The sequence below is a fragment of the Dipodomys spectabilis genome, unplaced genomic scaffold (genome assembly GCF_019054845.1).
Source record: "Dipodomys spectabilis isolate Male_0828 unplaced genomic scaffold, ASM1905484v1 ptg000260l, whole genome shotgun sequence".
NCBI lineage: Eukaryota > Metazoa > Chordata > Mammalia > Rodentia > Heteromyidae > Dipodomys > Dipodomys spectabilis.
The window spans coordinates 2,157,333-2,229,421 of record NW_024870937.1 but is presented as its reverse complement, the minus strand read 5'-3'; the positions used below and the strand labels follow the sequence as shown (position 1 = coordinate 2,229,421).

Sequence of the window (72,089 nt, the reverse complement as noted above, 5' to 3'; positions counted from 1 at the left end):
CTCAAAACTAGCACTCTACCACTTGAGCCACACCTCCACTTCTGGATTTTTGCTGGTTAAGCATAATAGATTTTTCTGACCAGGCTGGCTTTGAACTTTGATTCTCATCTCAGCCTCAGGATTGCAGTCATAAGCCACTAGCATCTGGCTCAACGGGCCAACTCTTTTGGTGTTTATTTCAAAGGGTTAAGGGAAGGAGGAAGCATGGAGGAAGGGATGGACAGACACACTGTACTGTCTGTCTGAGCCAGACAGTTAAACTTTATACTTGATTATTTTGGCTTGGAGACACCAATGTAGTCCAATTTACAAGGAGAAACAATAGAATCACGTGGTACCAAGAGTGGATCTTTAGCGACAGAGGATGTGGGCTGGCAACTTTCCATTAGACTAGAGCATGGGCAGGTCAAATACCATAAACAACTTAAATAGTAGAGACCGTGACTTAGGACAACAAATCCAACTTCAGTGTGGGGCCTTGGTTTCACTGGTTGTGAAAAGGGAAAGTAGTCTATCTTATAAAATTATCAGGTTACAGTGATCCCTTCCCTATCGCAGGAGGTAAGTTCCAGAGGCAACCACAATAGGTGAATCCATGAAGTAGCAGTAGTAGATAGTCGACCCTTGCTTCATCATGGCTCATTTATTACTTCACAGAATTTCAACTCTGGGAAGGTGTGTGTAGGGAGTTGAGGTGATGTTGGGGGGGGGGGGGGACTCTAGAATATAACTCCTGCAATAGGGGAGGGATCACTATTTACTACTTTTTTTTTTTTTTAACCCAGGATACAGTGAAGCTGCAATAAGTAAACTTAGGTATAGTCAGGGATGACTGTGAAGAGAGTTAAGATGCATGTGGAGCTTAGTCCAGCACATTCTCCACAAACGACGCCCTTTTTTCTTTTTTTGGTTGGTCGTGGGGCTTGAGCTCTGGGCTTGGGCACTATCCCTCAGCTGTTCAGCTCAAGGTGAACAATCTACCACTTGAGCCACAGTGCCATTTCTGTTTTTCTGAGTGGTTTATTGGAGATGAGAGTCTCACAGAGTTTCCTGCCTGGGCTGGCTTTGAACATCGATTCTCAGATCTCAACCTCCTGAGTAGCTAGGATTACAGGCGTGAGCCACTGATGCCTGTTATAAATGATGCTCTTTTTAGTATCATCACTATTTTTCAAATCACCCTTTTAATGTGGGTTACTTTGGGGAACATTATGGTTAAAGTAATATTTCACTGCAAAGGGTGGAGTGATTGAAATGTTTATTCCCCTAGGGAGGTGGTTTATAGACCCCTCTACCCTGTTTATGTGTAAATGATCCAAAATAACACAGGGACAATAGAGGGCTGGTCCAGCTCTTCCAGACTAACAAAGGGCATTGTAATGAAGGAGTTTTTGGTGGCGAGCCAGCAGCTGGATGTAGATTAAAACACACATGCTTTCTCTTCTCCAGAAAAGTTTGTTTATATAGTGTTCAATATATGCCAACTGTTGTTCACATATGATAATTTATTTCCTCTTCTCCACAGTAAATTGAAATAGATACTATTTAATTTCAGATGGAGAAATTGAGGCACTGACCTGTTTTGAAAAACCCATTAAAAAAATAGCACAGCTGCTAAGGTGGCTCAGTGGTAGAGTGCTTGCCTTGCATGCATGAGGCCCTGGGTTCAATTTCTCAGCACCACATAAGCAGAAAAAGCAGAAAGTGGTGCTGTGGCTCAAGTGGTAGAGCACTAGCCTTGAACTGAGTTGCTGAGGGACAATGCCCAGGCCCAGAGTTCAGGCCCCACGACTGACAAAACAAACAGACAAACAAAAAACAATAGCATCAACTGACATTGCTTGCTTTGAGCTCATACTTATCTCCCCTACTTGGTTCTTTGGATACTCTTTTCTTGTATGTGTGTGTCTGTGTGTGTATGTGCTGGTACTGGAGCTTGAACTTGGCGTCACATTCATTAGCTTTTTCATTCAAGTCTGGTGTTTTTTCACTTGAGCCATACCTCTACTTCCTGCTTTTTGCTGGTTAATTGGTGATTAAAATGATTAGATCTTAGCTTCCTGAGTAGCCATCAGCACCCACATCTCTGAATAGTCTTATTCCCTCTGGTCTGGAATCTTTCCTTCCTGTTCCCAAGGTTCACATTATGTCCGGCTGTCCAGATGGGAAAAGTAGAAGGCTACACATCAAATGGTTCAAAATTGAGTGCCTACTAGGAAATTTTCCTTCAGGAAAAAAAATTCCTACCAAGTTGGACTGCAGATGTAGCATCCTTGTGAGTATTTGAAAGACAAGATAGTTCTGTGACCTGTGGGAGGAAGGATGATGGCTACATTTTACTACCTCACTGTACTACATGCTAGCCATGATTAACAACGTAGGCCAGACAGAGGAGCATCCTTATAAGATCTGATGCTTGTTTGCATGGAAGAAGGAGAAACTCAATTTACTTTGAGGACAGAGGAGTCAGGTAGAGTTACTGTGAAATCCAAGAGTGAGATCTTTAGTTGGAGATACAGAGTTGTCCAAATTCAAAGATGTCTCTGAATATCCACAATCTGAAAGTAAATGTGGGGTGATAGGGGTGTTGGGGGAAAATATTTAATAACTTTTTGTTTTGCCTGTCCTGGGACTTGAACTCAGGGCCTAGGTGTGGTTCCTGAGCCTCTTTGGGTTCAAGGCTAGTGCTCTACCACTTGAGCAATAGCACCTGTTCTGCTTTTTTTCTGAGTAGTTTATTGGAGTCTCATGGACTTTCCTGCCCAGGCTGTCTTTGAATCACAATCCTCAGATATCAGAGTCCTGAGTAGCTAGGATTACAGGCATCAGCCACTGATGCCTGGCAACAATTAACTCTTTTTTTTTTGTTTTTGTTTTTTTTTTTTGGTTGGTCGTGGGGCTTGAACTCTGGGCCTGGGCGCTGTCCCTCAGCTCTTCAGCTTAAGGCGAGCGCTCTACCACTTGAGCTACAGTGCCACTTCCAACAATTAACTCTTGAGAAAACAAAAAGCTCTGAATTGTAGTATTTCCCAATTTCTTTTTTTTGTGTGTGTGCGTCAGTCCTGGGACTTGAACTCAGGTTCTGTGTGCTGTCTCTGAGCTTCTTTGTGCTCATGCCAAGTGCTCTACCATTTGAGCCACAGCATCATTTCTGGCTTTTTCTGAGTAGTTTCTTGGAGATAAGGGTCTCGTGGACTTTCCTGCCTGGGCTGGGTTTGAACCATGATCTTAGATCTTAACCTCCTGAGTATAGTCATGATTACAGGCATGAACAATTGGTACCCAACTAGTATTTCCCAATTTCTATGAGAACAGTATTTATAGCATGGCCAGTTTCAACCAATAAATGTCACTGAATTTGATGTTAGAAAGAAATGCATGGGCTGGAAAGATGGCTCAGTGGTAGAGTGCTTGCCTTGCATGCCTGAGACCCTGGGTTCGATTCCTCAGCACCACATAAGCAAAAAGCAAAAAGCCAGAAGTGGCGCTGTGGCTCAAGTGGTAGAGCGCTAGCCTTGAGTTGAAGAGCTGATGGACAGTGCCCAGGCCCAGAGTTCAGGCCCCACAACCGGACCCCCCCCCAAATAAAAGAAAAAAAAGAAAAAAAAAGACAGAAATGCATGCAATCCACTCTCTTAAATTAGAATGGGTTTACCCAGCAAATCAAATGGTAATTTTGAGTCTTTTCAGAATTTTCCAAGTTTCCATCTAAGGTGCATTTATTACTGTTTTAGTATTAGAAAAGATATATAGCAAAATTTAATTAAAAGAAGGAGGAAGAGGAGGAGAAGGAGGAAGAGGAAAAGAAAGAGAAAGAGGAGCCAGGTGCTTGTGGCTCACATCTGTAATCCTAGCTACTCAGGAGGCTGAGATCTGAGGATTATGGTTCAAAGCCAGCCAGAGCAAGAAAGTCCATGAGACTCTTATCTCCAATTAACCATTCAAAAACCGGAAGTGGAGCTGTGGCTCAAAGTGGTAGAGTGCTAGTCTTGAGCAAAAAAGCTCAGGGACAGTGCCCAGGTCCCTCCTTGAGTTCAGCCCCACAACCAAAAAAAAAAAAAAAAAAAAAAGGAGAAGGAGGAAAAGGAGGAGTAGTAAAAAGAGAAGATGAAGTAGAGGAGAAGAAGAAAGAAGGAAGAAGCAGAGGAGGAGGAGGAGCTAGGTGCTGATGGCTCATGTCTGTAATCCTAGCTACTCAGGAGGCTAAGATCTGAGGATTGCTGGTCAAAGCCAGGCCAGAGAGGAAAGTCTGTGAGATTCTTATATCCAATTAAGTACCAAAAAACACCAGAAATGGAAATGTGGCTCAAATGGTAGAGCTCTAGCCTTAAGCAAAAGAGCTCAGTAACAGCATCCAGGCCCTGAGGTCAACCCCCAGGATCGGCACCAAATAAATAAATAAATAAATAAATAAATAAGAAGAATAAATATGGGGTTTCTTGTGATGTGATGAAATATGGGATGTGGAGTAGTATATTATGAAAAAACTTCTGCTGGGTGCAGTCACTTATACCTGTAATCGTAGCTGTTCGGGAGGCAGAGATGGCAAGAATAGTTGTTTGAGGCTAACCTGGGCCAAAAGTTTGGTGAGATTCCCATCTCAACAAATAAGCTAGGGCTGGGGGCTGGGGGCTCATATCTGTAATCCTAGCTACTGTGGAGGCTGAAGTTTGAGGATTGTGGTTCAAAGCCAGCACAGACAGGAAAGTCGGCTAGACTCTTGTCTCTAATGAACCACCAGCAAACTAGAAATGATGCTGTGGTTGAAAGTGGTAGAGTACTAGCCTTGAGCAGAAAAGCTCAGGGATAGTGCTTAGGCCCTGAGTTCAAGTCCCAGGACTGACAAAAACAAAAAACCAAAACCAAAAATCAAACCCTCAAACCAAATAAGCTAGGCATGGTGGTGTACACCTATGCGAGAGGAATAGGTAGGAGAGTTGTGGTCTCAGGTTGGCTGGCAAAAAAAAAAAAAAAAAGACCCTATCTGAAAAATAACCTAAAGCAAAATGGCCTAGATTTGTGGGTCATGTGTTAGAGCATCTGTTTAGCAAGTACAAGGCCCTTACTTCAAATTCCAGTACTGTCAAAAAACAAAAACCAAAACCCCAGCAACTTTCTTGATTATATTATCAGTTGTGGGTCAGTATTAGCCTCCACTGTCCCTTGAGATCACCCAAGAATAAGCCTCAGGTGTATCTGGCCTTAGCTCCCTCAAGAAGAGCTGTCTACATTTTTTTTTTTTTTTTTGCCCGTCCTGGGGCTTGAACTCAGGGCACTGTCCCTGATCTTCTTTTGTTCAAGGCTAGCATTCTACCACTTGAGCCATAGTGCTACTTCTGACTTTTTCTGCTTATGTGGTACTAAGGAACCCAGGGTCTCATGTATGCAAGGCAAACACTTTACCACTGAGCCACCTTCCCAGCCCAGCTGTCTACATTTTGACTCCTTATTTTGTGGGCTGTTTTAGGGGGAGGTTGCTCAAAACCCCTGGTAGGGGTCTTGGAAACACTTGATTTTCTTAAGCTTGGGACTCCAGATTCAATTCAGAGTGATGCTCAGGGACCGGGCTAGGTGGCCATGTTTTAAAAACAAGCCTTTTATTATGGTGACCAAAGTGAAAAGTTCTGACATGGAAAGTACATTCTCCAGTGGAAATAAAGCACTGACCCAGATCTTTTTTAAACAACTCATCTGGATAAAATTATGCAACAGCTGGCTTTGAATTCGGCCCTGCCTTTTACAGTTTGGTTGTGGGCTTTTGCTCCCTTTCAAGAAACTTCCTGTTCCTGATTCAGTCAGGCCCTAAATCATTGTGATTTAGCAACGTTTTTTTTTGTTTTTTTGTTTTTTTTTTTGTCTGTCATGGGGTTTGAACTCTGGGCCTGAGCACTATCTCTTAGCTCTTCAGTTCAAGGCAAGTTCTACGAGCCATAGCACCATTCCTGGTTTTGTGAATGGTTTGTTGGAGATAAGAGTCTCATGGAGTTTCCTGCCTGGGCTGGCTTTGAACCACAATCCTCAGATCTCGGCCTCCTGAGTAGGTAGGATTACAAGCATGGGCCACTGACACATGGCTAGGAAAGTATTTATCTTTTATTATTATTATGATGGGGTGAAGTCAGCAAGGGGAGTTAGCCCAGTAGCCTAGGCTGATTATTTGATAGGCAAGATCCATAAGGAGCATTGAGTGGCCCTGATTTGGGCTGGAAGGAGGTACCAGGCAAGCCATGTCTACAGAATGGCAGTAGGAGAGGTTAGGGCTTTCCTTTTGTGAATTGGGGTAGGAGTACAGCTTCTTAGTTCTCTGGGGCCTTGGGTATTAACTGGAAGAATGGTGTGCTACAATTAATGAGATCTCATTTGTTTTTGTTTTTATTTTTTTGTTATTTTTTTGGGTCTAGTCGTGGGGCCTGAGCTCTGGGCCTGGGCGCTGTCCCTCAGCTCTTCAGCTCAAGGCTAGTGGTCTACTACTTGAGCCACAGCGCCACTTCTGGCTTTTTTTTTTTTGCTTATGTAGTGCTGAGGAATCGAACCCAGGGCCTCATGCATGCAAGGCAAGCATTCTACCACTGAGCTACCTTCCCAGCCCCCTCATTTGTTTTTACAATTCAGTACTGAATTGTATTGGATTAGTAGGAGGAGTAAATGGATTAAACTTTATAAAGTACTTATTCTGGAACATAACTGGTAGTTCTAAAAGCAGAAAATTAAAATGAGAAGACAGTGGCTCTTCCTTTGTACTGATGTAAACTTTGGTTTTTGTATTTATGTATGTATTCATTTATTGTTGAGACAAGGTCTTGCTAAGTAATCTAGACTAGCCTACAAATCTGAATTCTCTTGCTTCAGTCTCCCAAGTGGTGGGATCAGAAGTGTGTATAATTTGTGGTAGAGGAGACAGGTGGCTCAGATCAGAAGGTGCAATCTGTGGCCTGGGATACAGATCTTTCTTGAGTAAATTTACTTTCTTCCATGGGGACAGAATATATTGATATGGGCATTATAAAGCCAAATAGCCTAGTAAGACAAGAGATTATTTTCTTAATAGTAAAGCTTTCCTCAATGGCTTGTGCATTATGTTGTCTTGTAAAAAAAATAAAGCTTCCATAGACCAGGACTTATACCTAGCATGTCCCGATTGACATAGGTGGCAATATGACACTTTTTTTTTTTGAGACATCATTGTTGTACACCTTTGGTACAAATCTATACTTTCTTTCCCAGTTGGAAAATAGAGGGTGAAGGGAAGGTAATGGAGAGCTAGCTGCTCATGTTGGGGGCTGGGGTAAGTCAGTGGACCTGGGAAGTATATAAAAAATAGTAAGGGGATCTGGTAACCAGAATCTGTCATGAATGAGGAATTGAATTTTACTCTTGGTTTTGCTTTATTGGAGAGAGATGGATTGAGTAGGATCAGTGTTGTTTCTAATTTGAGAGGTTTCAAAAGTCCAGTGGTCATAAGGAGGACTGAGTTGTGCTATCTCGAATCCTACTAGAAGATGGTTGCAATCATGTAGGTAGAAGGGAAGTCTCAAAGTCAAGCCTACAGGGAGTGGGAGGATTGTGAATGTTTTGTGGTAGGCTTGAGAGGCTTAGTGAACCTCTCCCCTCTAAGGATCTGATTTCATTCAGGTATCAGATGGCTGTTCCTCCATCTCCATAGAAGGTGGTCCAGTATCAGAGGATAATTACGTTTATTCCAAGCCAATCATGGTAATCCATTTATATACTTATATTTTCTATGATTGGTCCAGGGTGGCCACTTGACCTAGAAGAAGGCTGATGGAGATCTGAAGAAATCTCTTCCTTCTGATAGAAAGTGAGAAATGGAGAAGACAAAGCCTGCTTGGTTTTATTTTCCCCTAACTTTGGACTGGAGTTGTGTGAAGATATGTTGTTTGAAACCACTGTAGCTGATGCGGAGGAAACATCTCTACACAATGGAGAGGTGGAAAAATCTTGGATCCTATGACATCACTGAGCTACTGCATCAAACATGGGACTCAATTCTTCTGTTTTCTTACATGGAGACTCCTATTGCTTAAACCTTGCTTGTTGGGATATTCTGTTACTGAAGCCCAAAACATTTTTTATTGATAGAACTCAAGATAAAGAACAACTTTGTAGCCAAGGGGATACTAAAGACTGTGATATTAGGAGCAAGGATCCAAAAAGGAGCAAAAGAGCTGAGAAAAAATGGGAGAGAGAGCTTCAAACACCTCTGATCAGGACAGAGGAAAGGTCTAAATTTCTTCATTAGGAGGTCTGGCAGTGTCCCCAGCTGCTATAAGGTAGATGAGAGTAAGAAAGAGACATGAAGGCCATTGAGTAAGATGTGGAGATAGGAACAGTCACACAGGCAACCCCTCCACTTCTTTCTGAGAGATGCTCGGGCCAAAGCAATCTTTCAGCTTTGGTAGCTTTTTGATGGTGGAGGAAATGGGCTTTGGAGTGGACCAGAACTGAGCTTTGCACATCATTTTAATAGAACTGTATGTATATATGTACGTATGTATGTATGTATGTATGTATGTATGTTGTAAAGATGATGTACAGAGAGGTTATAGTTTGGTAAGTCAGGTAATGAGTACATTTCTTTTTGAACTATATCACCTCTTCCCTTATTTTCTCCCAGTTTTTTCCCTCCTGGCCTCTCTCCTCCTCAAGTTGGATAATTCATGTTCAACACAGTGTCTAGTAAGTATCACTGCTGCGTTAGTTCACCCTTTGTCTGTTCACCATTTCTCTGCTCCTCCTTACCCTTCCCAAACCAGATAAAGTTACATACAAGACAGAAAGTACAGAAATCAAAAACAGTGGCAAAGCAGGAAAAAACAAAAAGCAAGCTAACAAAACTCTTGTTTCCATTTCTTGGAGTACATTTCAATAAACATAATTTTATATGATTGTAGGTATTGAGCCTTTGTGATCACCTCCTAAGAATAGACTCCTTTGGTCTCACTGTGTGAATATTTTTTTGCCAGTACTGGGGCTTGAACTCAGAGCCTGAGCATTGTCCCTGATCTTTTTTTTTTTGGTCGATCATGGGCCTTGAACTCTGGGCCTGAGCACTGTCCCTCAGCTCTTCAGCTCAAGGCAAGTGCTCTACCACTTGAGCTACAGCGCCACTTCTGGTTTTCTGGTGGTTTATTGGAGATAAGAGTTTCGCGGACTTTCCTGCCCATGCTGGCTTTGAACCGCGATCCTCAGATCTCAGCCTCCTGAGTAGCTAGGATTACAGGCCTGAGCCACCAGCGCCTGGCCCTGATCTTCTTTTGTTCAAGGCTAGCACTCAACCACTTGAGCCACAGCACCACTTCCAGACTTTTCTGTTTATGTGGTACTGAGGAAATGAACCTAGGGCTTCATGAATGCTAAGCAAGCACTCTACCACTAAGCCACATTCCCAGCCAGAGTCCTATTTAATTTTTTTTCCTTTATTTTAAATTTACTTTTTTTTTTTGTTGTTGTGAGAATACCGTACAGAGGAGTTACAATTACATGGGCAAGATAACAAGTACATTTCTTATCAAACATTGTTGCCCCTTCCCATCCCTTCCCATACTACTCCCCTCCCCCACCCGATTCTCCCCCCACCCCCCACCAAAGTTAAGTTAGTTTTTCGACATAATGACTTGTACATTTCATTGTTGCAATGGGTCCAACTGAATCCCTAGTTCAACGATTTGTTTTTTTTCCCTTCCCCTCCACATATTATACCAACATCAAATACAGTGAGAGCATGGGTTATACTGTGGGGGAGGGACATACAAAACAACATAGAAATCATCTTATAAATATGTTAGAAACAATTGCATGAAAGGAAAAAAAACCAAAAAAACATTTGAATACTTACCTTGGGGTTCATTCCCCTAACATCAACTTATCTAACCTTTTTTGCTTGACTCAGACATTTACTAGTTATTACAAATAAGGGAAACCATGGGACCTATGTTTCTTTGGGCCTGGCTTACTTCACTTAATATAATTTTTCCGAGTCCTGTTTAATTTATAATGTCCAAGTATAAATTTTTGGCTTTTACCAACCACTGTGTTTACTCGTAGATTTATAGGCACATTATAATTACTACAAATGAGGGAAACCATGCAACCTATGTTTCTTTGGGTCTGGCTTACTTCGCTTAATATAATTTTTTCCAAGTCTTTCCATTTCTTTACAAATGGGACAATATTGTTCTTTCTGAAGGAAGCATAGAATTCCATTGTGTATATATAACATATTTTCTTGATCCATTCATCCATTGAGGGACATCTGGGTTGATTCCATATCTTGGCTATGGTAAACAATATTGCAATGAACATGGTTGTACTGGTAGCTTTAGTGTGGCATGGTTTTTTTGTGTTTTTTTTTTTTGTTTTTATCAATTGGAGAAATGCCCAGGAGTGGAATTGCTGGGCCATAGGGAAGCTCTATGTTGAGTCTTCTTGAGGAACCTCCATACTGCTTTCCAGAGTGGTTGAACAAGTTTACATTCCCACCAACAGTGTAGCAGTGTTCCTTTGTTTCCATATCCTTATGGATCTGTTATTGTTAGTTTTCTTGATAATGGCCATTCTAACTGGGGTGAGGTGGAATCTTAATGTTGTTTTGATTTGCATTTCTTGGGTCTATTGGATATTCTTACTTCTGAGAAGTTTCTGTTTAAGTCTTTAGCCCATTTATTAATTGGGTTGTTGTTTCCTTGAGGATTTGCTTGTGTGAGGGCTCAATTTTTTGAGCTCTAAGTATATTTTAGATATGAGGCCTTTGTCTGCATAGCTAGTAAAGATTTCCCATTCTGTGGACTTTCTATTTATCTTGCCAGCTTTGTCCTTTGCCATGCAGAAACTTCTTAATTTGATGCAATCCCATTTATCCAGTTTTTCTTTGATTTGTTGTAATTTTGAATGTTTACTTAGGAAGTTTTGACCTGTGCCTAGGAGCCCTTGTGTTTCCCCTAGCCCTGGTTGTAATATTTGCATAGTATCTGTCCTTGCATTGAGGTCTCTGATCCAAATGGAATTGGTTCTGGTGTAGGGTGATATATAAGGATCTAGCTTCAGTTTTCTGCATGTGGATAGCCAATTCTGCCAGAACTATTTGTTGAAGAGCCTGCCTTTCTTCCATCCTGTGTTTTTGGCTCCATTATCAAGTATTAGGTGGCTTATAGGTCTGTTGGTTCATTTCTGAGTTTTATATTCTGTTCCTTTTGTCCTCAGGTCTGTACTTATGCCAGTACCAAGCTGTTTTTATTACTATGGCTTTGTAATAGGAACTTTAGTTTCTTGAGCTATACAATAAAGAAATTCATAACTACCTCCATTGGTTCTCTGTGAGAACTACGATACATTAAGTCCTGGTCCAAAGTTACTTTATATTGTAAAAAACATTAGTTTTCAGGCTGTGATTTGCCCTGAGTGACTCCATTTTATGAAGCAGAAGTTACATCCAAATATTAAAACAGAATGACTCCCTATCTTATTTGCACAAATTGACTGAATGACTGACACAAATAAACAGGCAGATTGATACACAATGAAAAATTACCACTAAGAATTTATTGAATTAAATCAGGAACAAATAAACACTTATCAGACAATATCAGACAAATTATATCACACAAACCAGGCCATGGACTATGAAATATACTACCCCAAGGAATAATGCAACCTCCTCATCTGGATCATATAAAGAAAGGGTGCATGAGTCCACACTGACCTTTCATCTAAACAGCTAGTGCATGCATCATAGTCAGACAAGCAAAGAACTTGTGACTCAGACCCCAGGGTTTAGCTTCATTTCTGATTGACACAATTCGTCCATCCTTAGTCCTGATCCAGTAAACTTAGGAGCACCTCTGCTTTGAACCAATTTTAAATAAAACCAGCTTTGCAACTTGAACTCCTTCTGTGTTTTGACACTACTGTGCCTTAACAGATCCTGGCTAGGTTCTTAAGTTGACTTCTTTACTTCCAGCCTTTTTTTTTCTTCTGCTTATGTGGTGCTGAGGAATCGAACCCAGGGCCTCATGCATGCGAGGCAAACACTCTACCACTGAGCCAACTTCCCAGCTTTAAGTTGACTTCTTATCTAACCATTCTCAGTGGCTCTTGCCTTAGGCAAGGCCTCTTTGTACCCTTTTAACTTCTCTTAGCCATTCTGCAATCTATATGACATTGTGGTGAGTAAAGTGTGGCCAGAGAGTTAATATTAGAAACTAAGATTGGAATAAAAGAATCTCTTAGGGCTGGGAATGTGCTTAGTGGTGGAGTGTTTGCCTAGCAGGAAGCCCTGGGTTTGATTCCTCAGTACCATATAATCAGAAAAAGCTGGAAGTTGCACTGAGACTCAAGTGGCAGAATTCTAGCCTTGAGCAAAAGAAGCTCAGGGTCAGTGCCCAGGCTCTGAGTTCAAGCCCAGGACTGACAAAAAAAAAAAAAAGAACCTCTTCAACAATTAGATAATTGGCTCATGACTATCAAGCAAAGGCAGTAGTACTCAACAAAACAATGATAACAAAATTGATGTAGCTTAATAAATTCAGACATTGTGGAAAGAAGCAAACTTGCCCATCTGTTTTGACATTCCTTGCTCACGTCATAGGATTTTAATAGAATTATTGCTAATTAGCTGAGACCTAAGAGATAATGAAAGTGCTTTATGATCTACTATTTGATGTAATGCATGGTCAGTAGACATTGGGTATGATTGGGCCAATTTGAGACTTGCAAGAACAATCAGATGTTGACCTACTTTGATTGGTCTTCTGAAAGACAAGACCTTGGGGATGGAATTTTGGAGACTATTTCTTCTTTTAGACATTATTTTGGGTGTGAGACATTAATGTCTTTCTTGATGAAATGAGAATGTCAGGGCTAAGTGAGGTCACCAACGTCCCCAAGGAACAGGATGGTAGCTTATAATGGGATCTCAGAGGCTGGCAACAGTCAGATGAAGGATTGTGGAATGTCTTTGTCCCATCCCATCATTGCCACCTTGTCCCACTTGGAACACAACTGTTGTAACCAGAACCGGAGGCTTCCTATTCATGGATGTGAGGTGGGAGATGGACCAAAATAGCCACACAGAGCTCCCAGTCGACTCTGAGAAGCCATCCCTTCTCTCCTAGAGCCTCCTCCTACACAGAAAGGAGAATAGGAGCTGCTGGCATTTGTAGCAACTGTAAGGTATATTAAGTAGGTAGGTTTCATTAGGTAGCCCATGAAGAGAACACCACGCACTATTCGAGCAGGAAAAGAAGTCTACTTACTGTGCATGGTGGAGAGGCATGGCCAAAAGGAGAGACCCATCCTCAGGCCAGGACTTATGTAGGCCAGGGAAAGGAAGAGGTGCGGCCAGGTGGGGGAAAGGTGTGGCCACACTGGATCTGGATGTGACCTCAGGGCCTAGGACCCGCCCTTGGTCAGATGGAAGGCCAGGGGGGCCCAGGATATAACCTAGCAGGAAGGGGAGGTGACTGCTTCTAGGTGTACCAGTTACCTAGGTAACAGATACTGGGTGGAAACTTAGCCAAGAGGTGGCTGCACAGGGCCTGCATGGCGCTGAGCAGACTTTATAGTAACAGGATGAGAAAGTGCGAGACTTCCTGTTATGTGTGTGTGACAGCTGGTGATAAGTGGAGGGCCCTGCACAGGAAATCCGCCCCGCTTCTGCAATGTGACCTGCCTGAAACTTGGGTGCTCCTTCAGTCTGAATGTTGATGGCAAGACAAAGGGGCTCCTGGGCCATGGGTGAGGTGGTAGAGAAGAATTTGGAAGGGCCTCTGGCACCTGCTATAGAAGAGAACTCCCAGAACAAGGGAGACTTGGAAATCTTAAATGGGGAGAAGGTGAAATTTGATGATACGGGACTTTCCTTAATTCTTCAGAATGGCCTGGAGACCCTCCGAGTGGAAAAAGCTCTGACAGATGTCATCTTGTGTGTGGACATTCAGGAATTCTCCTGCCACCGCGTGGTGCTCGCCGCAGCCAGCAACTATTTCAGGTCAGCATGGCTTGGACCAGAGTCAAATTGTGAGCAAGCAGCAAGGAAAATCTGTGTCGATATGAGAACTTAATCTAGTTCATTTGCTGGTATATTTATGGTTTATGCATATTTTATTAAGATTTATATGTCTACTTGAACTAGAAGAAAGGGAGCTAGCAAACAGATTTTAGGATTTAGGCCACATTACAAGAGAGATTAGCATTGTTTAAAAGTAGTGTTAGAATCTTACGGTCAAACTTCCATGTATATTACTTCTTCCCATGTCCTTGTTCCTAAGGATGGAAAATTACTTAAGTCATGGAAATATTTCCTCCCTTTCCTCCCTCTGACTAACGTATTGGGACAGTGATATTGTCATTGTTCAACAACAGAGGTAGAAGGAAAGGATATGGTCTCTCTCCTGCAGTTATCAAATGACTTGCTGGAAATTAGGAGCTTCTGTGTATGTGTGTGTGCAAAGGGTAGGTTATGAAGGAACTCCAGATGAAAAGGGTCCTTAGTAAGCAGGGTGTCAGTGACTCATGCCTGTAATCCTAGCTACCAGGGAGACTGAGATATGAGAATTACAGTTTGAAGCCAGACTGGGCAGGAAAGTCTGTGAAACTCTTATCTCCAATTAACTACCACAGAGCTGTGCTCAAATGATAGAGCATCAGCCTTAAGTGATAAAGCTAAGCAACAATACCATGGCCCTGAGTTTAAGCCCCAGTACTGGCATGTGTGCACATATGCATACGTCTCTTACTTAAAACAAACATATTCTTACAGTGGAAAGACCAGGAGACAGGGAGACCAGGAGAGGTGGTCTATTGTTCTTGGCCTTGCAACTTTAGGAGAGTCTCTTAGGTGCTCTGTGAGATAGAGACAATGATGATTGTCTCAGCATTGTTGTGATAATGAGACATGTGACTGAAAAGCATGCACAGTGGCCAGCATATGGTAGATCTCACTATATCTTTGTTGAAATTCTTCACTGGTTTTTGTTTGGTTCAGCTAAAAACACTTATTATATATGGTATTCATGACAAGTGAATCTCTAGGGTAGGAACCTGGCAGAATCAGGAATCCTGTGAATAAGACTGGAGTAGCAAGGCCTTCATTGATGCGGGGGAAGGGGGAGAGGAAGAGAAGAGAGAGAGGATGGGAAGGGAGGGGCAGTCTGAAAGGGCAATGTGGAAGATATCCAGGGAACTTGAACAAGAATACCCTTATAATTCTTCTTAGTGTTATTCTTTCTAATTCTCAGTTCTGGTTGAGGATAGTATCACAGAAAGTCTTGGTTTTGTTTTTGTTTTTGTAAGGTACTTAGGGGAACATGTCTTTGGAATACAAAAGCAGGGCCAGCTGATTGTTGAGGAGGGCTGAGTGGCTCCCCCTATGTTGACAGGACCAAGTGATCTCTGGTTGTGAGGAAAGTCATGTCTGCTGCATACCAAACAGACATTTTGTTTTGGTGCCAGCACTGGGTCTTGAACTCAGGGCCTCTTGCTTTTACTTGCCTTTTTCACTCAAGGCTGGTACTCTTCTGCTTAATCTACACTTCCACTTCTGGCTTTTTTTGGTGTGTGTGGGGGAGCTGGGTAATTGGAGATAAGAGTCTCATGGAAGAGTCTCATGGACTCTCCTGCCCTGGTTGGCTTTTAATCAAGTTCCTCAGATCTCAGATTCCTGAGTAGCTAGGATTATAGGTGTGAATCCCTGGTTTGTATTTTTTCAATGGCTGGTTGAAGGTGGCAGACATTCTCCTTTTACAGATGAACAAATGGAAGGTCAACATTATATGTCTGGTCATTGCTGGAGGGGATTCAGCACATTCTAGAAATCCTTGTTCTCACTGCAGTGCCAGCTGACAGTAAGTTTGGGGCTTCATGCCACAGGAAGTGCAGACATCGCCATACAAGTGGTTAAACACCTGGCTTACTACACCGGTATTTAATAAGCACTTGCTTCCACAATCAATCACAACCCATCTTAGGAATGAATGTAGGCAATATTAGCTTAGTGCCCTGGGTACTTGTTTTAGGTTTATTGTTTTTGTTTTGTATGACTGGAAAACTGTTGTCATAGTGATGTTAGTAGGTCGGCCTGCCTAGGGGACAGGATTGCTGGCTGTGTGCCCTTGACATGCCACTATTTTCTCTGGTTTCTTCTGGGTTCAGATCATCCAGCCTGGCCAATGTGGGACATGCAGAGAAAGTCTCTGCCAATCTTTGGAGGAGCTGCAGGTACACAAGGTTGAAGGTGTCTGCCTGTGGATGGAGACTTTTTCCCAAATTGCCTGATCATGAGGGAAATTCCTTCTATTTTACTCAGACTTCAGATTCATATCTAGGGACTGCCAGTACAGTTTTCCAATGATAAACAATACAGGAGATAGAATTCTAATTTCTGGGGCTATTAATAGTAATGCCATTTCTCTGTTGAGCACTTCTGAGAGCCAGACACACATATATCACACATCTGGCCCATGAGGTACACTGTCCAATAAATCCCTGTGAGGTGGTTAGTCCAATTTTAGAGATGAGAAACTAAAGTACAGGGTATCACAGACCGGTTCGTTAATTAGAGATAAGGTCTCTTGGATTTTTCTGCCTGGGCTTTTGGAACTACAATACTTCCAGATCTTAGCCTCCTAAGCAGCTAGGATTACATGTATGAGTCACCAATGTCTGACTTTGTTTCTAAGGTTTTGAAATGATGTGGGAGCCAATTTCCTCTTACATTCAGACTTAAGAAGGCTAAAGAGCTGACACGGTGGTTTGTGATTCTAATCCTAGAAGTTGAGTGGCTGATATAGAAGAATTGTGAATTTAAAGCTAGCCTGGGCGATATAATGAGGCTCTGCTACAAACAAACGAACAAGCAACCACTAAAACAACAAAGATGAAAAGCAAAAACCTGTTTTGGGAGGTTTCTAAATAATTCTCTGTGTTTTGGATGCAAAATTATATGGCTTTTTAATTTATTAAAAAGAGTGCTTGCCTTGCATGCATGAGGCCCTGGGTTCGATTCCTTACCACCATATAAGCAGAAAAAGCCGAAAGTGGCACTGTGGCTTAAGTGGTAGAGCACTAGCCTTGAGCTGAAGAACTGAGGGACAGCGCCCAGGCCCAGAGTTCAGGCCAAAAAAACCCAAAAATACTTTGCAGTAAGTGACTAACCAGTTTATTCAACCAGTTCTGTACTGACAAGCATTTGGTTAGGTTAGAGCACTTGCCTAGCATACACAAGGCCCTAGTTTCTATCCCTAGAACCAAAACCAAGCAAACACAAAAAAACAAAAAACAAAAAACCCACACAAATAGAAATAAAAATGTCTTCCTCCTTCTATTTGCTTAGTCCTTGGAGTGTCTTTTGCTTATACCTTCTCACAAAGGTCTTTTGTGTGGGCTAGAATGTCAGGCATCTACCAGTTCCATTCTCCCACAGAATTTGGTTCCGTGTTGCCCCCTTCCTCTTTGCCCTTCCTAACTTTTAAGGTGGCCATCAATTCCCGAGTCTTTCTGGTGATCTCTTGAGGGAACCAGTTCAAGATTTGTCTTCACAAGTTCTTGGATTCCATATGAATCTTCTCAATATTTGAATGTTCCCAGTTCGAAGGAGTAATTCTGTAGAGAAGTAGAATTCATCCAAGGCTCAGACTGATGTATGCTCTTTTGTGTCCATCTTAGACCTTACAGACTAATAGTAGTAGAGGCTCTATTATTATAAAACTACCTACTGTTTTCTTTTTTTTTCCCCCTTAGGGCTATATGTTTATTTATGGAAGGCACTGCACCTAAACCCTTATCTCACATTATCCTATTTAATCCTTATAAGACTTACCTTAATTGTCACCATTAGCTCCATTTCACAGACATGGGAGACAGGGTATTCAAATATGAAGAGACTTTTCCAAGGCCTCAAAACTGTGAGTGGCAAAGTATTTCTTTGGATGAAAACCCCTGAGTCTTACAAAGATGTGCTCCTCCAAAAGACCAGGGAAAATGCAGAGGAAGTCAATGGCAATGGCTATTTGTTACCCTGTTCAGATTCCGGTTAGGGAAATAATGAAACCAAGACCATATCACTTTTTATATAAGGGAGAGAATTTTTTTTTTTTGGCCATTAACTGTACCAGTGTCTCTGCCACAAACTATCCCAAAGCCGCAACCACATGCATAGAAAAGCCTTTTCTCAAATATATTTGTGGTGCCAGCGGTATGACAGGGTGAGTATGTGTGAGCCAAACAAGTACTATATTAGTAACTTCAGACAATGTATTTCCCTTCATGGGTCTATTTAAAAGTTTTGAGAGGAATGAGGAAGTTGGAGAAAAAAACCACTTAGTTGAAATTGAGGAAAATAAAGTTTAGAACACAGACAATAATATACAACTGGCCAGGCATGGTGTGTGAGGTTTTAATCCTAGTTCTACTAAAAATAGAGACAGGAGGGTCAAAGTCTGAAGCCAGCTCTGGGTAAAGCCTGGAAAATCTACCTAAATAGTAACTAAAGCCAAAAGTTTAGTATATATGCTAAGGTCGTAAGTTCAAACCTCTGTACCACAAAAAAAGACAAAAAAAGAATATACCCCCCCACACATACACACACACCCTATATAAATATATATGTATGTACATATATATGTATATATATATATATCTTTCTGTACACACACACACACACACACACACACACACACGCACACATATTTAAATGTCAAACAGCCAAATTGTCAAAGTACCCAATATTCTCATGGCAGAAAAAAGGAAACATAGATTTCATATTTATAATATATTTTCTATTTTCTTAATTCAACATACCAGTTTATAAGTACAATATATTTAATCAATATCACCCCTTTCATGATTCTCCTTCATTTTCCCTCATCACTATATTCAGTTGCTTCCAGCATGTTGGTTTTCTGGTTTTATTTACTTATTTATTACTGTTAAGGTGCTGTACAGAGGGGTTACAGTTTCATAAGTTCGGTAATGACTACGTATCCTTTTGGGCAGTGTCACCTCTTGCTTTGCTCTCTCCCGGTTGTTTCTTCCCTTCCCTGCCCACAAATTGTATGGTTAATTTTCAACATTGTGTCTACGGAGTACCATTCACTACTACATTTGTCCTTCAATGTCTGTGCCCCTCAAACCTCCCACCATGCTATTTTTTATAAATAATCTGGAAATCTTTGTATTAATTTTTTTTTGTAGTTTGGAATATGGGAAGGCTGACATTATTTGAATACTAACTGTATACCATCCACTTTGTTGGATTCTCCTTTGTTTGTTTACTTTGAGCTGTATTGGGGTTTGAACTCAGGGCCTCCTGCTCTTGCTTACCTTTTTTGCTAAAGGGTGGCATTCTACCACTTGAGCTACAACTCCGGTTCTGGCTTTTTGCTGGTTAATTGGAGCTAAGAGTCTTTCGGATTTTTCTGCCGGGGCTGGCTTTGAACCAGGATCCACAGATCTCCTGAAAAGCTAGGATTAGTAGCTTCTTTTGTTTTATTTAATCCTCAGAACAATCTCAACAGTTAGATATCACTGTATTACATTTTCTCATTTCATCCTTGCTTCAATAAGAAGAACAAATGCAGACCTCTCCACTGAGCTCAGACAAGGGGTTGTTAGGATGCTTTCTATGTTATACCATTAACTTCTTCCTCTATGCTCTACTGGGGGTTACATGTGCTGACCATGTGAGGGAAATGTAAATATTGTTGCCTCCATGTGCATGTACATTAATCTCAATTTGTGTGTGAGGGTTTAATGAACAGATCCCATATCAGCAATGATCCAATATGCTTTTAGGATATCCAATATGCTTTTTTTGACATCTTGGGTCAAAAGTTGAGTGATTAGTAAGGAAGCAAGTGAATGTGGGAGGTGAAGAGATGATATAGGACGTTACGGGGCTAGGACCAGAAGCTACTCAGTATAATAAAGGAATTTACAGTTCTGGGATTTGTGTTCAGTTGCTGCCCGCTTTTTGCTGTGTAAATGTGGGAGGAATTGCTTGTCTTCTTTGAAGTTCTGGTTCATATTTATAGCACAGGGAGGCCTAGGATTTGGGTTTTCTTGTCATAGTGTGTTAGCATCAGATGAAAATAAGAAAGTGGGTTCATTTATGAATCTATTTGCTTAAAAAAAAGGTTTGGTAATAGGTCAGATTTCTTAGTTGCAGAGTTCAGAAACTGACTCTGGTTTATTTGAGCAGAATGTATGCAAATGATAATAAGAAGCCGGAAAATCCCCCCCGAAATCCGGAAAACCCAAACTCAGAAACAGACAGAAATGACCAGGACCACAGTGAAAAGCTACTTTCCACAGTAAAAAGCTACCCCATACCCTTATGGGGACTCTGCGGGTGCTGCAGAATCTTGGAACCATATTCACACACCTGTGGCCACCCTCATGTTCTCATGTATTTTCTGCAAGTGGAAGTTGTTACTACTTCTGCTGCTTCCACCAAAATAGGTTCTCCTCTATGCCTGCTTTTCTGTATCACCAGCTCCAAGCCTGGGGTTGGACCATCTGTTTGGCCAAGGTTGAATTAATGCCTCACTTGCCTGGGTCAAGAGATGGGAGAGTGCGCATCAGGCCTTTGCATTGTGGGAAGCACTGTGTCTCATGCACAGGGAGAATTTGCTATATTTAGAGAGAGATTCAAAAACTGGGCAACCAAAAAAACGGCAAATATCTATTACATGTACCTATTATGGTCCAGGTTTGCATTAGGTACAGTATAGGTATTAAGATACCATGAGAGATGCCGTGACTCTGGCCACAAAGGTACCAGAGATATAGACCCTAAGATCCCAGCAAGCAAAAGGATAATTATTAGCATATTCAATTCCCCCCCCCCCTCCAAAACTGTGAGCAGCCCTGTGAGGAGTCTGTGACCTGGAAGGGTCATCAATATTGGAGCACTGAGATAGGGAGAAACTGTGAGTGACTGCCTTACTTGTCCCCATGCGATTGGCACTACGGCAATGACTGGCATTCAGCATATATCCTGTAAATGTCTGAAATGACACTGACCTTGACACTCTTCGTGTAGTGTAGGTTCAGTCACTGATTTCTTAGCACCTTGGTCTGGGCAGGAAGTTCTCATAGAGTTAGGAGACTATTGTGTACTTTAGAAAATGGAAGAGTGATGAGGTATGGTTATCACAGGAAAAACTGTAATGAACAATTAAAAATACAAAATGCTTTAGGATTTGTACTGAACAAGTCCACCTGGATTTGTTGGACTTGATCACCTGGACTCAGATAGGCTACACCTATACAGTGACTCTTCCAGTCTTTTTCTTCTTTTCTTTTTAGCCTTGGGAGTTGGAGGATTATGATCCAGGGCTTTGGCTGAAGGACACTAGATCATATCACCTCTCTTTGATATTTAAATCAAATATCCTCTGTCATCTCTACTCCTGGTATCTAGAGTATATGGGTCTTCTTTCAATCAAGGTAAAAAAGTTGAACTAGGCACAGATGGTTTATACATGTAATCCTAACTACTCAGGAGACTGAGATCTGAGGATCATAGTTTGAAGCAGGAAAGTCCATTAGACTCTTCAAGTAACTAGCAAAAAGACAGAAGTGGAACAGCAGCTCAATGGTTAGAGCACCAGCCTTGAGCGAAAAAATTAAGTGATAGCACCAATGCCTTGAGTTCAAACTCCAGTACTGGCATGCATGCACACACAGCACAGAAAGTCCATTTCTCTGTACTTTTGAATAATGTTCCATGCACTGTCCCAACTAAAACACCATAGAGAAATTCTTGTATCACTTATATCTTGAGTCACGAGCTCATCCCCACATCAAGCCCATGAACACATAGCTGTCCCTCCATGAAAATACTTTACAGTCGATTAGAGGTGATAGCCACACGTGGAACATCTGTATCTATGGTTAAACAGCCATCAAGCTCACCATCCCTTATGTTCCTCAGTGTTTCTGTATTAATCCACATTTTGTTTTTTGATTGTAAGAGACAGAAACTCAAATCAAATAGGCTGATAAAAACAAGAAGAAAGTATTTGGTTATATTAGGAAATAGAAAGGATGTAGCCCAGCCCACAGAGAAGAGGAATCAAGGGTAGGACTGCAATGAAGATCTGTCCTCTTCATCCCTTACCTGGCTGTTTCTCACACTGAACCTCACTTGGCTGTCTGTCACACTGGAATTCTTTGGTCACTTCTGTCATGTGGTTGGAAGGAATCTGAAGGACTTTCTCTATTTTTACCAAGAAAAGTCCTTGGGAAAGATGCTGGCTGGTCCAGGTTCATTAAACTACCCAGTCCTAAACCAATCTCTGTGTCAGGAAAGTGGAAGTGGACACAATAAGGAGCCTAACCTAGGTTATGAGTTTAGCCAAAGAGATGTGTGTGTGTGTGTATGTGTGTGTGTATGTGTTTGTGTATGTCCTCAGTTTTCAATGATATATTCCCTTCCTATTTCTTTTTTTTTTGAGCTGGTACCAGGGCTTGAACTTAAGGTTTCATGCTTTACTTGGCTTGCTTGCTCATGGCTGATACTTTACTACTTGAGCCATGATTCTAGCCTGGAGATTTGCTGTTTAATTACCAGTAGAGTCTCACAGACTTTTTTTGCCCAGGCTGGATTTAAACCATATTTAGATCTCAGCCTCCTGAGTAGCTAGGATTACAGGTATGGTGCTGGCTTCCTCCAACTTCAATCACTCAATTCTTATTTTCTTATTTAGTTGTTACTGTTTTGTATTTTATAATATCTCTGCTCCTTTTATTTTATTTGAACTAATTTTTATTGTTATTAGAAAGGTGATGTACAGAGGGGTTAGTTCCCTACAGCAGGTAATGAGTACATTTCTTTTTGAATAATGTCACCCCTTCCCTTGCTCTCTCCCAATTTTTCCCTCCCATCTCAACAGTGTTTGATGAGCACCGCTGCTGCCTTTGTGTGTCCATTTCTGTGTTCTCTCTTACCTTGCCCCCCCTCAAAGAGAGATAAATGCCATGACCTGAGATCTCCCTTAAAATCATCCTTTAGGTTGCGGGTAGGCACAGGCCCCTTCAGTCTAGGGCAGGAGTGGGGAACGTCCATCCCAGAGACCATATAAGGCCTGAGAAATCATCTGGTCAGACCTTGTGAAGGCAGCCCTAGGAGGCTAGCAATTCAATAAATCCAGGAGCTTGTCTCATAGTAACATCAATTTATGTTAAGTGAATCATAATATTAATATAAAATTTGAAGGACAAGCAAGGAACACTCATTATAGATTAGACAAGACACATACCGTTCATGATGGGACATATATGTTTGCTCCTCATTGGCTGCCCACTGCCTGTATTGCACTGTTCGGAGGGCAGCCAGGCAGGCTGGGAATGCACACATTGTGCAAGTGTTAACACGTGGTGGCAAAGCTACTGAGATGATGATGAGAGATGTGAGGAGGTGATTCATCATGGTGTTGGTGATCTTGTCTCTGATGATTGACGGTGATATTGTTGACTTCTTTATCAATAGACATGGTAATTCCAGTCTAACATTTATGTACACATCCACAATCAACAATCCTCACAGAGAGCTGGGAAGGTGGCTCAGTGGTAGAGTGCTTGCCTTGCATGGCTGAGGCCCTGGGTTCGATTCCTCAGCACCACATAAGCAAAAAGAAAAAAGCCGGAAGTGGCGCTGTGGCTCAAGTGGTAGAGCGCTAGCCTTGAGCTGAAGAGCTGAGGGACAGTGCCCAGGCCCAGAGTTCAGGCCCCATGACCGGACACAAAAAAAAAAAACAAAAACAATTCTCACAGAAAACAAGCCTTTGATGAAAATTGAGGGAAATAAATACACAGAAAAAACCTCAAAGAGTCAATGATACCAAGTTGGATATTTTCCAAATCGAAGATGCAGGATTAGAACAGTAACCGAAGCAAATAATTGTGTGGCCGGTGACACACTTTGGATAGTTATTAAAACTTAAGTGATGTGATGTCTTGTAAATGGTGACTATCAGGAACAGGAAAGCTAACTCAAGAGAAATGGACAATTTTTTGTGTTGTTGTTGTTAGTCATGAGGCTTGAACTCAGGGCTTGAACTAGCTCTGAGCTTTTTTTGCTCAATGCTAGTTCCCTACTACATTAAGCCACAGCTCCACTTCTAGTTTTCTGGTGGTTAATAGGAGATAAGAATTTCACGGACTTTCCTGCCTGGCCTGGCTTCAAAGTACAACCCTTGGATCTCAGTCTCCTAAGTAGCTAGGATAAAAGGTGTGAGCCATAAGTGCCCAGTGATTTGTTGTTGTTGTTGTTGTTGTTGAAGTCAAAGTGAAACCTATGTTCTTGATTTGTGGTAACAAGTTAACAGTAATGAAGAAAGCTAATCTGGAGCATTACTATAGCTCAAAACATGTTAAATTCAATTAATTGGGAAGCCACCTGTGTGCGGAGTTTGGAATCACAAGAAGCTGCTTTCACCTGGCCTAGTTGTGACAAAAATAGCATTACCAGATACGTTCTGCAGTGAGTGAGCTAAACACAAAAAAGCTAAGGCCTCATGTAGAGGCAGAGTTTGTGAGAGTGCCTGATGGCTGTTGTGGAGGTAGTAGCACTGAAGTAAAATTGTGTCAGAGTGTCATTATGTCCCAGAGAACAATAATCACAGCTGAGACAGATTATTATTACTTAGCACGAACTACTGAAAATACCTTGAGAGATTCTTCAGAGTATTTCCAATTTGCTCTCGGACTTGGGGAAATAGACATAACAAACACTGCTCAGCTGGTCATTTTTGTTCATGGTCTAACTGCAGTTCACATGCAGGAGGAACTGCTGACACTGGATGCCCTACATGACACTTCAAGAGGTGGGGACTTGTTTGACAAGACTGTTTTTTTTTTTTTTTTGCCAGTACTGGGGCTTGAACTCAGGACCTGGGCACTGATCCTGTTTCTTTTTGCTCAAGGATAGCACTCTACTACTCTACCACTTCTGTATTTTTCTGTTTATGTGCTACTGAGGGACAGAGCCAGGGATTCTTGTATACTAAACACTCTACCACTAAGCCACATTCCCAGCCCCAAAAGACTTTTTTAAAAAAATTATTTTAGTGTAAAGGTGATGTACAGAGGGGTTACAGTTATATATGTAAGGTAATGAGTATATTTCTTGTTAACCCCTCCCTCATTTTTCTCCCATTTTCCTTGCCCCTGATTCCCCTCCTCCAGTTGTAAAGTTCATTTACAACATAGTGTTTTGTGAGTATCTCTGTTACATTGGTTCACCCTTTGTCCTTTGCCTCACCATTTTGTTACTTTCCTTCTCTTCCCTAAATCAGATAAACATATTTTCAAGACACAGGGTTCCAAAATCAAAAACAGTGACAACGGGGGATAAACTAAAGGGGAAAAAAGTGAAAGAAAAAAGAAACAACTTCACACAATACATTAACAACAACAACAAAAACCTTGTTTCCATATCTTGGAGTTCATTTCAATTAGCATCATATTATATGGTCCTATGTACATAGCTATTGAGCTATTGTGATCCTCTGCTAGGACTATCCTAGACATATACTAATTATTACAAATTAGGGAAACTGTGGAGCCTATATTTCTTTGGGCTTGGCTTATTTCACTTAATATGGTTTTTTTTCAAGACTTTCCATTTCCTTATGAATGGGGCAATGGCATTCTGTCTGATGGAAGTATAGAATTCCTTTCTCTCTCTCTCTCTCTCTCTCTCTCTCTCTCTCTCTCACACACACACACACACACACACACACATTTTCTTGATCCATTCATCTACTGAAGGGCATCTGAATTGGTTCCATATCTTATCTATGGTAAATAATGCTGCAATAGTTGTGCTGGTAAAAGACTGGTTTTATCAATGAAAAAACTTGGGCTAATGTTTGAGAAGTTAAGTGGCCTTACTATAGACGGAGCACCAGCTCCAGTTGGCTCACAAAAAGAGTTAATTGCATTTGTCAAGAAAGAACTGAATCATCTCATTCTTGATCCAACTGATTTGATTATATGTTACTGCATCCTATACCAAGAAAGTCTCTGTGCAGAGTTGTTACCGCTTAATGTGTCATAGTAGTGTAGTGCAGAAACTTTGTCAAAAGCAGAGGGTTTAACATCCCCCAGTTTAAGGAATTTCTGAATAATCTAGACTCTGAGTATAGTGATCTTGTTTGTCACTGTGAAGTGTGGCAGCTGAATCTCAGGAACATGCTCATAAGGTTGTACAAACTGCAGGATGAAATCACATCAGGGCGAAGTTAGTTAAATGTTTGACAAGCATAGTAGGCGTGTGTGTCTGTGCGCGCATGCACACACACACTCCCATTCCAGTCCTGGGGCTTGAACTTAGGACTTGAACGCTGACCCTGACTTTTTCTGCTCAAGGCTGCACTCTACTACAGCTCCATTTAGGACTTTTTGAGTAGTTAATTGGAGATAAGAGTCTCATGAACTTTCCTGCCTGGGCTGGCTTTGAATCATGAGCCTCAAATCTCAGCCTCCTGAGTAGCTAGGATTACAGGTATGAGCCACTGGTACCCAGCTTTAAATTTTAAATTGATGACTTTATGTGGTCTGCAAACAATGTTGTGAATATCCAGACAGTTTTCACAGAGCAAACGTTCTCTATCCCTAGTCTAGGGAGAACCTTGGTTAAAAAGCAGATGAGGATCAGAAGGAAGGTGGTGGGTTGGGAGGCAATTTCAAGCCACATTCAGCGTTCTCTATGAAGGAGAAAGTCCTCAGGCAGTCCCACCACAGAGCCCACTGTTTAGTGAGAAAGAACAAAAGCTTGGCGAGTCCCTGACTACTACAGCAACACCAGCCTTGAGCTCTGAGATGGGAAATATCCAGAAGGGAATGTGACTTTACCAAGCTTTTACCTACCCAGGTAAAGCTCAGAAACAAGAATTTCAAAGCAACTGAAGCTGTGAACTTCCAATTTTCATATATTTCGAAGAAGATACACATTACCTTTATTATTCAAAACTGTTTGTCTTTCATTTTTATCTTTTCTTTATTTGTGCCAGTCCTAAGGCTTGAACTCAGGGAGGGCCTGGGCACTGTCTCTGAGCTTTTTTTGCTCTAGGTTAGCACTCTATTACTTGAGTTACACCTCTACGTCCTACATTTTGCTGGTTAATTGGAGATAAGAGTCTCACAGACTTTCCTACCTGGCTTGCTTGAACCACAATCCTCAGATCTCAGCCTCTGGTAGCTAAGATTATAGGCTTGAGCCACCACACCTACCAAAACACTTTTTATTGTGTATAGTTAGCCAGTCCTGAGGCTTAGATTCAGGGCCTGAGCTTTTCTCTTCAAGGCTAGTGCTCTACCACTTGAGCCACAGTTCCAGTTCCTTGTTCCTTTTATATCTAGGCCAGTACTGACTCTAAAAGTGCCTCATTTTGAATTTTAAAAAATTCTCTGTCTGAGAGGACCAATTAGAAATAGGGGCCTCTGTCTCTTGAGACTCACAGTTTACCTTAGGGAACAAGGCCTAGTGAGTATCATCAGGGCTGGGCTGGAGCCCAAGTCAGGCACTTCCCTGGCACACTTGTGTTAGCCCCACCTTCTGAAGTTCCTCCTTCCACTGTGTTTCCACTATTTGTCCTCTGGCTGTGAGATGTGTAAGGCCCAGGAACAGGCCTGCAGCCCAGCATGCTGTGTGGTGTCTGGCAGAGGAAGCAGTCTGGAACTCTCATATGATCACGGTTGCCTTGTCACAGTGGGGAGTCACATCTGTGACTGGAGGAACCCCTATATTTGAATACTTTGGAGTAAAGATCAGAACTAGGGCCAGTTTATAAAAGTTTCTTAGTAGCTGGAATCAGGAAATGATGAGAAAAGGCTTTAAGCAGAGGTGGATCTTTGTAATGGTGGTCGTAAGAAGCCAGCATGAGGTCCTGGACAGTTGGGATAGAAATTGTTCAGAAAAAAGAGGGGATGTGCAAACGCCAAGCCAAGAGCCTGTTCAGGAGATGGCAGCACAAATGGTGATCTACTCCTGGCCCAGTGGGGAAGTGAGAATCTAAGTCGATCTCGTAAGAAGGGTGGGAGGGAAGTGGTGAGTGGCTAGCAGAGGCCGGCTTCATCTCCAGCAGGGAAGTGGGAAATGTACAAAATCAAAAACAAATTAAAGCCAAGCATTGGTGGCTTAGGCCTGTCATACTAGCTACTCTGGAGGCTGAGATCTGAGGATGGCAGTTCAAAGACAAACTGGATAGGAAAGTCTGTGAGACTCTTGTTTCCAATTAACCAGCAAAACACCGGAAATGGAAGTATGGCTCAAGTGGTAGAGTATGAGCCTTAAGTGCAAAAGCTAAGGGACAGAGCCCAGCACCTAAGTTCAAGCCTCAGTACTGGCACACAACACCAAAACAACAAAAAAGCAGCAAATGAAAGCAAAGAATTACCACCATGTCCTGTAATATAAAATATCAGCTAGCAGGCCTTAAGATACACATCAGTGAACCTGGAGTTCCAATTCATACAAGTCTATGCAAAGTTATTCCATATCTTATTGTCATTTATTCTCATCATAGTTAGAGCAGAAATGTGAGTTTGGAATGTAGGTTGGTATAGGAAAAGCTTGTTGGCTTACTTGAAGTATAGGATGACATGACACTATGTGTAGCTTCCTTTCCATCCATCCATCCATCCATCCATCCATCCATCCATCCATTCATCCATCCATCCATCTATCTATCCAGTTAAAAATGTCACTGTAGTCTAGTAAATAAAAATTGAGAGAGAAATAAAATCTCAGATGTTTACAAATCTGATAGAAAGGACTCCTTAAACAAAACCTAATAAAGCTTATCCAAAGAGGCCTATCTGGAGCCCAAAAGTGTTGATGTACACAAAGGTACAGATTATACACTGCTAGTCACTGGGTGTGGCTACATCGTGCAATGAGGAAGGAGGTGCATAGGCCACATTGCTAAGGGACCTGTTTGACAAACACTTAAGATTCTCTTTCTCTATTTTATTTTTCATTTTGGTAAGTATTATTTTGTATGATCAGATACAGATAGGCATTGCCTTTGTATTCCTCTTCTAAGAGTATCCTCCTTTGGTCTCACTGTGTGTGAATGCCCAAAGTCCTGTATAATTTATCACGCCTCGGTGTATTTTAGATCTAGTTTCCACATATGAGAGAAAACATGCATCATTTGTCTCACTGAGCTTGTCTTTCCTCACTTAACATGATTTGTTCTAGATGAGTAGGTCAACAATGTGGTACTTATACACAATGGAATTTTATGCACCCATTAGAAAGAATATTCTGTTATTTTCTCTTTGAGTTTGGCTTACCTCACTTAACATGAGGTGCATCCATTTCCCTGAAATTTCTCTATTTTTAACATTTTTTTGGGGGGGACTTGAAGTTAGGACCTCACAATTTTGTTTGGCTTTTTCTTAGTTTTTCTCTCAAGGCTGGTACTCTACCACTGGAGCTCCACTTCCACTTCCAGCTTTCTGCTGGTTAATTGAAGATAAGAGTCTCATGGACTTTCCTGTTGGGGCTGGCTTTGAGTTGTGATCCCCCAATCTCAGCCTCCTGGGTAGTAGGGTTACAGACATGAGCCACCAGCACCTGGCAGAGACTCTGATCTCCAATCAACCAGCAAAAAGCTGGAAGTGGAGCTGTGGCTCAAGTGGTAGAGTACCAGCTTTGAACAAAAAAGCCTGGTCCCACAGACTCCACCAAAGGGAGGCTCACAGCAGCATAGCCTTGGCAGCTCCAGAAAGAGACACTGAGCAAAGAAGTTGCCCAGCTGCAGGAGGAAGGAACAGGCGGCATCAAGGTGAGCCCTGCATGACATCACTTCTGAAGGCACATGAAGGTGGCTCTGCAGACAGCTGATTTACGGTGGAGGACCATAGCTAGTAAATCTGTCACCTGACCATAGTTGAATGTCTGGTTCCAGGATGGGATTTATTAACTTTAAAGCCAAGGATTTCATCATCCCCCACCCCCACCTGCCTTTCATACTGTCTTGGTCTTCAGAGGACAGGTATGCTGGTCAAAGGAAGAGAGGGAGACTGGAGGTAGGAGGATGGATTATCACTGGTTAAAGCAAGAAAGACCAAGGGTGAAGATCTCATTGACTAATTTTCAAGAAGTTAGCAAATCAAGGAGTTCTCTTTTCTCCTCTCACTCTCCCTTCCTCCTTTCTTCCTTCCTCTCTCCTCCCCAAGCCACAAGCAGCCATCAGATTTGTGGGCCCCAACTGGTTTTGAATCACAATTTGCTGATCTCAGCCTCCTGAATAGTTTCACTTATAGGCATAATCCATCAGCAGGCAAGGAGATTTCACTTTAATAAGTCCATTTATGCATATAATGCTGGTTGCTCATAATTACTCATCTACCTTTCTCCTTACTTCACCATCTAGTTTTTATGTATTTGATAAATGAACTTGCTCACACATTCCCTGAGAAGAGAGTAAAAGTTCAAATGTCAAAGAAGCATGCTTAATTCATGTGAGCCTTGCCTGTGGTAGAAAATATCAGCCTATCTCTCTTACTTATGAATACAATAAACTAATCTTTAACAATAAAGTAAAAATATCTAGCAAAAATCTGTTACGAATGAGAAATAATTGGGGCTGGGGTATGGCTCAGTGGTAGAGCACCAACCACAAGCAAGGCCCTGAGTTCAAGCCTGGGTATTAGTGGGTGAGGAGAAGAGAGAGGACAAAGAAGAGAGAGAAGAGAAGAAGAAGAAGAAGAAGAAGAAGAAGAAGAAGAAGAAGAAGAAGAAGAAGAAGAAGAGGAAGAAGAAGAAGAAGAAGAAGAAGAAGAAGAGGAAGAAGAAGAGGAAGAGGAAGAGGAAGAGGAAGAGGAAGAGGAAGAGGAAGAGGAAGAGGAAGAGGAAGAAGAAGAGGAAGAAGAAGAAGAAGAAGAAGAAGAAGAAGAGGAAGAAGAAGAGGAAGAAGAAGAGGAAGAAGAAGAAGAGGAAGAAGAAGAGGAAGAAGAAGAGGAAGAGGAAGAGGAAGAGGAAGAGGAAGAGGAAGAGGAAGAGGAAGAGGAAGAGGAAGAAGAAGAGGAAGAAGAAGAAGAAGAAGAAGAAGAAGAAGAGGAAGAAGAAGAGGAAGAAGAAGAGGAAGAAGAAGAGGAAGAAGAGGAAGAAGAGGAAGAGGAAGAAGAGGAAGAAGAGGAAGAAGAGGAAGAAGAGGAAGAAGAAGAAGAAGAAGAAGAAGAAGAAGAAGAAGAAGAAGAAGAAGAAGAAGAAGAAGAAGAAGAAGAAGAAGGGGAAGAAGAGGAAGAAGAGGAAGAAGAGGAGGAAGAAGAAGAAGAAGAAGAAGAAGAAGAAGAGAGAGAGAGAGTGTGCTTAGAGCTCATGGTGATTATGGAACATGTCTAGTTTTGATTTGAGGACAATGCTGATATTCAAATCTTGATCCTTCTGATGTTAAACCCAACACCCTTCCCATCTTGTTCCATTGCTTCCAAGATAGAAGCTAAATATCTAAAGTCTAGTCCTGGGGAAGAAGAATGGAAAGCATAGGCTAGAGGTGAGAGGGAGCAATGACTTTAGGAGTTCAGTCTTGGGATGGGGCAATTCAAGGCTCCCAACTACAATGGAAATCCTTGGACAAGTGTCAAGCCTCTAGGGTAAGAAGCAGCTGCATGAGCCACTTAGTCTGCTGGGAGGGATCTGAGAGTCCTGGATGGCCAGACTGGGGTGGGGTGGGGCCAGGCTCCAGGCCAGAGGAGAGCTGGTATAAGGACTAAGAACAGACTCAGAACCCTGAGAGGTTCTGGGTATTGAGAAAGAAAGAACAGTTGAGGTTTAGAAATCCTATGGTTTCCCCAGAAGGATCCCCAGAACGTTGATCCAGGGACTGGTCTTGGGACCACAGTAGGCCTTGGTGGAGGAGAAAAGTTCTGTTCAGTAAGTTCTTGATAAATGTCTACTATTTGTTACGTGCTGCAGAAACAGACAGTGATCATCCATGGTCCTGACTGGGACCTCACCGTTCCAGGAGGGCAGGCTTGTCTAAAAGGGTCTCAAACCCAACATTCTAACAGAGGTCCCATTCACATGTCTCTTCCAGGGCCATGTTCTGCAATGAGTTAAAGGAAAAGTATGAGGAGAGGATCATTATTAAAGGGGTTGATGCTGAAACCATGCACATTCTCCTGGACTACACATATACCAGCAAGGCGCTGATCACGAAGCAGAATGTCCAGCGGGTTCTGGAAGCTGCCAACCTCTTTCAGGTGTGTGAATAAACTCTGTGCTCATCTCTGAAACAGGTGAAAGCATCAAATTCTCAGACATCTGACTAGCTAACTCCCAGGACCCCCACCCCCACCCCACAGCTGGTCTTATGTTTACTTGAAGATTAGAAAATGCCCATGTGAACATTTTTTGAGAGACAGCATTGAGATGAAGTCAGGGAAATGGGTGCTTGGCACCTACACTTGGTTCTTGGCTCCAACTCAATGACTTCAACTTGTAGCAGCCCAGCTGGAGCTAGTGACCACAGTTAATTCTTCCCATCCATAATCTCTAACTTGTAACACAACCTGAGATGATTGCTTTCTCCTATTCTGGGCAGGGAACCTAAGTCTGCACCAAGGATAACTAACAAGCTGTGATATGAACCATGGGTCCAAACGATTGTGGTGGGTGAGAAAGAAGAACATTGAGAACTTATGTGAATCATCAAAGATGAGGGAGGAGACACTCAGAATTAACCTTTCAGAATGAAATAAATTTTGTGGAAAGCAAATTTCTGCTGTTTATACTCCATGTAGTCTGTGATATGTTATGATAGTAGCCCAGACTAGGCACCGTGTCTTCTCTTCCTTCTCGTATTCTTGTTCTTCTTAGTGGTTGTCTACTTTTAATAGATCACAGGAGGATCTAAGAGATGAATTTTTGGAGATTTAAATGCCTAAACATGCTTTTGTTCTACCTTCTATGCTTGATTAATAGTCTGAATATAAAATAAAAGGTTGTGAATAATTACAGTATTGTCTATCACATATTTTATAAGTACTGGCTCCTGTTTGACACATAGTTTTTAATCTATTTATTTCCTCTATTGTATTATAATCATTTTTGCACAGAAATACATAAATTTCTGCAACAGCAGTAAGTTGCTTGTTGTTCCTTGTACTGAATACAATAAATTCTTTCAATTTGAAGACTCATGTCTTTCGATTCTGGAAGTTTTCTTGTATTATCTCTGATATCTTCTTTCCTACCTACTCTTTTGTGTTCCTTGTTCCCTTCGCTGTGTCCTATTTTCCTTAATTAATCTTTTTCATTAACCAGCTTTAACTGTACAAGGTAATAGGCTTCATTATGACACTTACAGTTTCTCCTATCTTTTTCCCCTTCCACATCTCAACTAGTCCTTCTCTCAGTGTCATGTCCTTTCTACCTCAATATGTCACATATGGAAGAAGACACATAGTATTTGTTTTTCAGGTATGCTTTATTTTACTTAACATAATGGTCACTAGGCTTACCCATTTTCCTGAAAACAGCACAATTTCATTCTTTATAGATGAGCAAAGCTTCATTTATATATATATGTATCTATGTATCTATGTATCTATGTATCTATCTATCTATCTATCTACATAAATATATTCACCCATTGATAGACACCTAGGCTATATCTATAACTTGGCTATGCAGCAATACACATGGATTACCAGAATGTCATCATATGTTGACTTTGATTTTTTTTAGTATATACCCAGGAGTGATACAGTGCAGCAGGATTACATGGAAGTTCTATTTTTAATTTAATTTAATTTTTGTGGAACTGGGGGTTGAACTCTGGGCCTTAGGCTTACTAGGCTGACACTCTCACTTGAGCTGTATTCCGATACTCTTAGTTCTTTTTGTTTCTAGTTGTTGTTGTTGTTTTTCTATAGTCTTCTATTTATTCCTTGGCTAGCCCAGACTAACATCTTTCTATTTACACTTTTCACATAGCTAGGATTACACCACCACATGAGCTCTTGTGGTTGAGATGGGAAAAGTCTCATTAATTTTTTTTTTCTAGGCTGATCTCAAGCCTTGAACCTCCGGATCTATGCCTCCCAAGTAGCTGGAATTACAAGTATAAACCAGCATTTCTAATTTTTTTTTGAGGAACCACCATACTGATTTCCATAGTACCTGCACTAATTTGCCTGAAATCTATATATTAACTGTACAATATCCTCTTCTCTCAGTCCTCACTAAATTTTTGTTTTCTTGATGATAGCCATTCTGACAATGGTGAAATAGAGACTCAATGATCCTGCTCCATTTATTTATTCTCTCTTCTGAAGTTATCATTAGTGAGATGTTTGAGCTCCTGGACTTATTTTTACTTTTTTTAACCTTCTCTGCCCTATTGACAGTCTTTAGCCTTTTTGTTCTATTCGTGTGTGTGTGTGTGTGTGTGTGTGTGTGTGTGTGTGAGTACAAGGACTTGAACTCAGGGAGTTAAGGTCTTTCTTAGCTTTTTTCATTCAAGGTTGGTACTCTATCACTTTAACCACAGCTCTACTTATGGCTTTTTGGTGGTTAGCTAGGGATAAGAGTCTCTTATATTTTTCCTGACTGGGCTGGCTTTTCAAACTTTGATCCTCAGATCTTAGCCTCCTGAGTAGCTAGGATTCAAGGTGAGGATTCAGCCTCCAGCTGGTAATCACCTTTGTCATTGTCACTGTCAACCTTCAACGTGTGTATATATCATTCTCATTGATGGCCCTTTGTCTTAAAGCACAATTGTTGGCATGCTATATATTCTATTCTGTATCCTGCCTTTTTGTTTGTTTCATGGAGTATTTTGATGATTTTTACAGGTTATATATGTAGATGTGTTTCTTTACCCTATGGCCACATAGTATTGTTGGAGTTTCCTGAGATGTGACGTTATCTAGATATTTAAATGTTCTCATAAAGGCCGAAGAGAGAAGAGTAGAAAGAACATGATATATAGATCTGGATTTCAACCTGGGGTCAGTTGTTCGTTTGTTTTGTGGCTGAGGATAAGTTATGTAAGTTTTCTGAGCTTCAGTCTTCTCATTTGTAAAATTAGAATAATAATACATCTTACTATTTGGGGGAGTTATTATTTAATTTTTTATGATCTTTAACTAGTTGTACAAAAGAGTTTCACATCCTCCTGTCAGTTTAGGATTACAAAGTCTCTTGATCAATGTCACACCTTCCTTCATTCTCTCTCATCTCTCCCAACACCACTCCTCCTCTCAAGTTACCTGGTTCTATTTCACATACATTGAATATTATGACTGTATTCACCCACTCTTCCTCTCAAAGTGAGTTATTTTGAAGATTAAATGAGATGATATTTGTAAAGGATCTGACACATAATAAATGTCATGAAATATTTTTTCCATCATGTATGTTATTTATACATGACTCTGGATAGTTTTTATTTTGAATAAATTGGGCTAACATGATCTATGAGAGCATTCCCTAAATCTGTAATCCTCTCAGATTAGGGTTATAAAGATGGGTGCTAGTGGCTCACATTGGTAATCCTACCTCCTCAGGAGGCTAAGATCTGAAGACTGAGGTTCAAAGTCAGCCTTTACAGACAAATCTGTGAAATTCAGGTCCAATTAACTAGCAAAAAGCCAGAAGTGGAGGTGTGGCTCAAGTGGTAGAGTGCCAGCTTTGAATGAAAAAAAAAACAAACAAGAACATGAAATCCTGAGTTCAAGTACCAAGACTGGTTGAAAGGTGTGGGGGAGAAATGGGGGAAGGATTACAGATGGCTGTGTAAAAGAAAAAGTTGGCATTTAAAAGATGTACAGGGCTGGGAATGTGGCTTAATGGTAGAGTGCTTGCCTAGCATGCATGAAACCCTGTGTTTGATTCCTCAGTACCATGTAAACAGAAAAAGACAGAAGTGACACTGTGGCTCAAGTGATAGAGTGCTAGCCTTGAGCAAAAGAAGCCCAGGGCCGGGCCAGTGCCCAAGCCCTGAGTTCAAGCCCTAGGACTAGCAAAATAAAATAAATAAATAAATAAAATGTACAAATGATGGATTTTTGGAACAAAGAATAAACAGGTGCCTATTTTAATTCACTTAGAGTTGTATATAGAGAAAAGTGGGTCAGAACTTGCATTTTCTTTGTCAGTCACAGAAGCTGATACCACTTTTGTGAAACTGAAACCAGTGCAGATTAGATTATCTCATGTTCCCACCCCTGGTAGTAAAGATTTCTAAATCTTCACACTGCTGATTGACTCAGCTGCTCTAATAATTTTTGGTGGTGTTTTTTAGATCTTCTCTCAATCTCTTCCTATTACCCACTGATTACTTGTTTCACGGTCTAGAAGAAATATTTTGTTGACCAAGCCATTGTCGCCATTTGGAAAGAGCACCTTAAATCAGGCAACTGCATGTGGTGGTGGCAGGTTTTCAGACAAGTAACTTGTAGGTCAAATGTTCATTGGATCAGCCAGTTCTGGCCTGGCATGAGACAGTTTCTTTGGAAGACATCTTTAGTATGGCAGATAGGATCCATTTGTTCACTAGAAGAACGTGTAGTAACCTGACTATAGTTTATTGGCCAACTCTAAGGAGAAACATACTTTCCCCAAGTAGTTTTTTTTCTTTTTTCTTAAAGGTAAGAGATGCATCTGAAAGGAAATGCCTAAGGGACTCTATCTCCTGTGAGACGGTACCATTGAGATGAATGTCACCCAGCCTAGATTCTAGAAAGGAAATGCCCCTCCCTCTTGCCTTACTTGGATCTCTAGGCTTTTGAGTTCTAGATAAGCAAATCAGTCAGAAAGTTCAGATTCAGTACTTTTTTTCAGTTTTACATGTGAGATTCAATAACATATTCATGCATATTAAGATAGCGTTTTTTCCTTACTATGACTTATTTAATAAAAGCATTAGTTTCACTCTCAAAAAAAAAAAAAGAAAGTTCAGATCTTGGGCAATAACCCTAAGAACTTGCAAGATTTCTCAACTTTAGAGAAGTTCATCATGTTTGTTACTTTCCTTTTTACACATTTACTTTTATTTTTCATTTTAGTATAAAAATTCATGGGCTGAGAATGTGGCTTAGTGGTAGAGTACTTGCCTAGCATGTTGAAGCCCTGGGTTACATTCCTAAGTCCCACATAATCAGAAAAAGCTGGAACTGATGCTGTGGCTCAAGTGATAGCATGCTAGCCTTGAGTAAAAGAAGCTCAGGGCTAGTGCCTAGGCCCTGAGTTCCAGCCCCAGGACTGGCAAAAATAAAAAATAAAAATTCATGAAGACTAAGGGCTTGAGAGCAGCTGTAGAGCAGGAAGAGGTGAGATCAGGCAGCCAGGTCATCATGCGTTTAGTCTTGGAGCAGAAGGGTTCCTAAAGTACAGAGAAGATGACTAGAAGGAAAATCCCTGCCAGGCTGTTTGCTGTGCCTGCCAGGAGAGATCAGGTCCAGTCATCCAGCCTGCCTGGGAAGAGCCTGCGTAGCACTCCCTGCGCAGTGATGTAACTTTTGTCATGGTAGAAACTGAAGAAGCCTTCAGTCAAGATTTTGGTATTGCTAATTTTTCTAATTAGCAAGGAGTCATTATGGGAAGGTTTTTGAAGTTTTGTATTGTGTGTGTGTGTGTGTGTGTGTGTGTGTGTGTGTGTGTGCACTCACTCATACTCAGGGCCTGGCCACTGTCCTTGAGTATTTTTGCTCAAAGCTAGCACTCCACCACATGAGCTTTTTTACCACTCCACTTCTGTCTTTTGGTGGTTAATTGGAGGTAAGAGTCTCACACTTTCCTGCCTGAGTTCCCAACTGTGATCCTCAGATCTCAGCCTCCTGAGGAACAAGGATTATAGGCAAGAGCCACAGGTACCTGGCCAAAATTTTGTATTAGTCTTTTTTGAGTTCTAAGTAATATACAAAAGTCTGTCTTGGGGTATAAATTCAAGAGTGAAAAAATGAGATTTAGCCTGTTATTTTTCTACCAATGAACTTAATCCTTATCCCAAGTTTCCCATTCTGCTAGAGGCAGAAATCATTGTCAATTTAATGACATCTTACTTTAGGATAGTTTACTCAATTCAGGATTCATGTTGGTTTTTTTTTTTTTTTTTTTTTTTGGTCCGGTCGTGGGGCCTGAACTCTGGGCCTGGGCGCTGTCCCTCAGCTCTTCAGCTCAAGGCTAGCACTCTACCACTTGAGCCACAGCGCCACTTCCGGCTTTTTTTTCTTATGTGGTGCTGAGGAATCGAACCCAGGGCCTCAGGCATGCAAGACAAGCGCTTCTACCACTGAGCCACCTTCCCAGCTCCAGGATTCATGTTGTTTTTAGAGGTGTTTATAAATACTGTGCAAGGACATCCTCATCATAGTCACTTGTGTGGTTGCTCCATGCCAGTACCCATAGGAGCATCTGTCTTACTGTCACTCTCTTTCTGGACTTTGACCCCTTCCCCAGGGGCGTTAACTGAAGCCTGCATCTGGTCATCCATTGGTTGTTGACATTCACTTTGCAATCTCCTTGCCTTTTTAGTAAGTCCCCTTCAAGTCTTCCAGTCATCTCAGCTACTTCTTTGTCCTCTCAGGCCACACAGGACACTTTCACTTGCTCTCCTGGGCCAGCCTGGAACCACAGAGAACATGGAAAAACTGCCACAGGCCTTTCTGGTCTAGAAGCAGCCCCTTCAAGGATCTCATCTGTCATGGCTTGGCTGGGCTGCTGATCTTCTGCTTTCAGCCTGGCCATTCAGACCCACATTTTCTTGTCCTCAATTATACCACCTGAAAGGGGCTGGTAGCATATCCTACTTCAGAGTTTTGGCCTGGTTTTAAAGGCAGGACATCATCTCAGAGATCTAGGCCTGTTTCTCTATTGTTAGACCCTCTCTTTCTACTCTCTCTTCAGACCTGGCAATTGTCTCTTGCAGTGTGAGAAAGACCAACCCTTACATTATTAAGCACTAACTTTGGCACAGACTTTATGCTTAGACTCTTTAGGATTCTAACTTTTAATCCTCATAGAGCTAGGTTCTTACCACTAATTGGTGTTCTTTCAAACCCAGGTTTCTGGTATGTTCTAAACATCTGTTTTAAAAAACCCCAAACCAAAAATTGTTTTCTTTGTCTGCCCTATCATCCCTTTCCTCAACAAACATTGTCAGGAGCTACCTCTCTAGTCTGTGGAATAGAAGTGGTGTGTTAGATTCTAGTTGTCATGACAATACATGTTGTTACCAGATTATCACTTGTATTACCTTTCAATCACAAATTATTAAGCATTTGCTAAAAGAAAGATAGTCTAACGTGAAGCTATGGGGGTGTTAAATTAATTGGCCACATTTATGCAGCAATTTAATATTCATTCCCCTATATGATCTCACATGATCTTGTCAATATCTGAGCAAGCAGGCAGGTGAGTCTGAAAAGTGGCTGTTATAGTCTCAGTACTGTCTAGATAAGAAAACTGTGGCTCAAGAACTCTTCAGGTATTAGAGCTGCAGTTTGAGTCCAGAACTCCTGACTCCATATGTTTACTTCTATCTACTTCTAACAAACCCTCAGTTCCCAGTGAGCTTTCAAACTAGTGGACAATACAACCAGAACCCAAAGCAGGAAGGAAAAAGCATTGAACCAGATCTCATCAAGTAAGGAACATTTCAACAAATATCAGTAGAGTTAAGGCAAAATAGACAGAGAGCTGGCCAGTGGCTCACGCCTGTAATCCTAGCTACTTAAGAGGCTGAAATCTGAGGATCCCAGTTTGAAGCAAGCCTGGGCAGGAAAATCTGAGACTCTTTTTTTTTCTGTCAGTTCCAGGGCTTGAACTCAGGGCTTGAACTCTTTGTGCTCAAGGCTAGCTCTCTACCACTTGAGCCACATTGCCACTTCCAGCCTTTTCTGAGTAGTTTATTGGAGATAAGAATCTCATGGACTTTCCTGCTTGGGCTAGCTTCAACCATGATCCTAAGATCTCAGCCTCCTGAGTAGCTAGGATATAGGCATGAGCTACTGACACCCATCTTCGGAGAGACTTTTATTTACAATTAACCATCAAAAAGCCAAAAATGGAGTTATGGGACAAATCGAGTGAAAAATCTAAGGGACAACACCCAGACTCTAAGTTCAAGCGCCAGTATTAGCACCCAAAACAAAAACAAACAAAATAGGCAGAGAGAACTTCCAAACCGAGAAAGGGTTAAGGTTTCAGCATATCTAACTCTCTCTCTCTCTTGCTCACTCTCTCCTTCACACACACACACACACACACACACACACACACACACACACACACTACATTCTTAGCATCAATCATGTCCCAGATACAATCACCTCATTTAATCTTAGCAATAGTGTTCTGCCCTAGCCTTCATCATGTGCCCATATGGGGTCACTGAGTCCTAGATGTGACACTGTAGTGGTTTGCTGCTGAAGCAACTACTGTATCTTTTAGAAACTCAGGGGCATATTTGTTCCTCAATCTTGGTTACATTCAACTCAACCTTGAACCCTTCTCTTTGACTTCACTTGTGAACTGTATCTACTTCTATGGCTACCGTGGCACTTCAGCTTAGTGAATGGAAGATCTTTGCCAGGTTCAGTTCCTTCCTCCTCTCCAGAAGCCAGCAGATTTTTTCCCCTAGCACTGGACCTTGGAGCTTGAATTCAGGGTTTGCATTTTCCATTAGCTTTTCTGCTCAAGGCTGATGCTCTACCACTTGAGCACAGTTCCACTTCTGGCGCTGGGCAATTATTTGGAAATAAGTCTCACAGATGTGTCTGCCAGGGTTGGCTTCTAACTGCTATCCTCAGAACTCAGCCTCCTGAGTAGCTTACAGGTGTGAGCCAGCAGGGCCTGGCTAAGCTTTCTCCCTATAACACTCCCAGGCAGGTCTAGGTCCTAGGTATAGGAAGGGAGACTAAGATAGAAGATTAGGCATAGGGATAATCTTACAAGAGAAATATTTTTCCTTGGAGAAAAAAATGATGACAAAAGTTACAAACGTTTAGAAATATTTTGAGATAAATTTGAGTTTTATTACTCTCAGCAAATTATCCTACACACACACTGAGTTGGTGGAACTGAACCCTTTACTCAGGTTCTGTGGCTGGTGGAATTGCTGATTTGGATTAAAATGGGTCTTCATATCTGGGCGCCAGTGGCTCACGCCTGTAATCCTAGCTACTCCAGAGGCTGAGATCTGAGGATCGTGGTTCAAAACCAGCCTAGGGAAGGAAAGTCTGTGAGACTCTTATCTCCAATTAACCACCAGAAACCCGGAAGTGGTGCTGTGGCTCAAGTGGTAGTGGTAAAGCACTTGCCTTGAGCTGAAGAGCTCAGGGACAGTGCCCAGACCCAGAGTTCAAGCCCCATGACTGACCCCACCCCCTCAAAAAAAGGTCTTCATTATTGTATAGTAGATTTGTAGGAGTGTGAAGAGAAATGTGAAATCACCTGGGTGAAATTCCTGAGGATCACAGATTTTGGAAAATGCAAAAGGGAAGGGAGGCAGTGAAATGAAAAACATGGGGACAGTGTGTGTGTGTGTGTGTGTGTGTGTGTGTGTGTGTGCGCGCGGGCGCGTGCGCTAGTACTGGCCCTTGAACTCAGGGACTGGACACTGTTACTGAATTTTTTTTGCTCAAGGCTAACGCTCTACTACTTTGAGCTACAGCTCTACTTTCAGTTTTCTGGTGGTTAATTGGAGCTAAGAGTCTCCTGCCCCAGCTGACTTTGAACCGTGATCCTCAGATCTCAGTCTCCTGAGTAGCTAGGTATGAGTCTCTGGTACCCATCTGCTTTCCCCTGAGCATTTTGTGCTCAAGCCTAGCATTCTACCATTTGAGCCACAGCACTACTTCTGGCTTTTATGTGTGTGTGTGCTTAATTAGAGATAAAAGTATCACAGACTTTCCTGATTGGGCTGGCTTTGAACCAAGGTCCTCAGAGCTCAGCCCCCTGAGCAGAAGGATTACAGGTGAGCCACTGGCACCCAGCTAATACTCTATTTTTAACTCGTTATTTTGTTGTATGTATGTATGTACATTTGTGTGTATGTATTATCTGTTTGCATTAATTGCACATATTAATAGGCTTCAGTGTGGTGTTTCCATGTAGGCATATGCATTGATAAGATCCAACCTCCTTTTTCATATCTTTCCTCCTCTCAATTTCTAGTAACCACTATTCTAGTTTCAGGTCAAAAAAATTCTTTTTGTCTGTCTTGGGGCTTGAACTCAAGGCCTGAGCACTATCCTTGAGCTTTTCACAGAAGTGTAGAGCTCTACTACTTTGAACCACAGTGTCACTTATGGTTTTCTGGGCTAACGAGATAAGAGTTTCATAGACTTTCCTGCTGGGGCTGGTTTTGAACTGTGATCCTCAGATCTCAGCCTCCTGAGTAGCTAGGATTACAAGCATGAGCCACTGGCACCTGGCTCAATTTTTTTTAATCTTTCATGTATGAGAGAATGCAGTTGATACTTCTTTATGTCTAAATGATGATGCATTGTGTATTTACACCATATTTTCTTTATCCATTTATGGATATACACCTGGGCTGATTCTATATCAAATATGCTACAATAAATATGTTGATTTCTTTTCCTTTGAATATGAATCCTGGGTGGGATGGCTGAGTTGTATGATACATCTATTTTTAGTTTTTTTAAGAAAGTCAAAATTAGACAAATTCTATTGATTTTTTTATTGTGAAAATACCATACAGAGTGGTTACAATTACATGAGCAAGGGAATGAGTACATTTCTTATCAAGCATCGTTGCCTCCTCCGTTGTTTCCCCTTCCCATCCCTTCCCATCTCCTCCCTCCCTTCGTCTCCCCCCCCCCAAATTCTATCAAATATTAACAATATATCCAGTACAAAACTTTTGCACTCTGGGCACATCTGTAATCCTAATTACTCAGGAGGCTGAGATCTGGAGTATTACAGTTTGAAGCCAGCCCCATCAGAAGTCTTTGAGATCACATCTCCAAAATAGCCAGCATAAAAGCAAGGCTGGAGGTGTGGCGTAGTAGTAGAATGTCAACTGAGCAAGCAAAGCTGAGTGAGGTGAGGCCTTGATTGTAGGAGAAAATATGTGGTAACTTTTCATCTGTCAGAGGCTAAATATCCAGAATACATAAAGAACTCATAAAATGGAATACAAATAAGTTAGCCAATTAAAATAACGGGCAAGTGGTCTGAACAAGCACTAATCAGAACCTCTTTAGGGAAGACACTTTGCATGGGAACTGTAGTTGTGTCTCAGTGGTTTTGTTGATCATATTTTTGGTCTCGTCAGACAATCAGGTGCTGGCTGAAACCTTTAGTTCACATTTCCCCACAAACAGGAAGCTGCTGTCTGTTGTCATTATCTACCATCTCTCAGTTCTCTCAAACAAGCTCATAGGACAGGCTGAGGCAGAAAATTAGAATAATCTTAAATGTGGGAAACATAAAAAGAGTACTCAAAAAAGTTTCTTTTTTCTACTTTTTTTTTTTTTTTTTTGCCCCAAAGCAGGTTCCCAGCCATTGGTGGGGATCACAGGAAGCTACCCCAAAGCATGCCCTTTGCAGCCCTTCTGCTCATAAGGCCTCTTTGGATTTCCCTGGCATTTTGTTAGTTCAGTCGTTTATATTACAGTGGCAAAGTGAAGCCCAGAGAGGTGAAGTAGCAGGTCATCAAGGTCGTGTCTCCCACCTATCAGCTGTGTGGCCATGGATCATGTCCTTAGTTCTCAATTCTCTATTTCCTTCTCTATATAAATGAGGGTAATAGAACCTTCCTCTTTTTATTTGTTAGATAATTTCATTTTATCAAGCAACAACAAAGTTTATTTGCTAAAGGCAAGAGCAAGGCCAGGGTGCTAGTGGCTCACTCCTGTAATCCTGGCTACTCAGGAGGCTGAGATCTGAGGATCACAGCTCAAAGCCAGCCTGGGCGGGAAACTCTGAGACTCTTATCTCCAGCTAACCACCAAAATGCCAGAAGTGGAACTATGACTCAGGTGGTAGAACACTAGCCTTGAGCAAAAAAGCTCAAGTTTACCACCCAGGACCTGCTTTGAACCCTAGAACTGGCACAGAAAAAAAAAGAAGAAGAAGAAGAAAGAAAGAAAAAGAAAAAGGAAAAACAATTAGTAATTCTAGCTACTCAGGAGGTTTTGATCTGAGGACTATGGTTCAAAGCAAGGCCAGTCAGAAAAGTCTGTGAAACTCTTCTTTTTTTTTTTTTTTTGTCAGGGGGTGGGGGGTGGGGGTGGGATCCAGTCATGGGGCCTGAACTCTGGGCCTGGGCGCTGTCCTTCAGCTCTTCAGCTCAAGGCTAGTGCTCTACCACTTGAGCCACAGCGCCACTTCCAGCTTTTTTTCTTTTTGCTTATGTGGTGCCGGGGAATAGAACCCAGGGCCTCAGGCATGCAAGGCAAGCGCTCTACCACTAAGCTACCTTCCCAGCCCTCTTCTTTTTTTGTCAGTTGTGTGGCCTGAACTGTGGGCCTGGGCACTGTCTCTCAGCACTTCAGCTCAAGGCTAGTGCTCTACCACTTAAGCCACAGCACCACTTCCAGATTTTTCTGCTTATGTGGTACTGAAGAATCGACCCAGGGCCTCAAGTATGCAAGGCAAGCACTCTACCATTGAGACATCTTCCCAACCCCTCTGTGAGACTCTTATCTCCAATTAAACACACACATACACATATACACACGTGTGCACACATGCACACCAAAGCTGGAAGGGCAGCTGTAGCACAAGTGGTAGAGTGGCAGCCTTGAGTGAAAAAAATCTAAGGAACAGTGCCTAGGCCCTGGGTTCAAGCTCCAGTACTAGTACACACACACACTCTCACACACAAATCAAAAAAAGAATTTGGCAAAGCTGACATGGTAGCACATGCTTATAATTCCAGTACTTAGGAGGCTGTGGCAGAAGGATCCCAAGTTTGAGGACAGCCTGGGTGACCAAAACTGTCTCAAAAAAATAACGATAAGAATCCTACTTGCAAGCAGTTTGGCATACAGTTGGCAGCCTTTGTTTTATTTTATACATTTAATTTTATTTCCTTATTGTCTACTTCAATAATGAGAAAGTTTTAGATATTTTGTTCTAATTTTAAAATATACATGTTCAGGATAGAAAATTTAGTCTTTACAACAAAATATTTTTTAAAAAAACCTCAAATCAATCACTTCATGAGTATCAGCATTTTATTGTTACTATATAGTATGTTCTTTGTTATGTAAAACTTAATCTATTTTATTTATTTATTTATTTTTGGGGCCTGAACTCTGGGCCTGGGCGCTGTCCCTCAGCTCTCCAGCTCAAGGCTAGTGCTCTACCACTTGAGCCACAATGCCACTAACAGCTTTTTTCTTTTTGCTTATGTGGTGCTGAGGAATCGAACCCAGGGTCTCAGGCATGCGAGGCAAGCGCTCTACCACTGAGCCACCTTCCCAGCCCTCTATTTTATTTTTCAAAATATATTTTATTTTATTTTATTAAAATATATTTTTGTTGCTGGTTGTGGGGCTTTGAACTCAGGGCCTGGGTTCTGTCCTTGAACTTTTGGTGCTCAAAGCTGGCACTCTACCACTGAAGTTACAACTCTACTCCTGGCTTTTTGGTGGTTAATTGTAGATAAGAATCTCATGGAGTGGCGCTGTAGCTCAAGTGGTAGAGCGCTCGCCTTGAGGTGAAGAGCTGAGGGACAACACCCAGGCCCAGAGTTCAAGCCCCACGACCGACAAAAAAAAAAAAAAAAAAGAATCTCATGGACTTTTCTACCCAGACTGCCACAGGGTCTTGGGTGCTTCCTCCTCCCTCAGCCCTTCCCCTTGCCACCCACCCAGAAGGGTGTAAGTATTTAGATACATCTATTTAATTTTCATATCCCTTCTTGTCACTTGAAGCCAGCATGGTAGACATGGTGTTCTGTGTGGGAGGTTGCCAGGTCGAGTGATGTAAGTGATGTTTCACAGAAGTTTCCAGAGGCAGAGCCGATAGGACTCTCATGAAAAGTTCTGAGAACTCAACAATGCTTGAGATCCAATGTGTATTTTTACTTTTTGAACCTAAAAACAACTAAACAGGTGTTAGAATTCTCAACTGTTTCTATAGTTGGTCAAGCGAGGAGCCAGGCTACAGGCAGCTGGAGCCTGCAACTGGGGAGAACTGAGGTAGAGGTTGGGCTTTCTCCAATTTTGCATTGACTCTCAGGACAAGGTAACCTGAATGGACAGTTGCAAGGTGAAGTCTGACTGGAAAAAGTCATATTTTGTGCTGGAGATTACTCCAGAAAGTTAGTGATATGTGCTTCTAGGTTACTCTGGAGTGCAGCTGGATCTCAGTCAACTTGATGCATTCTAAAGGCACGTTCTGCCACATCCTCACCTGCAGGTCTCATGGTCCTGTGTTCCCACTTCCTGTCACCTGAGCCAGCCTTCTGCACATTGTACCTCACGACGCTCAGATGCACACCATTCATCCTCTCACCAGGATCTGCTATCTGATGGGCATTTCTTGTGATGCATTTCCCCTTTGCTATTTTCTGAAACCTTGACTCAGGCATACAGAATATCAAGAGGGTGGCTAGGAGATTAAACTTACTTCGAACAAAGCTCCAGAGAACAACAAATAATAATGAAATCTCATTTGAAAAGGATGAGATGATATGTGATGGCTATGACAGACTATCATCTATAAAATGCTGTTGATGCATAGGGATTCATTTTTATGAAGGAACCTGGGTGCCAATCAATATGTTTACAGATTATCATATTTTTGTTTTTATGTTAGTATTGGGACTTGAACTCAAGATTTACATTTTCCCTTGGCTCTTTTGCTCAAGGTTGGTGTTCTATCACTCAAGCCATACCTTTACTTTCTGTTTTTGTTGTTGTTGTTGTTGTTTTGCTGATTAATTGGAGATAAGAGATCCTTGGTTTTATCTGCCCAGACTGGTAACTTTAATCCTCAGATCTCAGCTTCCTAAGTAACTAAGATTAGAGGCATGTACCACCAGTGCCTGGTTCATAAGTTTTTAAGTTATGAAAAGGATACTTATCCATTTCAGGGGAATAAATAAACCAATTAAATATATAAATCAGCAAAAATTTAAATTCCTATGACCTCCTTAGAGACTATGGCATGCTATATTATCATGTTTATATAGTATATTCCTGAGCCATTTCAGTGGGACCTGTTTTTGCAGGAGAATTATAGTCCTTCTGGCGACAATATTTCACCATATGGCTTACTCTGGCCAGTTAAGTGTGAATGGAAATGGCATAGTGCCCCTGGGAAGGTTTGAGAAGTTTTGTGTGATTCTTTCCCTTCTGTTAGAAAGCCAGCATATCTCAGGTAAGAGCTCTCCCATTATCCTGGGTTCTGAAATGAAGAGCCTTATGAAGGATTTATGGAGTGTAAACATTCTTCTAAGCCCCTAAAATTTGATGCTTAGATTTAACCTACTACATCTTAATTTGTCCTGAGAGGCTTGATACACAAAGAGGTAAAAACTGTTAATATTTGGTTTGTATTTTTAGCCTCTTTATCTATGCTTGCACACACACACACACATACACACACACATTTTTTTTTTAATTCAGGTTTGAACTCAGGGCCTGTAACTCGCTCAGCTTTTGCTCTACTACTTAAGCCATACTTCCAGCCTTGTCTTTTGCTAGTTATTTTGGAGATAGAGTCTTGTGGACTTTTCTGTTCAGGCTGGCCTTGCACCAAGATCCTCCAGGTTTTAGCCTCCTAAGTAGCTAGGGTTATAAATGTAAGACACTGGTGTCTGCTTTTATATGTTTTTTCTTTCTAAAACTAGGCTCAGGAGTGGCGCTGTGGCTCAAGTGGTAGAGTGCTCACCTTGAGCTGAAGAGCTCAAGGACAACACTCAGGCCCAGAGTTTAAAACCTATGACCGACCCTCCCCCAAAAGACAAAAACAAAAAACTAGGCTCCTAATATACACAGAGTTTTGCAGAGTGCTATTCTTGTTTCATTTTGTGAATCTTCAGTGTGTATCTTTAACAGAAAAGGGTCTTCTTTTTTTATATATTTATTGTAAAGGTGATGAATGGGAGGGGGTAACAGTTACATAAGTAAGATGAGTCCATTTCTTTAAACACTGTTATCCCTGCCCTCATTTTCTCCTGCTTACCCTTCCTTACTCCCCTGTCCCCCCAAGTTATAAAGTTCATTTTCAACATAGGGTCAAGTGAGTTTCATTGTTGTATTAATTCATCCTTTGTCCTGCTTTTTCTGTAACTCCCTTTCCTTTCCATGGATCAGATAAAAGGGTCTTCATAAAATAAAACATTATCATACTTAAAATCAAAAGCATGTTGCTTCATATCACCAAATATTAGTCCTCAGAAACATTTCAGTGTCTTTTTTTGTTGTTACTGTTGTTTAAATCAAGGATCCAAATAAGGTTTACATACATTGCAGTTGATATCTTAGATCTCTTACTTTTGAGTTTCTTTCCTTTCTCTTTTCCTTTGTAATTCATTTGTAGAAGAGAGACAGAATTTTTCACAGTTTGGATTTTACTGATTATATATATATGTATAAATATATATGTATATATATAGTGGGTGTATGTGTATGTGTACATGCATATAAATATGTGTGCACACCAGTCTTGGAGTTTGAACTCAAGGACTGAACACTGTCCTTCAGGTTTTTTGTTCAAGGATAGTACTCTACCACTTCTGCCACAGCTCCACTTCCAGCACTTTGCTGGTTAATAGAAGATAAGAATCTCAAAGACTTTCCTGCTCAGACTAGCTTCAAACTGTGATCCTTGGTTCTCAGCCTCCTGAGTAGCTAGGATTACAGGCTGATTATATTTTCACGGCATCATGTAATATATATATATATATATATATATATATATATATATATATATTTTGGGGGGGTCCAGTCATGGGGCCTGAACTCTGGGCCTGGGCGCTGTCCCTCAGCTCTTCAGCTCAAGGCTAGCACTCTACCACTTGAGCCACAGTGCCACTTCCGGCTTTTTTTCCCCCTGCTATGTGGTACTGAGGAATCGAACCCAGGGCCTCAAGCATGCAAGGCAAGTGCTCTACCACTGAGCCACCTTCCCAGCCCATGTAATATATTTTTATGTCCTCTTATGTTTTCTGTAAATGGTTGGTTAAATTTGGACCAGACTTCACTGGGGATATACTTGGTGGTGGAGCATTTGTCTAACACATGCAATGCCTAGGCTCTCTCCACTATTGAAGAAAAGTAGAGGCTTGATCAAATTCACAGGACAGATTTTAAACTCAATACATTATAAACATTTTATTTTTTATTTTTTTGGGTCATGGGGCCTGAACTCTGGGCCTGGGTGCTGTCCCTCAGCTCTTCAGCTCAAGGCTAGAGCTCTACCACTTGAGCCACAGCACCACTTTCGGCTTTTTTCTTTTTGCTTATGTGGGGCTGAGGAATCGAACCCAGGGCCTCATACATGCAAGGCAAGCACTCTACCACTGAGCCACCTTCCCAGCCCCCATTATAAACATTTTATACATGATTTTATTTCCATCTACAGCTAGGTGTCAGTGGCTCATGCATATACTCCTTACTATTGATGAGTCTGAAATCTGAGGATCATGGTTTGAAGCCAGCCTGGGCAGGAAAGTCCATGAGACTTTTATTTCCAATTAATCACAAAAAATAAAAATTAAAAAAATATAACTGGAAGTGGAGCTGTGGCTCAAGTAGTAAAGCCCTAGCCTTGAACATAAAAGCTAAGGGACAGCACCTAGATCCTGAGTTCAAGTCTCAATATATTGGTACATATCCCTTCCCCAAATATATCCATCTAGAGCATGCTTTAAAAATGATTTTAGAGCTATAGACTACAAGAATGTATCTTGTACGTGGCTAGTCCCCTATGTTGGATTTTTTTTTTTTTACTACTAGATTCCACACACTGATTAATGTCTTTGTGGATGAATCACTTTCTGCCCTGCTTTGCCCTCTTTGTTTTCTGTTAGTTCCTGCGGATGGTGGATGCCTGTGCTAGTTTCCTCACTGAAGCCTTGAATCCAGAAAACTGCGTTGGAATCCTGAGGCTGGCAGACACACACTCCTTGGACAGACTAAAGAAGCAAGTACAAAGTTACATCATTCAAAACTTTGGGCAGATTCTGAACTCTGAGGAGTTCCTTGAACTTCCTGTGGACACTCTGTACCACATCTTGAAGAGTGATGACCTTTATGTGACTGAGGAAGCTCAGGTATTCGAGACTGTGATGAGCTGGGTGCGCCACAAGCAGTCAGAACGACTCTGCCTTCTCCCCTGCATCCTTGAGAATGTGCGTCTACCACTTCTGGACCCATGGTACTTTGTGGAGACAGTCGAAGCAGATCCTCTCATCAGGCAGTGCCCAGAGGTCTTCCCACTGCTGCAGGAAGCCAGGATGTACCACCTTTCTGGCAATGAGGTGAGCTGGAGAGGAGCCATGGTGTATTTAACTGGCAAGGTAAAGCGTTAGCCAGGGGCCAGGGGTCAGTGGCTCATGCCTGTAATACTAGTTATTCAGGAGTCTGAGATCTGAGGCTCTTGAGTTGAAGCCAACCCAGGGAGAGCCGGGACTAATGGCTCATGTCTGTAATCCTGACTACTCATTAGGGTGAGATCTGAGGATTGCAGTTCTAAGTCAGCCTGGGCAGGAAAGACCATGAGACTCTTATCTCTAATAAACCACCAGAAAACTGAAGTGGCATTATGGCTTAAAGTGATAGAGCACTAGCCTTGAGTGAAAAAGCTCAGGGACAGCACCCAGGCCCTGAGTTCAAACTAAGTACCAGCACATACAATAACAAAAAAGCAAAAACCAAACAAACAAAAAAATGAGCCAGGGACTGTCGGAGATGCAAGTGAAGCTAAGTTGTAAAGCGGCTTATGGTTCTTACGTTTGAAGGCTCCAATTGGCATTTCACCAGCATCCTGGCAAGGATCAGATTCCTTAACTGTGACAACAGGGCAAGAAGCAGAAAAGGAAACAAACACAAGGGGCCAAGCATGTAGGTGGCCTAGGTTTGTAACAACCCACTGTCCTAATGAGCCAGCTGTCCTGTGAACTAATCCACCATGAGTGGACAGCATGAAGCCCTTCTGAAGGTAGTCTCCAGTTATCTACTCATCTCTCACTCAGCCGCACCCCTGAAAGTTCCAGCTACTTAGGACCACCAAACTCAGACCATAGTGCATTGCGTAAGCAGTCATTCTGCCTTACAGAAATGTTGGTCTGTATCATTGCTCATGGATATTTAGCAAATGAAAGGTAATGAATCAACCAGGCTTTCCCCCATACTGGAAATGTGGACGCTTGTCAGCCAGCTCAGCAGTGGGGATCAGAGCCTGAATACAATGCACAACAGGGCACAGTCACACATGCTCTTGGTTCAGTGTTTAAAATATAGAATTTTCGTTAACTGTACTTCCAATATTCTGTATGCCAATGTGTCAGTTTTGCTTCTGCTTCCTATTTCCTACTTCTTGAGTCCCTGAGGTTCAGGTGATAAAATCTTTCCTCTGATAAAGTCCTAACCCTGTCCTGAAAAAGTGCTGCAAAGAATATCTCCACTGTCCACTCATGAGGACAGCTTTGTTGAAACAACATAGAGACTTTTGTTGGTCCCTTAATATAGGCTCTGGACAATGAGCAGTTAGTATTGTCTCCTTTGTTACGTTTTGTTTTAACAGTCTGAAACTAAACTGGTTAGTCCTGATTGTTGCATGCAATTAATTCATTGTATGACTTAAGCAAACTTGTATGTCTTCAACAAACCCTCACATTTATGACTTCAGATTGATATTTGTCATGCTTTTGGGGTTAATATTTTGCTAAATGTGGCCAAATGTATGACTCACTATTAGCACCACCACTTAGCACTATTTTTTTTTTTTTTGGGTCCGGTCGTGGGGCCTGAACTCTGGGCCTGAGCGCTGTCCCTCTGCTCTTCAGCTCAAGGCTAATGCTCTACCACTTGAGCCACAGCGCCACTTCTGGCTTTTTTCTTTTTGTTTATGTGGTGCTGAGGAATTGAACCCAAGGCCTCAGGCATGCAAGGCAAGCGCTCTACCACTGAGCCAACCTCCCAGCCCCCCACTTAGCACTATTAAGTTACATGGCAACTCTCGATACCCAACCAATCCCATCAGTTAGATGCTTATATTAGTTATCAATTTCTGCATAACAAACTACCCCCAAATCTAAGAGTTAACACAACAAGCAGGGCTGGGAGTGTAGCTCAATAGTAGAGTGCTTGCCTAACATATGTGAGGTCCAGCACTGCAAAAAAGAAAAAGAAAAAACTGCAACATATATAAGTCAATATTTATTATCTCATGAGTTCTGTGTGAAAGAAATTTAGGCACTTTAGATCCAAGATTTATATGGTTGGTCTTGGCCCCTGGTCTCTTACCAAGTTTCAGTTAATCTATTGTCTGAGCTGCAGTGGTCTCAATGCTCGTTTTTGTTTGTTTATTTTTGTTTTTGTTTTGTCAGTTGTGGGGCCTGAACTCTGGGCCTAGGTGCTGTCCCTCAGGTCTTTAGCTCAAGGCTAGCATTCTATCACTTGAGCCACAGTGCCACTTCTGGCTTTTTCTGCTTATGTGGTACTTGCATGCATGGCCTCATGCATGCAAGAGAAGCACTCTACCACTGAGCCACCTTTCCAACTCCCTTTCAAGGATCCACTTCAAGCTCACTCACAGGACTGTTGGCAGTCATCAGCAATATGCTGGATTTGGCTGGAGTTTTTCATTTTTGATTTCCCCCTAAAGCAAGTGATCTAAGACAAGATGGGAGCTATCAGGACTTTGATAGCTTCGTGAATCACTGCTTGCTCTGTAATCTAGTGGTCAGGCCAGTTCTAGAACAGTGGGGAAGGAATTACATCAGGTATGACTATGAGGAGGCAGCAGGTGTACTGCAACCATTGTGGAGGTGCATACATTCATTCATTCACTCACTCACTTTTAAAGAATTCCACAGTCCCAAGGTCTTGTTCTTGTGGCCGAGGAACCATTAAAGGAAAAAAAAATCTGTTTCTGATATCAGGGACCTCATGATAAATTATAAAGGCTGTGATGGGTATATAAAGAATTACAAAAGCAAGTATGAAAAGTCAGAAATGGCATCTTAAGAAGTGTCATTGCAATGTATAATAATGTGTAATGGCTTAATGGCTAAGTGAATGGGAGAGGCAGCATGGGAAAGGAGTAGGTGTCTTAGGAAGATCCAGGCAGGCTGGAACCCAAGAATTTTGGTAGAAGAAGGGTATTGGACAGACAGAATCAAAGGACAAGCTCACGGTCAGGAGGAAAGATCATGGCTAGTTCAGGTACCCCAGTGACCCTCAGGCTCTTGACACAGGAAAGCAGATGTGAAAAAATGGAAGCTGCAGGGAGGAGGCTGAGGCCTGGTCCTCAGACAAGGGAACCAGTGTTTGAAGGCTTGTGCTGTGCTCTTAAGCATTTCTTTGTGGCACCAAAATCCCCTCTGAAAGAGGTCCAGACTGGAGGTTGTGATTTAGCAATGGGGAAGAGAAGCTTAGAGACAGGCACTTGACTCATAGCTGGAGAGAAAGCTGAAGAGTGTCAGAGTATGTCTTGATAGGAACTGAATGTCTTGATTTGTCCTGCTGATGGGCTGCCTTTGAGTTTCTGGACCAACCACCATTCCATTGTCTCCAGCCCCTTCTCTGATGGCCTTTCAACTGTTGATGCCCTCGGGTTAAGCCCACTGGTAAGGATTTGTCCTGCCACAGACAACCCTTTCTGGTGATTCTTTCTGGGAGATGTACAGCCATGGTCCAGCCTCAAGAATAGAAGATGTGAAATTGACCACATATGGCTGTTAGACAACAGAAAAAAAACAGATAATAAACAAAAATGCATGGAATAGTAAAGGTTGGGTATTGGTTGGATTTTGGCCTTTGCTCGGATTTTCCTCTTGAGGACTCAGTCTTTGCTACCACAATGTATTTATCAACATTTGTGAGTAAAGAAAACAAACAACTAAAAAAACCCAAAACTCTGTTAGATCAGTCTAACTTTGGAGGAGAAAGTGGTTGTTTTGATCATCTCAGAAGTAGATACAGCTTTTCTGTCTCCCATTATCATGGCCACAAGAACTTTCTAAATGAGTCCAGGAGAAGGATGGTTCAGGAGGAGGCTGCCCTTCCTTTTCTAGCAATACTCAGCTGACACCTACTACTGCGCCTATAGACAGGCCAATATGGTAAACACTGTGCTATGTGACAAGTGTCCTGCTCCTCCTTTTACTTCAAGGCTCTTGAATATTCACAACAACCTGATGGCATGGAGCCAATAACAGGCATTCTACAGATGTGTATCTGTCCCCAAAGTGACAGGCCCAGAGGTAATGGTGATCATGATGTATTTGACCTTCAAATCTCTTGGGTCCAAATGCCTGTGGTAGGAGATATTTTTGCTCAAGGCTCTGAAGAGTCACATGCTTGATGTTAGGACTGGACCCCAGCCTCCTTGGCTACACCCTGATACCTTTTTTGTTCTTATTTTTCCGAACGCACTATAGGTCACTGTTAAAGACTTCTCTTTCTAGAAAAAGTTGGTGGTTAGCAAAGTATGAGAGGTAATGAAGAAATTGAAATGAGGGAGAAATAGCCCAGCATGCAATCCCATTCCAGGATTTAAGGTTGTAGACTAGGTTAGGAGGGAAGAGGCAGGAAATGCATTTAATAGCAGAGTCCCTGGTTTCTTCAAATAGCATAGAGCTGGAGCTTGTTACACCCCCAGCCCCAGGCCAAACACTCCACATACTATCCCACTAAATCCTCATGACAGATGAGGTAGTTAATACTAAATTAGTATTAATTAAATTAAGTCAAATCCTCATTATATAAATGATAAAACTGATGCTCAAGGAGGCAACATCACCTTGGTAACTGGGACCTGCTCCGTCCTGCTCCATAGTCTGAGCCCCGCCTCATTGTGTTTTGTGACCCGGGCCTATATATCTTTACCATTGGTTTCCAGATTATTTCGGAGCGCACCAAGCCCAGGATGCACGAGTTCCAGTCTGAGGTGTTCATGATCATTGGTGGCTGCACGAAGGATGAACGATTTGTGGCTGAGGTAACCTGCCTGGACCCCCTGAGGCGCAGCCGCCTGGAGGTGGCCAAGCTCCCACTGACAGAGCATGAGCTGGAGAATGAGAATAAGAAGTGGGTGGAATTTGCATGCGTGACTTTAAAAAATGAGGTCTACATCTCAGGTAAGCAGGAGCCATGTGAAGCCAAAGCCAGTCCTCGGTAGCCCTCGCATTTTCCCAAGTGCCAGCTAGGTGACCGTCTTGCAAGATGACTGTGAGTTGGCAATGGCCCAGCTCTGGGTCAATATGGAACCAGGAGCCCAGGTGGTTATTTCTTAGCTCAGAGAATGAATTATTACATAATAAACACGAAAGAGTGAGCAGCATGCTCTAGGCCCTTCATGGAGAAAGAAGATAGGGAAGTTAGGCCTCAGTTGATCTCCGCATAGGGCACTGAGTTAGGTCTGGAAATACAATAGTGAATGAAAGGTCTGGCCTTTCTCCAAGCCTGACTCCCTCTCAGATTTATTAGTCACACATTTATATACTTCAGAAGCCCACTGAAGTAGTGTTAAAAAAGAACTTTTTTCTACTTCTGAATTATTGCTTAATATTTATAATTACTTTATTCCCAAAGTGCCAAGAGAGTTAACACTATCTCCTCAGCACCTGGCTTTGTGCCTGATCTCAGAGGGTATATGCTTGATAAGTATTTGCATAATTTAAATCACCTTTACTGTATAGAAAGTGAATAGCTTTAATAGCGTTCACATTCTTGCTTTTCCTATCAAGGTAAGGTAGATGTTTTAAGATAAAAGAAAATGGAGGCTCAGAGACTCTGTATATAACTACCCAAGCTAGGTGCTGAGCCAAGTCTGGAATTCCTTGCCCTTAGTGGGTCTTCTCCAATTTAAAATTGTCTGGGAAGGATGGCTTTCCGTAGCCAGTGTTCTCCAGAATCAAGGGTAGGCCAGCTCTTATTCTGATGCGTTCATGCCATTGATTAGGTTATAGTTTTATCTAGTAGAAATATCTTTAATTGTTATAGAAGATTCAAATGGTATAGAGAAAAGAAAGTAAATAACAGCAGTTTATCTGTACCATTTTAATTTTACTAACTTACTAATATTTTGAGCTCTTATTACATCTGCTTTATTTTTTGGGTCACATATGCTCTCTCCCAGATTATGGGAGATCAACTTTGATTGATATTTACAGTCATTTTTTCCTATGATGAGTTATATGTCATGCTAAGAAAACTTTTCTATTCCTAAAATTGAGATAGTCTCCTATATTCTTCAGTTACTTTGATAACAGCTATACTTGGATTTTATTTTAAATGTAGTGTGAAATAAGTCTCTGACTTCTTTTTGCCAAATAATACCAATTGTTCCAGTAACGTTTATATGATTTCTATATCTATATGTTTTCACTTGTTCTGTATTTTTAATTGATCAGTTTGCTTAAGCCATATGTCTATTCCATACTTCTCATTATAATAGCTTTAGGGGCATATTTTAATTTTTTTGCCAATCCTGGTGCTTGAACTCAGGGCTTGAGTTTCTTTTAGCTCAAGTCTATCACTCTACTACTTGAGCCACAGCACCACTCCTGGCTTTTTCTGTTTATGTGGTACTGAGGAATCAAATCCAGGGCTTCATGCATGCAAGGCAAGCACTCTACCACTAAGCCACATTCCCATCCTCATGTTTTAATTTTTGATAAGGAAAGCCTCTTTCTTCATTATTCCTTATTTTTCACAATTAAAACACTGTTTTTTTTTATTCTGAAAGAAAAACTAATAAATAGAAATCCAAGTTTAGAAAAAGAGGTAGTCAAAACTGATACATTAAATTGTTTTTTTATCCAATGTTTCTTGGAAGTTTATCACTGTTGACAATTGCCTAAAGCCATGGGTCAGTGGCTCTTATAACTCTAGCTACTCAGGAGGCTGAGATCTGAGGATTACAGTTCAAAGCCAGCTCCAAAGGAAAGTCTGTGAGACTCTTATCTCCAATTAACCAGCAAAAAGTGGAGCTGTGGCTCAAGTGGTAGAATGTCAATGTTGAGTGAAAAAGCTAAGGGACAGCTCCCAGGCCCTGAGTTCAAGCCCTAATATTGGCATGCGTATACACACACACACACATACACACACACACACACACACACACACACACACACACACACACACACACACACACACACACACACATATCATGTACATGTGCCTTTGACCTGAGTTCCAACCCTAGGAAACACCCATGACATGAAACTTTGTCAATGGTCTTTGCCCATTTAGTGAACATTTATAATTCTGAAAATGCTAGTAGTTAGTGGTGCTGTAAGCTAATGGAGAACAATAAGAATGCAAAGCAGTTAAAATATTTTTGTTAAAGTGATCCCAACAAGCAGCTCTTCTTTGTTTTGGTCCCTAGTTGCTGAGTTACACATTTTCTGCTTATTAAGATGATTGTCATAAAGAAAATATTGACAACTTTACTCTTGAAAGATCTATTATGAGCATCTCATACTTTCATAATAAAATTAACTTAAAAATAGGACAGGCTTTCCATGTATTTTTATCTAGATCAGAGATATGAACCAAAGAATGTTGAATTTTGTAAAATCTCTGTCTCTCTTTCTCCTTTCTCTCTCTTTCTCTCTTTCTATTTGTCTCAGTCTCTCTCTCTTGTGTGCATGTGTGTGTGCATGTGCGCGTGCTGGCACCAGGACTTGAACTCTGGTGCTGTCCCTTGGCTTTTTCAAATGAGCATTCTAACACTTGAGTGACAGCTTTGCTTCCAGCTATTTTTTTTTTCTGGTTCCTTGGACATAAGAGTCTTAGAGACTGCTGCCTAGGCTGGCTTCAAATCATGATGATCCTCAGATCTCAGCCTCCTCCATTGCTAGGATTACAGATGTGAGTCACCAGTGCTTGGCCTAAACTTGTTTCTCTATTTACTAAAAAAAAGTTTAAGTAAATACAGAACTTAAGCTGTCTTTTAATTTTCCAGCTGGCCAAGGCCCTACCATTCCCATCCAGCCTTACTTCCTGGTCCTTGTGGGCACACAAACAGTCCTGCCTCCTTCTGGCCCTCACCTACACAGGCAGCAGGGGCCATCCTCTCTGAAACGTTCTCTGAACCTGGCTTACTTAGCTACTTCTCTGAATTCTTACTAGCACTTTTGCATTTTGGAAAATGCTGGGAGAAGCTGTATTTCTGACACCTTTGAGAGCTTCTTAAATGTTTAATCTCTTCTAGGTGGCAAAGAAACACAGCATGATGTTTGGAAATATAATTCTTCAATCAACAAATGGATTCAGATTGAGTATTTAAACATAGGCCGCTGGAGGCATAAGATGGTGGTATTGGGTGGTAAGGTCTATGTGATCGGTGGTTTCGATGGCTTACAGCGGATCAACAATGTGGAGACCTATGATCCCTTCCACAACTGCTGGTCAGAGGTATGGAAGATTATTTTGAATAAGCAACTCTATCTGTTTTGTATTTCAAAGCTTAAAATTTAAACAAAGGCATCTGCTTATGGTTGCTACTACCTTTCTGATTGTTCTGCTTCCATGAGAGACATTTGGGCAGCTCTGATCTTCCCCCCTCCTAGGAGCCATGGCTCCAGCATTGCTGATCAAGTTACAGTAACAACATCCTTCCAGAAGGTGGGGCTCTGTGGGGTCACTGTTTTGTCCTGGCCAGAGCCCCAGGTGTGGAGGGAAGGCTGATCTGAGATGGTAGATCTCTTAGTCATATTTTCTGGCTTATTTTCTGTTTACTCAGGTACCTTCTATCCTGTTTCTCTCCATACTAAAGATCCTTTTGCTATGCTGTTATAAGCCCAAAGTCACTTGGTCATAATGAGAAGCTACCCCTTATTTATTTTCATTTTGATGAAGAACTATTTTCATGTCTGCACACAGATTGCTAGCAATGCAACCTGCAGTGTAAATTGTAGTGGAGAAAAGGGAAGTGATCTTACCTCTTCATTTCCAGGTTGTTCCTATAATGACTGAGTCTTAATCTCCCCAAAGCTGGGATTTGCTCTAATATGGATAGAAAAGATTTGAGCTTGAGAACAACCTGGAACCGAGTGTGTGTCCTATGAGCCACTCCAAGCAAGGCAGCATGACTGATAGCTTCTTCTTGTGCCCTGTGCTTCTTCAGGCTGCACCCCTCCTGGTCCATGTCAGTTCCTTCGCAGCTACCAGCCACAAGAAAAAGCTGTATGTGATTGGGGGTGGGCCCAACGGAAAACTGGCCACAGACAAGACTCAGTGTTATGACCCTTCCACCAATAAATGGAGTTTGAAGTCAGCCATGCCAGTAGAAGCTAAATGTATCAATGCAGTGAGTTTCCAGGACCGAATCTATGTTGTTGGTGAGTGATAGCTTCTTCTTCATTTGAGTACTTTACTTGTGCAGTCAAGTGGGAATTTAGATAAGTGTTATTTTTTCTCTTTGTGTGTGTGTGTGTGTGTGTGTGTGTGTGTGTGTTGGTCCTGGAGCTTGAACTCAGAGTCTGGATGATGATCCTGAGCTTTTTGTTCTCAAGGCTAGTGCTCTAACCACTTGAGCCACAGCTCCACTTCTGGCTTTGATGATCAAAGAGTCTCACCGACTTTCCTGCCTTGGCTGGCTTGGAATTACAGTCCTCAGATCTTAGCTGCCTAAGTATCTAGGTTAACAGTAATGAGTTACCAGCACCTGGCCAGAAAAGGTAGTCTGAGAACTCTTGAGTGTTGTGGGTGGGGTTGAAAAGACAAAAAAGATGGGTTTGGTTCAGGCCCTACTGGAATTTCCCTTGAAGTCTTGGAGGCAAAATAGCCACGCAAAGCAGATGGATGCTGTGGTTCAGGATAGGAGTAAAAGCAAAGCTATATTCCAGACTTTAGCAAATACATATAAATTGAAATGGAAGCCATGAATATTTCTTAGTTTGTGACCATGGGAATTTCCTTCTCCTTGCTTGCTTTAGTGAGTCTGAAAAGTCGTATTTAGTTGGGAGGGAAGTCTGGTCAGTCAGACCACAGTTGGAGCATAATTGTTAAGGATGGGAGCTCTCTGACTACTCATTAGAGTCACCAAGGAGCTTTTTACAAAAATATGGTGGCTGAGTCTTACCCCAGACCAGTGAAATCAGAATGGAGCATGCTACAGAACAATATAACTGTATTTTAAAAGACTCCTGGTGATTTTAATGTGCAGCCAGGATTGAGAACTACTGATTAAGGAGATGCCAGAAAATAAATAACTTTAGTGAATAATCAGAGTCAATCAGAGAAGAGATTTGGAGGCAAAACACTGGAACAGATTAAGAAAGAAAATACTTCTCTTCTTGCTTCACATTTCTATGATGTGTTTGCTTCAAAGGTCTACTTCTCAAGATGGGCAACTATCCCAAATCATGCTCAGCTACAAAGAAATGCCACTCCTATCTACGAGGGGTGGATGGCATCTGTGAGCAGCTTCTGCCAGTTGCCTCATGGGCATGGTCCTTCTGATGCCTTCTTTTACCACATGGCCTTGGTATTCATCGTGCTTTCTAGACCAAGACTATGTGAGGCATTGGCTAGTGTTCTTTCCAGATTCATTTTATCAGCCATGTCAAGCCAGGTGTCCTTTGAACCCAGGTCACATCTGGCTATGGAATTTCAAGGACTTTGTGAAGTGTCTCCACACTGGCAACTTGCTGTTTCCTCATGATTTACTCTGATTTTTCTAGGCCAATCTATGCTTCTCTTGGCAAGATGGAAGGTCTGACCTTACTAGAGGTGGAATTCTCCAGGTTAAAGGGGAGGAGAACTAGAAAGATGTTCGGATGCCCACTGTGTGTGCTCTTCCTCTCCAGGTGGGGCCATGCGAGCGCTGTATGCCTACAGCCCCCTGGAAGACAGCTGGTGCCTGGTGACCCAGCTCAGCCACGAGCGGGCCAGCTGCGGCATCGCACCCTGCAACAACCGGCTCTACATCACCGGTGGGAGGGACGAGAAGAATGAGGTCATTGCCACTGTGTTGTGTTGGGACCCCGAGGCCCAGAAACTGACAGAGGAGTGCGTGTTGCCCCGGGGAGTGTCGCACCATGGCAGCGTCACAATCAGGAAGTCATACACCCACATCCGGAGGATTGTGCCAGGAGCAGTGTCTGTGTGACAGGAGGTGCCCCGGCTTGCTGTGGGGCACCTAGGAAACCACACAGGAATGTTCACACGAGCTACCTCAGGAGGAAAAGCACCTGCCTACCCTGGTTCTAATGCCTGGCACTTTCCCATAGCAACCTATTCAGCTTAGCCAAGGTTAAAGTACCTGGTTCCTGGATATTACCACTCGTGCTTTACAGATAAGAAAATTGAGTTTCAGAGAGGCTAAGAAATGTGGACCAGATCACTCAGCAAATACCTAAGCTAGTCTGCATGGAGGTTTTTTTCCATTTTAAAGCCAGTGTCCTTCCCACCATACTTAGACCCAGAAACACAAAAGCAAACCCTCAAATTTGGCCAATGACTTGTTCTCGCAAATCTCCTCTCAAGATTCACTCAGCAAGACAGAGAAAATACATGTTTCTCTTTCTTTTCTTTTCTTCCTTCTATCCCTTATAGGAAATCTTTCACCCTGGAGACTTTGGGTCCCATTTCAAGAGCATTTCATAGACTCTTCCATAGTCTAGGCCTGTGGGGGACAGTTTGGAAAGGCATGTTTGCTTTGAACAAGCTAAAATCCTTGCTCTTTTTTCTTTCCCACATGGAAACCTCTGTTTTTGAAGCCCATTTTGGATGAGAACTATCACTGCTGGACAGAATGACCTTCCTTGTAACTCTGGTGACCTGCCTCTTAATGTTGTACTGTTGAGACAAGAGGTACAAATTACTGATTTTTTGTTTCATTTTTTGTTCTTGCTGGTCCTGGGGCTTGAACTCAGGGCCTGAGCACTGTCTACGAGCCTCTCTGTGTTCAAGGCTAGCAGTTTACCACTTGAGCCACAGCACTACAGCTGTCTGGGCTGGCTTCAAACTGCAATCCTCAGATCTCAGCCTCCTGAGTAGCTAGGATCACAGGTGTGAGCCAGTGATGCCCAGCTTACTGTTTTGTTTTTAAGTGTGAACCTGGTTGGCTACGGCAGAGATGGGTACATTCTGGGATTTAGACAGTGATTTGGGTCTGTGTTCTAGGCCCTCTTACAACTTTATTTGCCAGGATCTTCTAAATCCTTCACTTTGGGTTTTGGGTCAGCTTGGCTCAATTTGACTCAAAGAACAGAAACTACCCTTGGTTCTAAGTGAAGAGCTTTCCAGTGAGCTCATTGGAAATGCATTCTCATTCTTGAAGTGAAGAAATAGGTTAAGAGATCATGTTTCGTAGGCTATAGTTAAAAATATAGTAACTGTATTACCCAAGGTATTTTATTTTCATTGTATGATTTTAATTTTCTTCATGGAGTTTTATCTCATGTTGGGGGGACATAGTGGAAAGTTTAGTTCAGTTTATACTTAGATAGTTAAGATAAATAGAAGAGCATGTTGGTATGTGAAATGCTTTGAGCTATGAAAAGAAGCCAAATGCAAACATTTAGAATTATATGATCATTCTAGCATTAATAACCTTCAACTGAAGCAACTTCAGCAAGACTCAGGAACAGCAGTGCATGACAAATCTCAGCTGTAGAGACACTCAAAATGGGTAAGGAGGTCATTACTGAATATTTTTCTTTTCTTCAAGCTAAAAATAAGATGCACATAAAGTTATGAGTACAAGTCTTGGTTGTTTAGCAAGGGATCCCCTTGGGACTAACTTGACTACTTACATGTTTTGTCTCTTCAAGATCTTGCTTAGAAGCCATCTGTGAGTGACAGGAAAAATCAGTTTTAGTCCAAATGCTACTTTAGGGAAGAGCTGCTGCTACTGCTTCCTCTCCCTCCTCCCCTTCTTCTCCCTCTTCCCCCTCCTCCCCTCCTCCTCCTCCCCTCCTCCTCCCTCCTTCTTCTCCTCCTCCTTCTTCCTCTCTCTCTCTCTCATGTGTGCGCACGCACGTGTGCACATGCGCACGCATGTGTGTGTGTGTGTGTGTGTGTGTGTGTGTGTGTGTGTGTGTGTGTGTGTGTGTGTGTATTAGGGCTTGAACTCAGGGTCCCATGCTCTTACTTGGCTTTTTCTGATCTCTACCTTGTCACATCTCCACTGTTGTCATTTTGGTGGTTAACTGGAGATAGGAATCTCGTGAATTTGTCTGCCAAGGCTGGCTTGGAATCAGGATCCTCAGATCTCAACATCCTGAGTAGCTAGGATTACAGGCCTGAACTACTGGCACCCAGCTTAAGAGACTCTTAAGAGGAAATCCTATGACAACATAATGGCACACACAGAGAGACTCTACTTAATAAGAGATATCTGTCCTTTGATAGCAACCAGCAAACTCTGAGCTCCTCAAGCCTACATAGGGAAAGACAGGATTTAAGGTCTGAGTTATGAACCTGGTACTGAATATAAGATTTGAATGATCACATTGGTTCAGAATCTCAGAATCCCTAGATGTATAAATGAAATGCTGTTTCTGAGTTTTATAATATGATGTAAGCAAACGAATTGTGGTAAAATCACAGCGACTTATACTTAAGATATAAGGATTCTCAGTAATGTTATGAGGTAGGAAACAAATACGCTTAAGAAGATCTTTTAGCCAGGTGCCAGTGGCTCATGCCTTTAATCCTAGCTACTCTGGAGGCTGAGATCTGAGGATCCTATTTCAAAGCCAGCCTGGGCAGGAAAGTCAGTGAAAGTCTGTGAAACTCTTACCTTGAATAAACCACTAGAAAACTGGAAGTGGTGCCATGGCTCAAGTGGCAGAGTGCTAGCCTTGAGCTGAAGAGGTGAAGGACAGTGCTCAGGCCCAGAGTTCAAGCCCCATGACTGATTTTTTTTAAAAGAAGATTTTTTTAAAGCCACATGCTGGTGGCTCATGTCTGTAATACCAGCTGCTCAGGAAGCTGAGATCTGAGGGTCTCAGTTCAAAGCCAGCTGGGGCAGACAAATTCAAGAGACTCTTATCACTGATTAACCAGCAAAAAGCTAGAAGTAGAGCTGTGGCTCAAGTGGTAGAGCTTTAGCCCTGAGTAAAAAAGCTAAACCTTATGCCCAGGCCATGAGTTCAAGCACCAGTACTGTACACACACACACACACACACACACACACACACACACACACACACACACAAAAGAATGAGGCTCAAGACTGCTATGGAGTGGAGAGTGTAGCTAAAGTCAAGTGGACCACATTTACTAAGGTTGATTTGCAAAAGGTAGGAGGACCAAGCTCACCCAAACCCCAACAGAGAAACTTTGTCTTCTTAGCTTCATCTTCTCTGGGCTCAATGGTTACTGAAAACACATACACACACACTGAGTGCCCTTGAATTCAAATCACACTGTACTCTCAGGGAAATGCAATTACCATTCTTTTGTAGCTGGGAAACTTAGCTTTGTTGTTTATAAAACTCCTTGAGGTCCTATTGTTGGTTATTTACTTAAAAGTACACAGTAGAGTTTTTTTCAGTGAGAATAGACAGCCATGGAATTTCTTACACAAATTGTAATTTGGAGTTGATGAATTGTGTTTTCCTCTTAGATTTTATGATTTGGAGAGTCAACTTTTCTGAAAATCTACATTGGTCTCAAATATGCTTTCTACAAGATTCTACCACTTCTACCATTTTTGATAGGTGTAGGTCTAGACAGTCAACACTTAGCAAAACCAACCCTTTAACTATTTTGGTTATACAAGGTTGTATTTTTAAGTTATCTTTAAGTAATTGTACAAAGGGATTTCTTCAACTTAACATGCCAATGCATCCGAGGTTACATTTTTTAAGTGTTCACAATAAGATTGTTGTTTATATATTAAAAAGAGAAAGTTTTTATTTATTCAATAAAGTATGTACGGAATGGATGAGAATGTGTCATCATTGGATGGTCATTTTTGCTTCTTTTTGGTTGATATAAATAAATACTATTTGAACACAAATTAGGAGGTAGAAATGTAAAATATTTCAGATTTAGGAGGGTTTAGTTCAAATCCAAGGATAAGATTAACCAAGTTTTGCTTATGGAACAACAACAGGAGACAGTTTTTCCCTCCTTACAGCACACTGTCTCTCAGAACAAACTTCACCAGCCCATGTGTATGACCTTCATCCACTGGCTTGCCTGCCCTCTTCTTACAGGTGTTTCCTTTAAGGGTGATTAATTAATTAGTGTCAGTCCTGGGGCTGGAAATCAGGGCCTGGTCACTGCCCTTGAGCTCCCCGCCCCCAGGGCTAATGCTCTACCACTTAAGTGACAGCTCTACTTCCAGCTTTAGTGGTTAATTGGAGATAAGAATCTTATGGACTTTCCTGCCTGGGCTGGCTTTGAACCGTGAACCTCAGATCTCAGCCTCCTAAGTAGATAGGAATACAGATGTGAACCACCGGTGCCTGGCTCCCTTTTAGGTTTTGATTTCTGAGTTGTAAGTCTTGTTTCCAACCTGTGATTTGCCTTTTCTTAGTGCATACTTGGATGTCTGCTTTTTATTTATTTCTATATAACAGGCTACCTTGAAAGCAATTCCCAGACATCACCTACCTAGAGCCCTCCGCTGCTGCATCCCCTGGGATCTCCAAGCCTAGAAAACCTAGAGATCCTATCTCCATGCCTGGATTGCAATCCTTCCCTTCCAATCCCCCCCCCCCCCCCCCCCCCCGCTCCCCAGCCTATGGTGTGTCTAGCTTCTAACTTTAGAGGGTTCAAGAAAAAAAGCAAAAGAAGCTATGGTGTTTTGGCTATATCCTTGTTATTTGTGTTTGTGCCAGTTGTGGGGTTTGAACTCATGCTTCTGCTTAGCTTTTCCACTCAAGGCTGGTACTCTACCATTTGAGTTATACCTCCATTTCTGGCTCTTTGCTAATTAATTGGAGATAAGCAACTCGCAGGTTTTTCTGCCTAGGCTGGCCTTGGACCAAGAGCCTCAGATTGCAGCTTCTTGAGTAGCCAGGGTTTCAGACGTGAGCCACTAGTGCCCAACCTAGCTATAATCCTTTTAAGCAAGTTAAAGCTGGGCATGGAGTAAGGGAGCATTGCCTCCTGTGTATAAGACATCTTTCTCATGCCCCAGTGACACTGCCCAGCTCCTCTGAGTTTGACAGCAAAGGAAGAAACTCTCTGAGGGAACAGAGTTGGACAGTAAGCCATAACTCTTGTCCTGTACTCAACTCCTCACTTAATTTCCCAAAGAATACCAAAAACTAGACTGGAACAATTAGGCAAGACCTCACTGCTGACCTCGAGATGACACAGGAAACGAACAGAGAAAGCAACAACACAGGGCAGTGGGGATGACAAGGGATCGCTATCTTGAGGAGCAGCATTTGTCTTTAGGCATGTGTGTGTATCCACGTGTGTACACGCATGCGCACGAACGTGCTGTTAAAGATGAACCAAGTCAGACATTAGCCAGAGCAGTGCAAACAGGTTCTGCTTAGTAACTGCTGTTATCAGGGGAGAGTTGTGCTCCGGTTTGTACAGTGGCTATTGGGCCTCTGAAGGGAACAGGGAGGAGGAGGGAGGGAAGCTCAAGATGTAAAGAATTATAGAGAGTGGGTCTGGGTCAACAAACAGAGGCCCATTGCGTCTCTCTGTTAGCTGGAAGTTATCCAAGTGGGGGTTTTATCTTCCCATAGTAACTGGTAGACAGTTCCGGATAATTTCTTTAAATGAATGGCTCCAAGGTGCCTAAGAAAGATGCTTCTGGGATGCAGGAGACCTGTGCATCCCAAAGCAACAGAGGAAGGATTCACATTTGCAAGCCACCTTTAGTACACGCTCTAAGGGAAAGGTTTGAGACCTCTGATCAGGTAGGTATTGGCTATAATGTGTGTGTGTGTGTGTGTGTGCGCGCGCACATACACACATGCACGCTTGCGCGCACCCCACCCACATGCCAGTACTGGGTCTCAAACTCAGGACCTTGTGCTCTTGCTTGTCTTTTTCATTCAAGGCTGGTGCTCTATTACTTGAACCATACTTCTACTTCTGGCTCTTTTGCTGCTTAATTGGAGGTAAGAGTCTCTAATACTTCTATTAAACTGGCTCTGAATCCCTATCCTCAGATCTGTTGAGTAGATAGGATCACAGGCATCAGTCACTACTTAAGTTCTGTTTCCATAAACTTTTCCCAGGCAATGGCTCAAAATGGGACTGAATCATCACAGGGCTGAAGTGCAGTGTGCCTCTGCGTGCAGAGTCCGGGTGGAGTACAGGTGCTGAGCACTGTAGTGCCTGGTGCACTTGCTTTCTGAGTCAGATAAAGGCACACTGCAGTGTTGCTGGCAGAAAACAGTATAAAAATGTTTTAAACCTATGTAGTCCACAACGGTGCTTTTAAACTTTTAAAACCATGTGTTTCAACAAAAAACACATTTTCAGCTGGGTATGGTGATGCACACTGTAATTCCAGATGCTGGAAGCCAAAGCTGGAAGATGATGAGTTGAGGCCAACCTGGGCTACCTAGCAAGAGCCTGTCTGGAAAACAACCAACCAACCAACCAGGGGACAGTGACTTATATTCAGGAGGCTGAGAGCTGGAGGATCACAGTTAAAGCCAGCCTAATCAGAAATAAATATCCAAGAAATTCTATCTCCAACTAACCAGAAAAATATTGAGCTGGGGACATGGCTCAAGTGGTAGAGCACCAGCTGAGCAAGCAAGCCCAGCAAAAGCAAGCCCATGAGTTCATATTCCGAACAAATAAAGGAATACATTCTTGGTGCTTCTGATTCTATTTTTTCTTAAAGCACCATCCACAATCCATCAAGTTAAGTTCATTACCTGGTTGGGAAGTCACAACCCACATGTCCAACAGGAGGCTCCAAGGTGCTGACTGGGGAAAAGACAGTCAGTGTGGAAGGGGAGGGGTGACCTTTTGTTTTCCACAGCAGCAACAGCGCCCCATAGAAACCAGAGAAACAACTCTTGACTGCACAGAGAAATACAACTCTGGCTTTAATAGACAGGACTGTTGTGGAGGAAATTTCATAATAAAAGTGTAGTAATAGAACATCTATTGGGTAATTTCCGAGAAACATGAGATTGAAGGACTAGGCCAGTGACAAAACTCGTTTAAGGAGAAATGCTGAGGTTTTCAGTTGGAAGTGCATCCTGGTAGAAAGTTGAATTCCCAGAAAAGTTCACTGAAGAAACTTGGAGGAAAACAGCCTGTACAATGCAATGGGTATTTATTGAGCACTAATTATGTGCCAAACATGGTTCTGGCTACTAAGGCTCCATCTACAAACAAAGAATTCCTGCTGTCATGAGCCAATGTCCTGGTACAAGTAGACATGTGACAATGAAACAAGTGCATAATACAGTGTCAAAGTCTGGCACACGTGGCTCACGCCTGTCATCCTAGCTACTCAGGAGGCTGAGATCTGAAAATTGAGCCAGCCTGAGGCAGGAAAGTCCAAGAAACTCTTATCCCCATTAACCACCAAAAATGTCAGAAGTGGATCTGTGGCTCAAATGGAAGAGCACTTCCTTGAGGAAAAAAAAAGCTCAGGGAAAGCACCCAGGACTGGCACAAAAACAAAAACAAAACAAAAATACAATATCAAACAGAGAAGCCCCAAAGAGAACTAAAGCAGACTAAAGAGGTTCATGCTGTTTTATATAGGATGAAAGGAGGCCAAGTTGTTTTTGTTTTTCCTGCTCTAGTGCCAGTACTAGGGCTTGAATTTAAGATCTGGGCTCTGTCCCTTAGCTTTGCTCAATACAGGTGTTCTACTACTTGAGCCACAGCTCTACTTTCTGCTTTTTGCTGGTTAATTGGAGATAAATCTCTCAGGGACTTTTCTGCCCACATTGGCTTTGAACAAAATTCTCCAGATCTCAGCCTCCCGAGTAGCTAGAATTATACATGGGAGTCGCCAACACTTGGCTTGGAATAGAGATTTGAGAGAAAGCATGAGGGGGAAGCTTGTTCTAGCTAGAGGGAACAGCCCATGTAAAGGCACTGAGGCGAGAGGCTCAATGAAGTTATAAAAGTCCCGTGTGGCTGGAATGAATTCAAAGCCATCACTGGGAATCTTGAGGTCCACTGTAATCACTTCGGGTAGAATCGGAGTACGAGGATAGCAAATGATAATTTCAGAAATGCCAAAGATTTTTACAAATGCCGCACACTCAGGTTTGTGGTCTGCCAATCCAAGTCCGTGACATTCGTAGGAGGTTGTTAACTGATGGAGATGTCATCATGTGATTCAGAATATTTTGAGTTTCTTTCCGGATCCTTGGTCTCTCAGAGCCTGCTCTGAGTATGACCATCATGGCGGGCTGTGCTGGCTCTGCACACAGCCTGCTCCACCATTCTAAGCAGATGGCTAAGACCCGTGCTCATTCCCGTGTACTTAAAGCAGGCAGACTTGGACCACATGAGCTTGCCAATCCATTCCTTCTGCAAGCTGGCACTACCAGAATACCAGCAGGGGCAGCTATAGCACATGAACGCCAATCTTAAGTCCACAAGCTGGAAGCCTGGTTACATTTTGAAAACATCTTTTTAGTGGCCAACAGTAATGTTGACTGCACATGAAAACACAAAATTACAGCCAGTCCTTCTTCATGGAAACACAGCCATAAACTGAACCAAGATCAGAGACTCATAGCTCATACTGTAATTCTAGCTACTAAGGACATTGAGATCTGAGGGTCATGGTTTGATGCCAGCCTGGGCAAAAAAATCCATGAGAATCATATCACCAATTAATCAGCAAAAAGCTGGAAGTGGAGGTGTGGTTCAAGTGGTAGAACACCAGCCTTGAATGGGAAGAGCCAAGCAAGAGTGCAAGGCTCTGAGTTTAAACCCCAGTATGGACACACACACACACACACACACACACACACACACACACACACACTAATGATAATGTAATAATTATAATAGTAGTAGAAAGAAAAAGAAAAATCACATATCTTTACTAAATAACATTTTTCCTTATTATCCCCTAAACAATACAATATAGTAACTATTTATATAAACATTAGGTATTGTTAAGTAAACTGGCAGTGAGTTAAAGTATTTGAGAAGATAAAGATTAAAGTTAAGTCATTTTGTGTAAAAGACATTGTATCATTAGAGGACAGTGTCTGTGGTCCCTTCCCCATAGATATTGAGGGACCGCTGTAATCAAAATCCTCAGGGGCTAAGTGCAATCCAACAAATCATTTTAAAAATTTGTCTAAACTGTGTAACAATGCCCATGCAGACTAGAAATTAGTTGCTAACAATGTTTTCTCCAAATGACTTTGGATAAGGTATCTTCCTAGCAAGTCAGTGGAATTGTCAGTGGGAACTGAGGCCTTTATTTATAATTAAAAACAAACAAACAAACATATCAACTTACAAAAGAAAATGCAGTTTATATGTAAATGTGGGACAGAAGCCAGTGTTTATTTATGGGTTAGGTGACTTTAAACCAGTTCAACAGCATGCTTGCTTATTTTAGCCTTCTTTATTATACCTGAGGATATCATGAAGATAAAACATTTAGAACATAGGAGACTTCAGTGAGACATAGAGGCTTGTTTCCTGTCTAGATGTTGCTCTTCTTCATACTTCTGTCTTTTGCCTCTATGTTGTCTCTGGTCCAAATGGACTCTTGCTGAAAGTAGGGTAACAGTAGATGACACTTTATAGGATTTGGGTAAGGATGAGAAGACATTTAGTTCTTTTGCCTGACATTGTAAATGCTCCAATCACATTAGCTGCCATAATTACTCTTACTTGATGGAAAGCCCATGGGACTGGGGCTCTTTTGGGTCCTTCTTTATATCCATAACACCTAACACAAAGCTGGGCACAGGGTGTACACTCAAAGAAACCCTGCTGCAAAGGCAGCATCTGTCCAGAATGGTGGAAGGGAGCCAGGCCATATCTAGAAGCTGCTGCCCAGTAATTACGCCACCATTATTGATTATCTTTTGGGCATTTTTTCCTATCAGAGGCTGATCCGTGAAAACCATAGATAACTTTTCTGGACTATGTGATGTTAAAAACAAATCATCAGAGGGTAGCCCTACTCCTACCGAGCTTGACAGACCAATAGGGAATGTCCTTTTCTGAAAAGCATTGTGATTTGTAATACACCAAAGCTGGAGACCTTTCTCTGCCGGTTGCTGTTTGAAGGAACAGGGTTATATTAAATGGTCCTGTGATTTGAGGATTTTAGATTATACATGTCACAACCTTAAAGTAACCCTGAAAAAAACAAACTAGAAGTTTGTACTTCTAGCTCATTGTGTGATCTGTGCAAAACAAGAGATCCATGCTGTAACTATTATGTCCATCTTTGGTCTTCAGCTCTACCCAGACCTGAGCTCCTGCCTGCCCTGGAGTTCCTGCCATACAGCTGGCCCCTCCCTCTCTCAGCCCAGACCCACCTGAACTGCCATCTACCTCACTTCCTATCCCCAGACCCTGCTGCTACCTATAACTGTGGCTGCCATGTGCTCTCTCTCTCTCTCTCTGGGGAAATATGGCTCCTCTAGTAAACCTTGTAATAATCTTTCTCCTGTGCTTGCCTGCCTCCACATGGTCCCCTGGCATGGGTGTGACAGATCCTTTCATGGATCCTTTCATTGATCCTTCATACAAAATAAAAAATGAGGGGAGGACATGATCCCTAAGTTCACTTTCAAGCATGAGCTAGGGCTGCACTCTTGAAAATGTCCAACAGAGGGCAGTGGACATCCACAAGCTCCTTAGCTATGTTCCCAGTGATGGGTGGAGCCAAGGCTGGCTGAGGATTGCAGTATTGTCCCCAAAGAAGCTCATGTTTGAACTGCCCTCCTAGCTCCAGTTCTGTTCCCCTTCTCTGCATTCCTTTTCTCCCATTGATCGTAAGGTACATATTTATTTTGGGCGATTCTAAGAAAGGAAAAGAATACAGTTCTTGCATGAATGATGG

The 72,089-nt window shown here is 42.0% G+C and overlaps 1 protein-coding gene across 1 annotated transcript; it reads left to right on the top strand.

The window, feature by feature from the left end:
• The first annotated feature begins 13,672 nt into the window (after window positions 1-13,672).
• On the top strand, window positions 13,673-62,030 carry Klhl6 (kelch like family member 6). Its single transcript, XM_042699642.1, has 7 exons — window positions 13,673-14,005; window positions 32,070-32,235; window positions 49,995-50,444; window positions 55,031-55,268; window positions 58,349-58,551; window positions 59,264-59,477; window positions 60,948-62,030. Exons 1-7 carry the CDS (start codon window positions 13,716-13,718, stop codon window positions 61,247-61,249), a joined length of 1,863 nt encoding a protein of 620 aa, XP_042555576.1. The 5' UTR covers window positions 13,673-13,715; the 3' UTR covers window positions 61,250-62,030.
• Window positions 62,031-72,089: the final 10,059 nt, after the last annotated feature.

What these genes read in the sequence shown, in the direction of transcription:
- Klhl6 (XM_042699642.1), top strand. Translation starts at nt 13,716, where the DNA reads ATGTTGATGGCAAGACAAAGGGGCTCCTGGGCCATGGGTGAGGTGGTA. An exon ending in GCAGCCAGCAACTATTTCAG is followed by an intron (nt 14,006 to 32,069) that starts GTCAGCATGGCT and finishes TGTCTCTTCCAG; the next exon opens with GGCCATGTTCTGCAATGAGT. An exon ending in AAATGAGGTCTACATCTCAG is followed by an intron (nt 55,269 to 58,348) that starts GTAAGCAGGAGC and finishes AATCTCTTCTAG; the next exon opens with GTGGCAAAGAAACACAGCAT.